The sequence below is a fragment of the Gorilla gorilla genome, chromosome 7, assembly GCF_029281585.2.
Source record: "Gorilla gorilla gorilla isolate KB3781 chromosome 7, NHGRI_mGorGor1-v2.1_pri, whole genome shotgun sequence".
Taxonomy (NCBI): domain Eukaryota; kingdom Metazoa; phylum Chordata; class Mammalia; order Primates; family Hominidae; genus Gorilla; species Gorilla gorilla.
In genome coordinates, this window is record NC_073231.2 from 86,861,833 (window position 1) to 86,933,921 (window position 72,089).

Genomic DNA, 72,089 nt, shown 5'->3' on the forward strand with positions numbered 1-72,089 from the left:
AGATACGTCCTATCAATACCTAAATTATTGAGAGTTTTTAGCATGAAGGGCTGTTCAATTTGGTCAAAGGCCTTTTCTGCATCTATTGAGATAATCATGTGGTTTTTGCCTTTGGTTCTGTTTATATGCTGGATTACGTTTATTGATTTGCGTATGTTGAACCAGCCTTGCATCCCAGGGATGAAGCCCACTTGTTCATGGTGGATAAGCTTTTTGATGTGCTGCTGGATTCTGTTTGCCAGTATTTTACTGAGGATTTTTGCATCAATGTTCATAAGGGATATTGGCCTAAAATTCTCTTTTTTTGTTGAGTCTCTGCCAAGCTTTGGTATCAGGATGATGCTGGCCTCATAAAATGAGTTAGGGAGGGTTCCCTCTTTTTCTATTGATTGGAATAGTTTCAGAAGGAATGGTACAAGCTCCTCCTTGTACCTCTGGTAGAATTCGGCTGTGAATCCATCTGGTCCTGGACTTTTTTTGGTTGGTAAGCTATTAATTATTGCCTCAATTTGAAGCCTGTTATTGGTCTATTCAGAGATTCAACTTCTTCCTGGTTTAGTCATGGGAGGGTGTATGTGTCAAGGAATTTATCCATTTCTTCTAGATTTTCTAGTTTCTTTGTGTAGAGGTGTTTACAGTATTCTCTGATGGTAGTTTGTATTTCTGTGGGATCGGTGGTGATATCCCCTTTATCATTTTTTATTGCGTCTATCTGATTCTTCTCTCTTTTCTTCTTTATTTGTCTTGCTAGCAGTCTATCGATTTGTTGATCTTTTTAAAAAAACAGCTCCTGGATTCATTGATTTTTTGAAGGATTTTTTGTGTCTCTATCTTCTTCAGTTCTACTCTGATCTTAGTTATTTCTTGCCTTCTGCTAGCTTTTGAATGTGTTTGCTCTTGCTTCTCTAGTTCTTTTAATTGTGATGTTAGGGTTTCAATTTTAGATCTTTCCTGCCTTCTCTTGTGGGCATTTAGCGCTATAAATTTCTCTCTACACACTGCTTTAAATGTGTCCCCAAGATTCTGGTATGTTTTGTCTTTGTTCTCATTGGTTTCAAAACATCTTTATTTCTGCCTTCATTTCATTATGTACCCAATAGTCATTCAGGAGCAGGTTGTTCAGTTTCCATGTCGTTGAGTGGTTTTGTGTGGGTTTCTTAATCCTGAGTTCTTGTTTGCTTGCACTGTGGTCTGAGAGAGTTTGTTATAGTTTTTGTTCTTTTACATTTGCTGAGGAGTGCTTTACTTCCAACTATGTGGTCAATTTTGGAATAAGTGTGATGTGGTGCTGAGAAGAATGTATATTCTGTTGATTTGGGGTGAAGAGTTCTGTAGATGTCTATCAGGTCCGCTTGATGCAGAGCTGAGTTCAATTCCTGGATATCCTTGTTAACTTTCTGTCTCGTTGATCTGTCTAATGTTGACAGTGGGGTGTTAAAGACTCCCATTATTATTGTGTGGGAGTCTAAGTCTCTTTGTAGGTCTATAAGGACTTGTTTTATGAATCTGGGTGCTCCTGTATTAGGTGCATATATATTTAGGATAGTTAGCTCTTCTTTTTGAATTGATCCCTTTACCATTATGTAATGGCCTTCTTTGTCTCTTTTGATCTTTGTTGGTTTAAAGTCTGTTTTATCAGAGACTAGGATTGCAAGCCCTGCTTTTTTTTGTTTTCCATTTGCTTGGTATGTCTTCCTCTATTCCTTTATTTTGAGCCTATGTGTGTCTCTGCACGTGAGATGTGTCTCCTGAATACAGCACACTGATGGGTCTTGACTCTCTATCCAATTTACCAGTCTGTGTCCTTAAATTGGAGCATTTATCCCATTTACATTGATGGTTAATATTGTTATGTGTGAATTTGATACTGTCATTATGATGTTAGCTGGTTATTTTGCTCGTTAATAGATGCAGTTTCTTCCTAGCATCAATGGTCTTTATAATTTGGCATGTTTTTGCAGTGGCTGGTACCGGTTGTTCCTTTCCATGTTTAGTGCTTCCTTCAGGAGCTCTTTTAGGACAGGCCTGGTGGTGACAAAATCTCTCAGCATTTGCTTGTCTGTAAAGGATTTTATTTCTCCTTCACTTATGAAGCTTAGTTTGGCTGGATATGAAATTCTGGGTTGAAAATTCTTTTCTTTAAGAATGTTGAATATTGGCCCCCACTGTCTTCTGGCTTGTAGAGTTTCTGCTGAGAGATCCACTGGTAGTCTGATGGGCTTCCCTTTGTGGGTAACCCGACCTTTCTCTCTGGCTGCCCTTAACATATTTTGCTTCATTTCAACTTTGGTGAATCTGACAATTATGTGTCTTGGAGTTGCTCTTCTCGAGGAGTATCTTTGTGGTGTTCTCTGTATTTCCTGAATTGGAATGTTGGCCTGCCTTGCTAGGTTGGGGAAGTTCTCCTGGATAATATCCTGCATAGTGTTTGCCAATTTGGTTCCATTCTCCCCATCACTTTCAGGTACACCAGTCAGACATAGATTTGGTCTTTTCACATAGTCTCATATTTCTTGGAGGCTTTGTTTTTTTCTTTTTATTCTTTTTTCTCTAATCTTGTCTTCTCACTTCATTTCATTCATTTGATCTTCCATCACTGATACCTTTTCTTCCAGTTGATTGAATCAGCTACTGAAGCTTGTGCATTCATCACGTAGTTCTCGTGCCGTGGTTTTCAGCTCCATGAGGTCATTTTAGGACTTCTCTACATTGGTTATTCTAGTTAGCCATTCATCTAATCTTTTTTCAAGGTTTTTAACTTCTTTGCAATGGGTTCAAACTTCCTCCTTTAGCTCAGAGAAGTTTGGTCACCTGAAGCCTTCTTCTCTCAACTCATCAAAGTCATTCTCTGTCCAGCTTTGTTCCGTTGCTGGTGAGGAGCTGCATTCCTTTGGAGGAGGAGAGGCACTCTGATTTTTAGAATTTTCAGTTTTTCTGCTCTGTTTTTTCCCATCTTTGTGGCTTTATCTACCTTTGGTCTTTAATGATGGTGACATACAGATGGGGTTTCGGTGTGGATGTCCTTTCTGTTTGTTAGTTTTCCTTCTAACAGTCAGGACCCTCAGCTGCAGGTCTGTTGGAGTTTGCTGGAGGACCACTCCAGACACTGTTTCCCTGGGTATCAGCAGCAGAGGCTGCAGAACAGCGAATACTGCTGAACAGCAAATGTTGCTGCCTGATCATTCCTCTGGAAGTTTCATCTCAGAGGGGCACCCGGCCGTGTGAGGTGTCAGTCTGCCCCTACTGGGGGGTGCCTCCCAGTTAGGCTACTCGGGGGTTAGGAACCCACTTGAGGAGGCTGTCTGTCTCTCCTCAGATCTCAAACTCCGTGCTGGGAGAACCACTACTCTCTTGAAAGCTGTCAGACAGGAATATTTAAGTCTGCAGAGGTTTCTGCTGCCTTTTGTTCAGCTATGCCCTACTCCCAGAGGTGGAGTCTGCAGAGGCAGGCAGGCCTCCTTGAACTGCGGTGGGCTCCACCCAGTTCGAGCTTCCTGGCTGCTTTGTTTACCTACTCAAGCCTCAGCAATGGTTGGCACCCCTCCCCCAGCCTCGCTGCTGCCTTGCTGTTGGATCTCAGACTGCTGTGCTAGCAATGAGCAAGGCTCCATGGGCATGGGACCCTCTGAGCCATGCGCAGGATATAATATCCTGGTGTGCCATTTGCTAAGACCATTGGAAAATGGCAGTATTAGGGTGGGAGTGACTGGATTTTCCAGGTGCCATCTGTCACAGCTTTGCTTGGCTAGGAAAGGGAATTCCCTGACCCTTTGCACTTCGTGGGTGAGGGAGGGGGGAGGGATAGCATTAGGAGATATACCTAATGTAAATGATGAGTTAATGGGTGCAGCACACCAATATTTTCAGTTTTCTATATATGGCTAGCCAGTTTTCCCAACATCATTTATTAAATAGGAAATATTTTCCCCTTTGATTGTGTGTGTCAGGTTTGTCAAAGATCAGATGGTGGTAGATGTGTGGTGTTATTTCTGAGGCCTCCGTTTGGTTCCATTGGTCTATATATCTGTTTTGGCCCCAGTATCATGCTGTTTTTGTTACTGTCACCTTCTAGTATAGTTTGAAGTCAGGCAGTGTGATGCCTCCAGCTTTGTTCTTCTTTCCCAGATTGTCTTGTCTATGCGGGCTCCTTTTTGGTTCCATATGAGGTTTAAAGTAGTTTTTACCAGTTCTGTGAAGGTAGCTTGATGGAGATAGCATTGAATCTGTAAGTTACTTTGGGCAGTAAGACCATTTTCATGATATTGATTCTTCCTATCCATGAGAATGGAATGTTTTTCCATTTGTTTGTATCCTCTTTTATTTCGTTGAGCATTGGTTTGTACTTCTCCTTGAAGAGGTCCTTCACATCCCTTGTAAGATATATTCCTAGGTATTTTATTCTCTTAGTAGCAATTGTGAATGGGCATTCACTCATGATTTGGCTCTCTGTTTGTGTATTATTTGTGTATAGGAATTCATGTGATATTTTGCACTTTGATTTTGTATCCTGAGACTTCGCTGAAGTTGCTTATCAGCTTAAGGAGATTTTGATCTGAGACAATGGGGTTTTCTAAATATACAATCATGTCATCTGCAAACAGAGACAATTTGACTTCCTCTCTTCCTATTTGATAATCCTTTATTGCTTTCTCTTGCCTGATTGCCCTTACCAGAGCTTCCAATACTATGTTGAATAGGAGTGGTGAGAGAGGGCATCCTTGTCTTGTGCCAGTTTTCAAAGGGAATCTTTCCAGTTTTTGCCCTTTCAATATGATATTGGCTGTGGGTTTGTCATAAATAGCTCTTATTATTTTGGGAACATTGGAACATTCCTTTGATACCTAGTTTATTTATAGTTTTTAGCATGAAAGGCTGTTGATTTTTGTCAAAGGCCTTTTCTGCATCTATTGAGATAATCGTCAGGTTTTTGTTGTTGGTTCTGTTTATGTGATGGATTACGTTTATTGATTTGCATATGTTGAACCAGCCTTGCATCCCAGGGATGAAGCCAACTTGATCATGGTGGATAAGCTTTTTGATGTGTGCTGGATTCATTTTGCCAGTATTTTATTGAAGATTTTTGCATCAAAGTTCATAGGGGATATTGGCCTAAAATTCTTTTTGTTGTGTCTCTGCTAGGATGTGGTATCAGGATGATGCTGGCCTTATAAAATGAGTTTGAGAGGATTCTCTATTTTCTATTGATTGGAAAAGTTTCAGAAGGAATAGTACCAGCTCCTATTTGTACCTCTGGTAGTATTCAGCTGTGAATCCATCTGGTCCTGGACTTTTTTTGGTTGGTAAGCTATTAATTATTGCCTCAATTTCAGAGCCTGTTATTGGTCTATTGAGAGATTCAACTTCTTCCTGATTTAGTCTTGGGAGGGTGTATGTGTCCAGGAATTTATCCATTTCTTCTAGATTTTTTAGTTTATTTGCATAGACGTGTTTATAGTATTCTCTGATGGTAGTTTGTATTTCTGTGGGATCGGTGGTGATATCCCCTTTATCATGTTTTATTGTGTCTATTTGATTCTTCTCTCTTTTCTTCTTTATTAGTCTTGCTAGTGATCTATTTTGTTGATCTTTTCAAAAAAATAGCTCCTGGATTGATTGATTTTTTGAAGGATTTTTTGTGTCTATATCTCCTTCAGTTCTGCTCTGATCTTAGTTATTTCTTGTCTTCTATTAGCTTTTGAATTTGTTTGTTCTCGTTTCTCTTGTTCTTTTAATTGTCATGTTAGAATGTCAATTTTAGATCTCTCCTGCTTTCTCTTGTGGGTGTTTAGTGCTATAAATTTCCCTCTACACACTGCTTTAAATGTGTCCCAGAGATTCTGGTACGATGTGTCTTTGTTCTCATTGGTTTCAAAGAACATTTTTATTTCTGCCTTCATTTCATTATGTACCCAGTAGTCATTCAGGAGCAGGTTGTTCAGTTTCCATGTAGTTGTGCGGTTTTGAGTGAGTTTCTTTATCCTGAGTTCTAATTTTATTGCACTGTGGTCTGAGAGACAGTTTGTTGTGATGTCTGTTCTTTTACATTTTCTGAGGAGTGTTTCATTTCCAATTATGTGGTCAATTTTAGAATAAGTGTGATGTAGTGCTGAGAAGAAAATATATTCTGTTGATTTGGGGTGGAGTGTTCTGTAGATGTCTATTAGGTCCACTTGGTCCAGAGCTGAGTTCAAGTCCTGGATATCCTTGTTAATTTTCTGTCTCAGTGATCTGTCTAATATTGACAGTGGGGTGTTAAAGTCTCCCATTATTATTGTGTGGTAATCTAGGTCTCTTTGTAGATCTCTGAGAACTTGCTTTATGAATCTGGGTGCTTCTGTATTGGGTGCATATATATTTAGGATAGTCAGCTCTTCTTGTTGAATTGATCCCTTTACCATTATGTAATGGCCTTCTTTGTCTCTTTTGATCTTTGCTGGTTTAAAGTCTGTTTTATCAGAGACCAGGATTGCAACCCCTGCTTTCTTTTTTTTTTTCTTTCCATTTGCTTGATAGATCTTTCTCCATCTCTTTATTTTGAGCCTATATGTTTCTTTGCACATGAGGTGGGTCTCCTGAATACAGCACATCAATGGGTCTTGACTCTGTATCCAATTTGCCAGTCTGTGTCTTTTAAATAGGGCATTTAACCCATTTATATTTAAGGTTAATATTGTTATTTGTGAATTTGATCCTGTCATTATGATGTTACCTGGTTATTTCACCCATTAATTGATGCATTTTCTTCATAGTGTCAATGGTCTTTAAGATTTGGCATGTTTTTGCAGTGGCTGGTACTGGTTGTTCCTTTCCATGGTGCTTCCTTCAGGAGCTCTTGAAAAGCAAGCCTGGTGGTGACAAATTTCTCAGCATTTTCTTGTGTGTAAAGGATTTTATTTCTCATTCACTTATGAAGCTTAGTTTGGCTGGATATGACATTTGAGTTGAAAATTCTTTTCTTTAAGAATGTTGAATATTGGCCCCCACTCTCTTCTGGCTTGTAGGGTTTCTGCCAAGAGATACACTGGTAGTCTGATTGGCTTCCCTTTTTGGGTAACTCAATCTTTCTCTCTGGCTGCACTTAACACGTTTTCCTTCATTTCAGCCTTGGTGAATCTGACAATTATGTGTCTTGGGGTTGCTTTTCTCAAGGAGTATCTTTGTGTTGTTCTCTGTATTTCCTGAATTTAAATGTTGGCCTGCCTTGCTAGGTTGGGGAAGTTCTCCTGGATAATATCCTGAAGAGTGTTTGCCATCTTGGTTCCATTCTCCCCATCACTCTCAGGTACACCAATCAAATGTAGATTTGGTCTTTTCACATAGTCCCATGTTTCTTGGCAGCTTTGTTCATTTCTTATTACTCTTTTTTCTCTAATCTTGTCTTCTTGCTTTATTTCATTAATTTGATCTTTGATCACTGATATCCTTTCTTCTACTTGATCAAATCGGCTATTGAAGCCGATATGTGTGCTTTTCAAATTTGTCGTACTGTGGTTTTCAGGTCCATCAGGTCATTTGAGCTCTTCTCTACACTGGTTATTCTAGTTTGCCATTCATCTAACCTTTTTTCAAAGTTTTTAGCTTCCTTGAGATGGGTCAGAACATGCTCCTTTAGCTCAGAGAAGTTTGTTATTACCGCCCTTCTGAAGCCTACTTCTGTCAACTCGTCAAACTCATTCTTCATCCAGTTTTGTTCCCTTGCTGGCGAGGACTTGTGCTCCTTTGGAGGAGAAGAGGAGTTCTGATTTTTGGAATTTTCAGCCTTTCTGCTCTGGCTTCTCCCCATCTTTGTGGCTTTATCTACCTTTGGTCTTTGATGTTGGTGACCTATGGATGGGGTTTTGGTGTGGATGTCCTTTTTGTTGATGTTAATGCTATTCCTTTCTGTTTGTTAGTTTTCCTTCTAACAGACTGGCCCCTCAGCTGCAGGCCTGTTGGAGTTTGCTGGAGGTCCACTCCAGACCCCATTTGCCTGGGTATCTCCAGCGGAGGCTGCAGAACAGCAAATATTGCTGCCTGATCCTTCCTCTGGCAGCTTCGTCCCAGAGGGGCACCCATCTTTTTGAGCTGTCTGTTGGCCCTTACTGGGAGGTGTCTCCCAGTCAGGCTACATTGGGGTCAGGGACCCACTTGAGAGGCAGTCTGTCCATTATCAGAGCTTGAACACCATGCTGGGAGAATCACTGCCCACTTCAGAGATGTCAGGCAGGGATGTTTAAGTCTGGAGAAGCTGTCTGCTGCCTTTTGTTCAGATATACCCTGCCCCCAGAGGTGGAATCTAAAGAGGCAGTAGGCCTTGTTGAGCTGCGGTGAGCTCCGCCCAGTTCGAGCTTCCCTGCCACTTTGTTTACACTGTGAGCATAGAACTGCCTACTCAAGCCTCAGCAATGGCAGATGCCCCTCCCCCCACCAAACTTCAGAGTCCCAGGTCAATCTCAGACTGCTGTGCTAGCAGCGAACAAAACTCTGTGGGTGTGGGACCTGCTGAGCCAGGCACGGAAGGGAATCTCCTGGTCTGCCAGTTGTGAAGACTGTGGGAAAAGTGCAGTATTTGGACAGAAATGTACCGCTACTCCAGGTACAGTCACTCACGGCTTTCCTTGGCTAGGAAAGGGAAATCCCCTGACCCCTTGCACTTCCCAGGAGAAGTGATGCCCCACCCTGCTTCAGCTCACCCTCCATGGGCTGCACCAACTGTCCAACCAGTCCCACTGAGATAAACCAGGTACCTCAATTGGAAATGCGGAAATCACCCATCTTCTGTGTCAATCTCACTGGGAGCTGTAGACTGGAGCTCTTCATATTCAGGTCTTGGAAGTGACCCTCCAACAATTTCTTTTACAGGTAAACATGAACCTACCTGATGACCCAGAATTCAATTCCTAGGTATTTATCCAATAGAAACTAGTACCTCTGTCCATCTGAAAATGTGTATGCATACATGTGCATTCTGTTCATTCCCGATAGTCCCACAATAAAAATAATCCAAATGTTCATCAGCAGTATAATTAATTTTAAAAAGTGGTGTATTCAAGCAATAAAATGCTCTTCAGCATTAAAAAGTAATGAACTACTGATTAATGCAATAAAATGAATGAATATGCTGATGAGCACAGGCAGATGCAAAAAAGTACATACAGTGTAACTCCCACTTATATAAAATATGTAAAAACACATCTAATTTACAGTGACAGAAAACAGATAAATGACTGCCTTAAGTTGAGTGTGGGGAAAAATTAACTGGGACAGACAAAAACTTTGGGGGAGGGCAATACCTTGATTGTGTTGGTAGTTAATGCAGATTACATGTGAGCATTCATTTGTCAAAATTCATCAAATTGGATGCATTTTGTGGTACATTAATTATATCTCAATACATTTTTTTTTAAAAGGAGGGATTGTTCAATTGTCAGGCATCACTGGGTGGCCAAGTAAGATGAGGACCTAGGACAGCCTGTTGGATTCTACAGCATGGAGGACACTGATGGTCTTGGTGATGTGTTTCATAAAAGAGGGGAAGAGTAAGTCCTGGTTGATATAGTTTTTAGGAAAATTGGACATAAAGTAAAACAGTGAGTAAAGCCCACTATAGAAAATGATTTTCTGTAACCCTGACAAGTGCTGTAATGGGGTGGTTGTTGGAAAGGGTGTGGTTTTCTTTGTTTTTATGGCTGGGAGTAACAGCACATTTATATATTGATGGGAATGATGATGTAGAGAAGGAAAAATGAACAGAGCAGGAGAATGAAGCGTTTGTGTAAAGATTTTGAACAGAAAAGTCAAAATGTTTTGACTTAAAAGAGGGTCATTGTAAAAGAAAAGGAAGTTGAATTTAAAGAAACAAAACCAAGAGGCATGTAGACTTGATGAGGAGAGAGGAGAAGGTATGTGATAATCCGATAATCTGGGAGTGGAAAGTAGAGTAGCAGTGCTAGAAAGCATTAAGAAATTATGTACATTTATGGATAAAAAATTCATTCAAAGTGTATCTAGACCATTGAATACATTCTGTTACTGCACAAGTGACTGAGGATATTGTGGTGTACAAAATAGAGGTGCATGTTTTCTGTTCTCATGGAGGTTGGTTGTATCACAGTGGGCAGAAAAATAATGTATTAGTAAATAACAAACATAATATTTTTATGATTTAAAAAATGTTGTGAAGAAAATGAAGCAGGGTAATGGGCTAGAGAGTCCCTGGGGGATTGTGTAAGGACTATTTTGAATAAAGGTATTCAGTGAAGAGCTCTCTGACATGGTTTCATTTGACGAAAGATCTGAATAAGTCAGAAGCCTAAAGTAAGTTAACTGGCTACTAGGGAATGTAAATTGTATATTCAAGGGAAATAACAAAGCAAATAATAAGGGTAGTTATTTTAAAGTCTTGAAAGATAAACGACATCCCTGGCTCTATACAATCTTACCACCACCTGATTTCCAATTTTGGTGTCCAGACACCAAGTCCAATACTATTTTTCTAAAAGACCCCCCTATCTGGTTGGAAATACACAATTTTAAATCCAGAAGAGAAAAGCACAGTGGTAAAGAAAATATAACAAGACAGAGGCTGGGTTAATTTTCCACCTTCCCCTAGGGCCTTGAGCTCATTCTGTTCTATTTCCTAACAGCTGGTAGGCTTTTGTTCTTTTCCTCTGTAACTGTTTCTCCAGCAGGTAAAGTTCCATTTGGCATCCAGGGCATATGGTTATTATAAGCAATGTCCCCATGACATTTCATTAAGCTGGTCTTTCCACATTTACCATCAGACTACTGGAGCCTTGTTAGAAGCACTTAATTGCATCCTATTTTTGAGGCTGTAGCTGCACATCAAGATTCTGCTCTCATATTAATTTCTTTTTAGTTGCTCAGAAGGTCTTCCTGCTGATTAGAGTTTTAACAAAGAATTTCTCCTTCTACTTTCCTTTCTTTATCTTTATCTCCCTCCCTGCTTCTCTATAATTTGGGACAATGCTGTCAGCCATAATAAGCTTTGCTTTTTTGCTAATGTGATTAGTGTTTGCCTGGGTGTCAAGAATCTCTATGTCCTCAGGGGTATTGAGGCTGGGGATTTAGATGATGCCCAACTGCACAAGTTTCTGAGGGCATTGATCTCTTCCCCTTCCACTGATGAAATAAACTTTTGGAATATAACATTTCTGGGTCCAAAAAAGTGACTCTCTTTTTTAAGAAAGCTGCTTCTATCTTTAATTGATCCTCTTGGGATTGCATGTCCGCTGGAAAAAGAAAAACAGATTATCTGAATGTTTTAGGATAAGATGAACTGACTATCAATGTGTCTTTGTGATTAATAATGCCTACTGCTGCTTTTAACAACTGATTCTTATTCAGACTTTGAGATGAACCAGACGCTCTTCTCAGCACTTTATGTGTATTATTTCATTTAATCCTCATAACATTCTCACTTTTGATGAAAAGTACTGGGGCAATTTTCGCTTTACAGATGAGCAACATAAAGCATAGAAATGTTAAGTCACTTGCCCAAGTTGCCCAGTGATAGAAATGGATTGCAAACCATGAGTTTTGACTCCAAAGGCCAGAGTCTGAAAGATGCATATTCTCGGAGCAAGCCAACTTTTTCACAGCTTTCACCTGAAGCTCATGCATGTTTCTCCTCTCTTTCATAAGACATGTTCTTGTTTTCTCCCATCCAGTTATATATTTCTTTACCATGACTCAGAGTATTCCAACAGGACTCCAAAGTCAAACTTCTGAGTTGAATTAGATGGACTTTCATGTGTCAAACTGCCTCTCTGCCATCTTTCCTGTTTCAGTGTCCAGTCTTTTTCCTGGGACACCACTTCTGCCTCAACTGTTCTCCCTGCTTCCAGCCACACCCTCATGGTCCTCTACCAGCTGCCTGTGCACTTTCTAACACCCAGTTCTGGTGATGCTATGCCTGCTTCCAGCCCTTCTTTGACTGCTTGTTGCTAAAGGATGTAGTTCACAATATTTAGCCGTAGGTTTATTTGCAATCTGGTTTCAATATACCATTCAAGACATATCTCCTGACAGGCCTCATCCCTCTTTATATCACATCCTATGCTTAGCCACATCAATCCACTCATATTTCTCCAACACATCTATGCCATTGGTCATACACATTTCTGTCTCAAGGAAAGTATTTTATTTTTATTTTATTTTTTAATCTAGCAAAATCCTTTGTGTCCTTTGAAACCCATCTTATGAGTTACCTCTTCTGAGATGGATTTGGTGACTTTTCCCCTGCTTTCAGCCATAACAAATTAATGTGGTCCCTCCTTCCTGTCCTTAACCCAGTAAAAAAGTCAGTGTTGCTTTGCCATCTTTTTATTATAGTAATTCCCATTTCAATTTCTCACAACAGACTGTAACTTCCTCAAGGGCAGTATCATGTCTTTTACACAGAGTAGGTGCTTATAAGTTTCTGTTACATGAAGGAATACTTGAAAAAATGTTATATATTGCTGTGTCATAAACCAGCTAGATGAGTCTAGTAGGCAGCATTTGCATAGAACACCATGGTAGCAATTACTGAGATTCTGCTCTTATTAGATTGGGCTTATGTCTTTGTTTAAAAAAAAGATACTCTCTAACATGGACCAGAGAGTGATTATTAATGCCTCTTTTACTGGAATAAAGAAAATAACATGTTATAAATTATAATGGAGTTCTTTGGTAAGGAAAGAAGGCCAGATGCCTCGAATTAGAGGGACAATGCCACTTAGGAAACCCTTGGTACCACATATTGATAATGCCTCTTCCTCACGTTCTTGCATCATCGTTGCTCTGTTTGTAGCTTAGAGGGCCCTGCCCTCATCTACTAAATGAGCCAGTGTGTTTGTCTTCCACTGCCTTTCTGAGTGCCCAACTCCTTCCCTGCTATCCCCCCACCCCTCTGCTATTTCAGCCTTGGCCCTATCTCACTCTTTACTCTTTTCCTCTGCTCTAATTAAATCACTTCCTGAGGTTTTATTAGGTTTTTCTTCTAGAAGGTGGACTAGTGCCTAGAGGTATTGTGGTATAAAAACATTAAAAAGGATGGTGTGGTTATTTTCTATGGAAAACAGTCTTGTGTCCAACACACAGAGCACACTGGGGGAGAGGAAGAGAGAAGACATTTAAGGATTATGAAACTCACATATTTTATTTAACTGCTGTCTCCACCTGTATAAATACAATATGTCAAGCGGCGTTAAAGGGAGTTGCTGTCCATCTGCACTTATTAGGGAGTGTGTGTGTGCTGGAGAGCTCCTGTGGAACATTAAGAGTGTAGAGTAGGAGCTGGGCAGTGGGCCACGCATGACTGTAGATTCAAAATCTTCATCTCTGTGTGTAGCAGCCACACTTAAAAAATCTGTAATCAAAATAGCCACTCTCTGGAAAGCCAGAGAAAATAGAGAAGATGATTTTCTTTGCACAGTTCAGAGTCAAGATACAAAGTTCATTAAAATGGTTAAGATGTGTTTTCTAGGCCTTCCTATTTCCTCTTTTCTGTCCCTCCTCTGACATCCTACTGAACCTGGATATCCTGTCTTCTCACCTTTGCCCTAGGAATATTCTGAGCTAGAGCACGCATGATACCACTGATTTATTAAAACTCTACCCAGATTGTGCAAATAATACCCACAGTACCAGCTCCTTCAAGTTCCTGAATTCTAAAATTATCCATTCTGTGTATATTCAATTCAAGTGCCTACTTTCTCATTGGGACTCATATTATCTAGTGGTTTAGTACAATTTTTATTTTGAATAAGCATACACAAATTTTGAAGAACTAATGCTGACTTAATGTTTAAACTCTTCCATGTAAATTTCAATTTGTATCCCAGTCTTTATTACCGAAAATAGACATATATCCAGAGATACAGGAGAGGAGTTTCCTGGTACCTTATTAAATTGCTAACATGAAATGCTACTGATAATTGATACATAGATCTGGGATATATTAGTCCATCTAGCTTCTTTTCAAATAAGAAATGATAGAAATCATCCATTTTTTATATAGTTTATCTTGTGCATCTACCCCTGTCTCAAATAAACAAAAAAGCCAAATAAACATATACGATGGTATCTATCTGGTACAATAGAAAGCCAATGTGATATAAATCCTCCAAAGAAATATTGCTAGTGACGTGATTAAACCTCTCCACTGTCCAAGGCAGTAGGCCTGAATTGCTACACATTTGAGTTTATATTCTTCTGGCTGTTCTAATGTGTTAAATTTCAGCACATTTTTTTGGCACCAGTACATGCCTTCTCATCTCAAAAAGTCTATATTAAAAAATAGATGTCTAGGTGTTAATTTCTCTTTTTCCCAATTATCATATTTGAATTTAACTAGTACCTCCTGGAGATAAATCACAGTCATCCAAATGCAAGACTCACAAAGTACAAATTTCTGGCCCCAAGTTTTGGACTTTGATGTTTTGTCAAATTTCCGCTTAATGAGACACTTTAAAGGGACATAGCCGACCCCACCAAGAACATAAATGAAGTCCTATCTTTGCAAGAATCTTTATGTACATGGCTCTTAGTATTCGCTCTGATATTTCTAAGGCAATTGGAAGCCAGAAATGATCCTTCCATATTGTAATTCAGAGCCTTTGTGACTTGACTTCTTCCATTATAAATAACTTAGACACTTGGTAAAAATCATTCAGAGTCAGTTTGTGTGAAGTCTTCTACTCTCTGTGTTACATACAAAACACTAAATAATGAGAGAGTGCCCTCTGATTCTTCAGTTCCTAAGACTATGCTTCTATTTATTGCTTGACTCAAGTGATAAAAGCACCAAATTTCCAGTCACAAGAAACCTTGTCCACATTTAGATCATGTTCCATCTACAAACACATCCTTTCTACAATGTCTTCCAAGAGTCTGTTGGGCCTCTGCTTGAGTGCCATTAGGGTGACAAACACCTGTGACTTCTGGAGGTAGCCATTTATATCTCTACAGGGTAGAACCAAGCCCACCATTTACTGAGGCATTAACAATCAGGTGTGTGGATCAATTCATTCTCTTTGCTTTTCAGTCATCTTGTGTTCCTTAACCTCTTCCCTCTCCAATAAATGACAGAAAGAAACTGCTAAAATCCATCTGTTGAGCTCCTTGAGGGCAGTTGTAAAATATGCAATTGGGGCTATACTAAGAGGAAGGATTTACAGTATGTTTCAGCTTTTCAATTATGGACAGATAATCCTATCACTTTTGACCACTTCATACCAAAAACTGAGTAGAAAGGAAACTGACACTTACCGAACTTTCATTAGGTATCAGGCCATGTGTAAGGTGCTTTTGTGTTGGGTGTTTTAGATGGTGTGGCTTTCTTTATTTCTCATAACAACCCTGCACAGCATGTGGTCCCTTAACTCCATTTTAACAGAAGATAAGTAATACATAATTTATGCTGGTACATTGCAGTATTTGAATGTGAATCCAGGGCAACCTGACTGCAAGTCCTGCTCTTTCTATCACATGATTTTTGCTATGGCTGAGACTAAATGAGATGTTGCAAAGAATGACTGTGTTTTCTTCTGAATGGTGTAAAACTATCTGCAAACCATCAACTTGCTTTTGTGGGTGGGCAACGTGAAAAATTTAGCTATTTCAGGAGGCAGAATAAGCCCAGGAAATGATGTGGCAGGAAAGAAAGGTGAAAGAAAATAAAACAACTATCATTGACATAGGCACCGAAGAGGAAGAATATGTTCTGCATCTTCTTTCTGTAGAAGTCTAACGTGATCGGGTTGTGAAGCTGCTGCCCCTCTTCAAATTTAAGGCTCAGTAAAAGGGCAGAACCGAGCTGGGTGTGCTTGTTTTGGCCTTCATTCCAACACTCAGATGGGAGTGCTGCAAACCCTGGGCTGCAGTGCTCATAATGTTGTTCAGTGCAATTCCATGTGGCTTTCTGTTTACCTTGGGCATGTTTTTGTCTTTGTGCATTTCTAATTAATCCATTATGATCTATAGTGAGAGAAATGCCAAGTAGCTGAATTCCCATTCCCCATTCAAGGCCATGGCTACTGGCCGTTAAGTAGTCTGTCTTCTAATTATGGTGGGTCCTCATCTGGTCTAATGTTATGCCTCTTCCATTAAAAGCCCCACAGCAGTATGCACTTACTCTTTTAACAGCACAGCTGTTTCCTCAGACCAGGCCCAGTGATGTGTGTATTGAAGACTTTGGGAGCGTCTTCAATCCCCAAGCTACAGATTCTATCACAACTACGGTTCTCAGTACTTACTGCTTTCCCCCTACAGCCTGGAAAACTATGAGATTCAGACTCTGGTGTGGGGTTGTCTCCCGCCAGCAAATGCCAAACTCCCTACATGCCATACCTTCTCACGGGGATGCCCTCTGGAGCTATTTGGGGGAATGGGCAGCTGGAGTCATGGACAAGGCTGTTTGTATGCTATAGAAGCCACTATAAAATGCTTTTGTGTGTACAATAAGGCCATGCTGAGCTGGCCATATGGCATATCACCCTCTCCTCTGTTTTTAAATCGTAATCTCTTCAGTTTGCTTTACTCTTGTTTTAGTTTGCCTTAAGTTTTGTTTTAACCAGAACTACTCAGAGGAAATGTATTCAAGAGAAAGCCTGCAAAACCAAAAGATGAGCTGAAGAAGCAGAAATAGCCTAACGGCATGTAAGTGATCACAGGTTCAGTTGTGCTTAATGCCTTGCCCATGAAATGAATTAAGGAGGTATCATTAACTGATGATAGCTAGGATTACACCAAGCCACAGATCCCACCCTGGTGGCGTGAAGGGGGTTGGGGAAGAAATTTTGCTGCAAAACCTAAGAGAGAGAGCCAACGTTGACTGAGGTCAGTGTCTTGTTGTTCAGAATTGCAAAGTGAATTTTAGGTGACAAAGACAAATCAAAGAAAATTTATCAATTTTTTTCAAATTCAACTGGAAACTAATCTCAGATTTTAATATCCTTCCCCAATCTCCCTTTTACATCTATACCTAGCCTCTGAAACCACTTCCCTATATAGTTTTCTTCTTTGCTGAAAGGGTCATTCTCTTTTAGAGGAGGAATCTCCTCCCCATCTAACTGTTCATTCTTATCCCTTTCAGAATATACAAAGATCATCATATGCAGATTAGAAATATATATGTACATGTTTGTAAATGTAGGTTCATCACAGGTAAGTGATTGACCTAAACCTATGGAATTTCACCCCATGGCAAAAAAGATTGACAGAGTCATGGAAGTCAAAAATGAGAGTATTAAGAGCACTAACTAACAGAGTGAGGAGTAGGAAGAGCACGGAGGTTCTAAACAGTCAAAAGGAGTAGGCAAAAAACAGACAAGTCTCAAAAATATTAGAAAACTTGCAGAAAAGTTTAGATATAAATTTGTAAGCAAAGAAATGCCATGAAAACTTTTTGAGCAGTAGGGTGAAATGATCAGATGTACGTAGTATAAAATCACATTGATGGCAGGGTAAAGGATAGGATTTAGGGGGAAATGAAAGATAGTGAGAACATTGAGGAGTCCCTAATCCAGTCTAGAGGTGATGACTGCCTGCCTCAGGGTAGTGACTATGCAGATACAGAAGAGAGAATGAATTTGAAACCATAGATAGGATTATCAGGATTTAGACATAGGATAGATGTGAAAAGTATGCAAGCTTCAGCGATTCAGGGTGCTTCTCAAGTTTGTGTCAGACAAAGGCTTCAACTTGAAAAGCTAGGAAATCTCAAAGGAAGAATAGAATATTTTAAAAAGATTATGGTGTGTGAGGTGTGGGGGTAGGAGGGTCTTAATAAGGAGGGTGTGCTGCAGTTCATAACAGCCGTGTGCACCAAATCTATGCATACAACAGCTCTGAAGGAGAGCATGATCAAATACCGCAGAGACGTGGGGCAAGATGAGAACTGAAATATTCTCATGATAGCAACTAGTTGGCCACCGATAATTTTGCTAAGGCATGTGAGCAGAAGAGGTTTGTGGTTGCATGAAGAGAGAGTGTGAGGCGAGGCGATGACAATAGTGACAAGGGAAAAAACTGACCACATGGAATAATCAGTAATGATGACAGCCTGGTTTCCACCTTCTTCTGGAGCAGGGATATATACACATAGATGTTCAGCCAAAAGACCCTCTATTTTTTTGAAATAGGAAGTAGAAGAAAAATACTAATAAAAATCAGTTATCTTGGGAAGTAGGTAAGAGGATGGCTTGAATATGGAAAGTGTAGAACTTCACATTGTGCCATTTATCACTTACTTACCTACCCTAATGCAGTGTGTATGTCAACATTCCATCCACTTTTGTAAAGATCTGAATGGTTGGCTTAATGTATGGATATTTCCGATGAGCCTAAAAGAAAAGAATAAGGAACAAAATTAGAGTAAGGGCTGCCTTCCCAAACTTAAAATTAAGAGCAAAGCTGGTCTTCCCATCTAATTGTTGGCGACAATGAAAGCAATTAGTACTTAAAGAAAGATGTCTCTGACATCATTAAAAGAGTTAGAACTACACCAATGTTTTTTAAGGTGAATACAGATGGATGGATATAAAAATTAATGTTTATATGTATGTACAGGCATATGTAATTCTCTCTGCTGAGAGGCTCAAAGAGTAATGGCATTCTAGTGCTAATGGGCTTGACTTCTAAATGACATTCTATAAGTAAAGGAATGAGGAGTCCTTGGAAAAAAATTCTGATCCCTGTATATGGGCAAGGAAAGTATAAGAAAAATCTGGAACAATTCATGGTACCACAAAATCAGGACATTCTTAAAAAATTATGGAAACATCATAGGACACAGAAATCAATTCCTGCACTGAAGTGTATCATTTGCCTTCAAAATATGTGGGAGGATTTTCTAAATCTCTTAATGCTCTTGATTTCTAAATTACTGTCACTCTAGACTATAGAAACATTCTGTAAGATTTTAATACTTTTTAAATGCATCGATATTTGGGGGATTATTATATAGTATATTTCTTGGTTCCATTTAGAATCAAAATGAATATGACTTCTTCAGTTGATAAATGCGGTGCTTTATAAATGTCAAAGTGGATTATTTCTATTGATCTGTCATCAAGTTTACTGTCTTCCATTCTAAGAGAATCCATGAATGTTTCTTTTCACATAATTTCAGATATAAATTTTCCTTTATACTTCCTATTTATCTGCCAAAATTCTCCACCTATTTTTATCATCATGATTATGTTTTCCTTTATGCCTTTGAAAATCTTTGTAACAGTGACTTTTTAGTCCTTGGCTGCTAATTCCAGCATCTGGCTTATCTTATGTTTTGTTTCTATGGACTGCTTTTTGGGGAAGGGATGCTATCTTCCAGTTTCTTCACATGTGTGTTGATTTTGAATTGCACATGAACATTGTGAATAATGTGCTGTAAGGATTTATGATTCTGTGGTCTTCTGTCAAAAGGTTATAAGTTTTGTTTTACTAGGTAATTTTTTTCACTTAGTTTAATTCTTTGTTAGGGAGGGCTCACTTAAATTTATCTTCAATCCTAAGTCTTTGCCCTGTGGTCATTATGATGTCCCTGCTAAATAACTCAGGGGTTCAGCAACGTCTCTTTACTTTCACTGAGCCAGAATGCAAACATCTCCAAGGCCTGTGCTATTTCTGGTGTGTCATTTTATGTCTTAGACCTGAAGATACTGATTTTTGATGTCTCACAGAATTCCTCCCTGCTTATGAACAGCCAGCTATTTGCCATGAAGGATCCATGATAAACCTTCATGTGAACCCCTTGGCCAGCTACCTTCCAACTGGTGAAAATTCCTTCTTTCTAACATTCTGCTCTGCAAGTTCCAGCCACTTCACTTGAAAGTTCAGCACTTCAAACTCCGCTTCCTAAGCTCAGTGAGACTTCAACACTCCTTTGACTCTACCATTCCTGCCCCAGGATAGGAAACATGCTCCAGGGTTGAAAGCCTGGAAATATTTTGGGCTCAGAATATCTGTACACCATCTCTCAAGGAACACAATTCTGGACTGCCTGTTATTCAATGCATGCAGACAGGTGCCTCACACACTTTGTCCAGGTTTATATTTGTTTATAGAGGGAAGCATTTATTCAGTCTATAACTAGGCTTTCCTAAAAAAAATTTTGGTGAGTAATGCTTTCTCCACATAACTACATACATATTAATATTAAATGGAGGACAGAGAATCAAATGTTTTATTAATGGGTAAATAAGAACAATGACTGTGGCTTTAGTGTCATTCAGCCTTATCAAGAAGTGTTTTATAGTAAAATGCATAGTGATTAAATATTTTTAGCCTGCTCTGGTGGAATAGTGGTTATCCTCACTTTTAAAGGTGAAAACAGAATATTTCCACATTATATTGCAATACATGCTAACTGACAAGTAACAAAGCCACATTACTGAATCCATTCACTTCTCTAACTGACTCACTATATCATTAGCCACTTAATAAGTCCTCAATAACTATTTGTTTTATTATAAGCTTATCTTATACTCAAGAATATTTTAGTTGTTCAAAATATTTAAAATTAAAACACATTAAAATATCTAAAAGTATAGGAAATGGTTGTAAAATGTGATTGGGAAGGGTTTTCTTTTTTTTTTTTTTTTTTTTTTTGAGATGGAGTCTTGCTCTGTGGCCCAGGCTGGAGTGCAGTGGGCACAATCTCGGCCTACTGCAACCTCCGCCTCCCAGGTTCAAGTGATTCTCCTGCTTCAGCCTCCTGAATAGCTGGGATTACAGGTATGTGCCACCATGCCCGGCTAATTTCTGTATTTTCCGTAGAGATAGGGTTTCACTGTGTTGGTCAGGCTGGTCTCGAACTCCTGACCTCGTGATCCACCCTTCTTGCCTCCCAAAGTGCTGAGATTACAGGCGTGAGCCACCAGGCCTGGAGATCCGAAAGGATTTTCTAAGCACAATATCAAAGATTGGAGCTGTAAAGGTAAAGGTCAATATTCTTCACTCTATCACTGCCTAATTAAAAATGATGCATTGTCAAGTATACATTAAAATGTTAAATGACAAATGGTAAGCTTGAAAAAACAGCAAAATATGTAAAAGAAAAATGTATATTCTTAATATATATTAAGTTCTTACATATAATTTGAAGAAAAAAACTGGTAATAGAGAAATATGCTATAAACCAAAAAGGAAATATATAAACACAGAAACATGTATGTTAGGGACCTGAAAAACCATTCAAACTTACTCCTAATAAGAAATATACACTGACCTCAAAATTTATACTTTTCACTTAGGAATCTGAAAAAGATTATGCTACATTATAATATTATGTGTTTCTAAGAGCACTGAGAAATGAGCATTTTATGTACTACAGTTCATAAGTGTGTGTGTATATGGGTGTGTATACATATATATGTATGGTTCTACGGTATTCATCATATATAGTGTATACATATATATGTATGTATACACACACATAAACACACACACAGAGAGAGAGAGAGAAGAAAAATTATCACAGTATAAATTATGATGGTAAAAATTTGGAAGCTACTAAATATCCAACAGTAGTTGTGACTAAAGTGGCTTATGACACATCCATATTATCAAAAGCTGTGTAGTAATTCCAAATACAATGAAAACTATTCTGTGTGACAGGAGAAAATTTCATGACATATTTTAATAAAAAAAGTGAAAACAAAATTTTATAGACAAAAAAATTGGGGATGATTGGTCTAACTGCTGTCATAATCATACACATATGTCTAGTGGTAATTTCTAGACAGTAGGGGAATTTTTCTTCATTTTGGTCCTCTTGATTTTTATGGCATTGAATATGTATTACCACTGTATAACATTATTTAAAATATATATACAGATGGTCTTGACTTACGATGGCTTGACTTACGATTTTTCTACTCTATCATGATGCAAAAAAAAAAAATGCCTTCAGTAGAAACCATACTTAGAGTTTTGGATTTTAGTCTTTTCCCAGACTAGTAGTAGGATACTCTCTTTTAATGCTGGGCAGCTGCTGTGAGCCACAGATTCCAGTCAATCACGCGATCAGGAGGGTGAACAACTAATACTTGGCATCTTTCTAAAGGATGCTATACCTGCTAAACCATCAACAAGTGTTGATGCCCCCATGCCTTCTACGAAGGATTCTTGAACTTTATCAGAACAGACAGAAATTGACGACTCTGTTGTTGTAGTACCCCCACCATCCAGCAATTCATTTTAGCCCAATGCTTCAGTCATTCTTCAGGCCCAATGTGCTTTCAGCTGTGTACATTAATGGTGAGTACTCATACACCTATTCTGGTTTTCTTTTTCAGTATTCAATGAATTACATAAGATGTTCAAAACTTTAGCATAAAACAGGTTTTATGTTAGATGATTTTGCCCAACTGTATGCTAATATAAGTGTTCTGAGCACATTTAAGATAGGTTAGGCTAAGCTATGATGTTTGGTATATTAGGTGTATTAAACGCATTTTCAACTTACAACATTTTCAATGTATGTTGAGTTTATCAGGATGTAAGAACTCCCCTTGTAAGTCAAGGAGCTTATTTATATATGTGTGTATTGATGTATACACACACACACTCACATGCACACACAAAAGTTTGTAAAATTTAGATCTAAAATGGTAATACATATTTTGGAAATTTATTTTAATTCTTTCAGTATCTGAATTCTATATTGCAGACTTTTTTTTTTTTTGAGATGGAGTCTCACTCTCTTGCCTAGACTGGAATGCAGTGGCGTGATCTCGGCTCACTGCAACCTCTGCCTCCTGGGTTCAAGCAATTCTCCTGCCTCAGCCTCCCAAGTAACTAGAATTACAGGTGCTTGCCACCACATCAGGCTAATTTTTTTGTATTTTAAGTAGAGATGGGGTTTCACTATGTTGGCCAGGCTGGTCTCGAACTCCTGGCCTCAAGTGATCCACCTGCCTCAGTCTCCCAAATTGCTGGGATTACAGGCCTGAGCCACCACGCCTGGTTGACTTTTGTTGCTTAGGATGGAATCTTTTATTTGTCTTTCCTTCCTGGAGCTTCCTACTGGCATCTTCACTAATATCCCCAAACAAACGCTCAATGAATATGATGGTCTATAAAAGAGTGCATTACAACTGTTCCTGGGGGAGTGTGTGTGTTGCATGTGTATGCATGTGTGTGTATGTGGAGGGGTGCTTATAAGTGCTGGGAAAATAGAGGTCATTACTGACTTCCCCAATTCTGCCAAATTTGATGCTTGTGTTTGAAATATTTTTAGGAACTTTTACTGTAGGCAGTTTTGTGGGGAGACATCCCAAAGCAGGGAGTGAAATGGGAAAAAGCAGACAGTCCTCTTAATGATCAATCAGCTTGCTTCTAGGAGCCAAAAGACACGTGGGGATTGGCAAGCCTCATTTTAAAGAGACTCTGCATGCTTCAGCTTTGCCTGCTGTGCATTGAATAAAGTGGTGGCGGGTACTATGAAATCTATCCCAGCACCTTGTGTTGGCAGCCACTTGCCAAGTAAATTCAAGAGCTAACAGCTGCCTTGGAGCAACAGTGTGGCTGCCACCTCCCCAGACCAAAGCGCAAAACTGGAACCCATCATGCTTCTGTTTCAGTGAGCAGAAGGGTCTGAATCAGGGGAGGTCTGTCCAGAGTCAGAAAATATTTGCCAGCTGAGAAACTGGATCATTACTCTTAGAGCTTCCTTTCTAGTACATCAAAATCTTTGGAGGTTACCTCCGTGGGATCTGCACACTGCCAAGCAAAATTTGAATTAGGCACAGAGTGAGGGAAAACTCAAATGTTTTATTTTGCTTCTAGGCAAACATATGCCTATTTAAAACTTGGTTTCTTCTGTGTATTTATTTTAAAGGATGTTGTGAATTTGATTACTTTTCAAAGGAGAATGAGTTCCAGTTCTTGCTCCACACCAGTATTTTGCCACATTTTGGATGAGAAAGTATCACATTTGCAGACTAACAGCTCTTCAGTGTGAAGGTCATTAGAATAAACAGTATCACAGGCAGCACTTTTCTGCATGAGCAATGAGACACTCATTTCTGTGCTACCAACTTACACTCAGCCTAACTGGGTAAGAACTCCATCTTCTCAACTCAATCCCAAAGGGAACCCCTGTCCCTTCACCCAGAAGAATTCACAACCTCAGGGCAAATTTTGAGAAGGAGTTTGCTATTCATTGAATTACTTCCCCTCTCTTTGGTACGTGGGGTGAGCTTGAAGAGGTTCATAAATTTTACCTCTTCTGATGGACTACTTAATTCTCCAGCTACCGTGGGAAGAGTTCAAGATTTATGGGAAAGAAACTCTAGCAGATACTTTCCTGCAGAATAATCCGGGGCTTTAGTTAAATCATTGCAGGTTTAGAGAATCAGAGGTGAGGATTTTCAGAATTCCAAATCGTCATAGTAGGTTGTGGTTTAGCATGCCAGTCCAGGGAACGTTTGGGGGCTGGAGTTGTCTGTTCAATTTCTTGAGCTTCCTTCCATCTCTAAGATTCAGTGATATCACTGAGGAGTGCCTTGGATTTGCTGCTCTGTGCCTTGGTCTTACCTTAACCCTGGGAAATTTGGAAAAAAAAAAAAGAAAAGAAAGAAAACTGATTATGGGCTCCAGAAGATTATGTAACCAGCTGCACAGCCTGAAATTTGATTTTGTCCTTTTTCCAGATTAATTGCAGTGCTGCACGAGTCAAGCCCACCTGTCTTTGCATAAACACACAGGAAGATAAACAACAACTACAGGAGAAAAGAGTCTGATCCAAGGGTCCTCTCTGGGCACAGACTCTAAGATGAGGAGGGCTCAACAGCTCCCAAACTTCTGACTTGCTAGGAAGGTAGCCCCTGCTGCCTTGTAACTGAAATGTATTCACTCTTTTTGTCAAGTTGGTGGGATGGCTATAGCTCTGTGGCAGCTTGCTCTTTGACTTTCTGGGAGAATAGCAGAGAGCTAGGTGCAACAAGGAAACTGCTATGTTTGATTAATGCACAAGATTCTGCACCATGGTTCTGCCAAAGCCTCATTTCAAGATTCCATGTTGTACATTTGCAAGGAGCAAATATTCAGTACAGCCATCTTCTTTGTAACTTGTCATACAAAACAATCAATGAATTCCATGACTGTCAGTCAGGCTGTAAGCGAAGATAATTGCTCTCCTTTGCACCTGCTTCAGCCCCTGCCATCACTGTGTAGAAGGAAGGTCTAAATATTGTGATTTATTTGCATGGCAGTATGTCTTTTTAAAATTACTCCCTTTTACACTCAACTGAAGGCTTGGAAATTTCAACAGTGATCAGTGTAGTAAAAGCATGGAAGAACAAGACCCTCATGAAGGGTTCCTCATGGAGAGGACTTGTTTAATATTATTACACTTAGACAATGATTTTTATTCCAATATAAGCTTTTTTTCTTTTCTTTTTTTGTTTTTTTTTTTGGAGACAAAGTCTCTGTCTGTCACCCAGGCTGGAGTGCAGTGGCATGATCTTGGCTTACTGCAACCTCTGCCTCCCAGGTTCAAGCGATTCTCATGCCTCAGGCTCCTGAGTAGCTGGGACTACAGGCATGCACCACCACTCTGGCTATTTTTTGTTGTTTTTTTGTATTTTTTCATAGAGATGGGGTTTTGCCATGTTGCCCAGGCTGGTCTCCAACCCCTTGACCTTGGCCAATCTGCTCTTCTCGGCCTCCCAAAGTGCTGGGATTACAGGTGTGAGCCACTGCTCCCAGCCTATTCCCGTGTAAGTTTTTCTGAATGAAGGAGGGGGTTAGGCAGGATGCTGAGCTATACAAAGTCAAGAGTGAGGATGGTAGCACCATTTAGAATAATAAGGAAGTCTCTAGGAGGAGCAGAATGGGCCAGAATGGGCCAGAGTGATTCATTCTGTTTGGACATAGTATTTGAAGTTAAAAGAAAGTACATAGAAGTTGGGTTTACCTAGGTTTGGGGATCACAGACTGAGTGTGTCCACAAGACAAATGGATAATGAATTTCAGGAAACTTAGTTCATAATAGAAATGGCTAAACATAGAAAATACATAAGGGATTGGAAGTGACCAGGTCTGATTTCTTGTCTGTTAACCATTTTGAGGACCGTGAGGTTTCTCTCTCTGACTTTTCTTGATAAAATTCAGAGTTCCTTTCCCAGGGCTGTTGACAGTATAACAAATTCTAAATCTGATGTCGAACGTATGTTTCCAATACATACAGGATATTTGTTCAAGGGATGCAAAAGGTCTGGAGTTCTCTTCCTAGGCCATACTTTCTAAGGACTCTTTTTAGAGGCTGCCCGGTTATTTAGCTCTTGTAGTTGTGTTACTGACTTAGGTCTCTAAAACATGCAAATGTACATATGACTCCCTCTTAGCTTCTGTTTTTTTTTTTTGTTGTTGTTGTTGTTTTTTCTCCGAAGTCTCACTCTGTTGCCAGGCTGGAGTGCAGTGGCGCGATCTCGGCTCACGGCAACCTCCGCCTCCTGGGTTCAAGCAATTCTCCTGCCTCAGCCTCCCGAGTAGCTGGGACTACAGGTGTGTGCCACCATGCCCAGCTAATTTTTGTATTTTTAGTAGAGACAGGGTTTCACCATGTTGGACAGGATGGTCTCAACCTCTTGACTTTGTGATCCGTCTGCCTCGGCCTCCCAAAGTGCTGGGATTACAGGTGTGAGCCACTATGCCCGGCCAGCTTCTGTTTTTTTCTTAAATCGGGGTTCAAGAATCTCTCAATTAAACACAGTGACTAAAGAATAAATCTCAATATTCTCTTTCCAGGGTGTGTGAAAACTGCCACCCTGCCCATACAGGTAACCACTCGAACTTTGATGTCTAATAGTAGAAGATATCTTTTAGGTTAAACAATGAGAATGAGATAAATGTAGCAGAATCAATGGAAGGACTTCTGTATTTCAACCTGTTACTCTGGCTGTATTTGGAGAATATCCTGGTCCAAAGTTCTTACTGGCTTCTGAGGTCGCAGCCTGTTGAGTCCAAGCCAATTCTTCTTACAAGTTCTATTACTTTCTTTATTTTTATTTGCAAGCCAACTCTTGATTACAAGGCAGTGCCTGACAATTGATTAATGCCAGAGGGTTTTTGTGAGGATTGGCCTCTACAGGATGTAGAACTTCCTATTTATAAGTCTTCTGTGCTTTGCTCTTTGATCGGCTTATATATAGTGCTTTCCGTGAGGTGTCCCCACCGGCTAGTGGCAGCGATAAGCTGGCAAAACTCCAGCAATTGAAATTACATTTCACAGAAGCACAGGAGATAATGTCATATAGCAAATACATACAGGGCAAATGTCACATAGCAAACACATGCTGAACCATCATAGGGAGAGTGCCTGCCCCCTCACCTGGGATTAGGAGCAAGCCAGTTTATTTGACAGAGGAAAATAGCCCATATAATTTGCATGTGCAAGTGTGTGTGTGTGTGTGAGTGTGTGTAGTTATTTAACACAGATCATTATAGGTAGACCTTTCTTACTGGCACAATTGGACAGATCAAAGAGATATAATGTGTGGGATAAATGCGGGACTGAATTTGATATTATAAGATAAACAGATAATATAGGTGGAGAAGAGGAGAGGATAGAAGAAAAGACGAACAAAAAGGAGGGGGAAAAGAGAAAGTTTTAGATGCCACAAAATACAAAGGATGTTGGAGCTCCATCTAGTAAACCAACCTACATGGGCTGGAATAGTCATCAATGAGGAGCTTGGGATCTGACAGCTGGATTGTGGAGAGACCACAGAAGGCTCTGGATTCTTATAAAAGGTTACCCTGTGCAAGAGTGTTCTAAACAGAAGGTGATATGTGGATGAGAGGGCTGGTCAGTAACAACCCTGTGCCAATGAGCTGAGAGGAGTAATTGATTCAACCCTCTTCACCTGTGGTCAAAATAATTTTTCTTCATTTCCAGAGCTAGTTAAAAGAAAAATGTTAATGTATAAGTCTGTCCCAGGCATAAATGGCTGATTAAGTTTCAGTGTGTTTTACCTTGAGACCACAGTTTCCTTTTGATGCATGACAAAGGAAGCTGAAGTGCAGGATTCCCTTAGCATCTTAACTCTAAGAGGTTAGGGGATGTAAGGAAATCAAAGGCTGTGCAAAACCAGGGAAGGTGATATGATGGGCCTTGGAGGACTTAAGGGACATGAGCTCAAGTTTGAATCACAAGAGAGATTTCTATTCCATTTTCTCATGTTGCAAAACAAGAGATTTCTACTCCATTTTCTCATGTTGCAAAACTGGTTTGTATTCAATGCAAATAATTTATAAAGTACAACAACAAAATGGTACTAACCTATAACCTCACCATTCAACAGGCTTCTTCAAATCTTTCTTGTAGGCCAGAATTTCCAAAAGTGAGTTACATTAATTTAATATCCTGTGAAATTTAAGTAAGCGCTATGGATTAAAAGATGCTATAGATGCTGGACCCGGTAGCACAAGCCTGTAATTACAGTGCTTTGGGAGGCCGAGGCAGGCAGATCACTTGATGCCAAGGGTTCAAGACCAGCCTGGCCAACATGGTGATACTTCATCTCTACTGAAAATACAAAATTCGCAGGGTGTGTTGGCTTGCACCTGTAATCCCAGCTACTTGGGAGCCTGAGGCAGGAGAATCGCTTGAACCCGGGAGGCAGAGATTGCAGTGAACCTATATCATGCCACTGCACTCCAGCCTGGGAGACAGAGCGAGACTCCATCTCAAAAAAAAAAAAAAAAAAAAAAAAAAAAAAAAAAAGGTATAGAAATAAAAAGTTAAGTGGAGGCTGGGCGCTGTGGCTCATGCCTGTAATCCCAACACTTTGGGAGGCCAAAGCAGGTGGATCACTTGAGGTCAGGAATTGGAGACCAGCCTGGGCAACATGGTGAAACCCATCTCTACTAAAAATACAGAAAATTAGCCGGGCATGGTGGCTGGTGCCTGTAATCCCAGCTACTCCAGAGGCTGAGGCAGGAGAATCGCTTGAACCTGGGAGGTGGAGGTTGGAGTGATCTGAGGTCGTGCCATTGCACTCCAGCCTGGGCAACATGAGTGTAACTCTGAAAAAAAAAAAAAAGTTAAATGGAGCATTAAGTTTAGAAAATGCTAGGTTAAACAAATAGATTCTAAATATGTTAATGTATTTTTAATTTCCCAAATGTAAATCAAATATCTGCGATATTTTAACCTGCCAATTAGTGAGAAAAGAAAGTATTCTTTATATAAGTGTATCCTCCTCAAATGCAAAGTGAAATTTGTTTTCATAAAGTAGCAATGTGTTTATCAGAAATGTATCTGCATATTCCTAGATTCTTTTATACACCTCCTCTTGATTGCCTGTAATAGGAACTCAAGAGAGTACAGGACATCGGAATGTCAAGAGACTTGTCCCAGGATTGCACAGGTTTCAGGTACAAGTCATAGAATAAAATCTGAGAACCCCAAGCTGTAGGCAATGATCAATTTCATAAACAAAGTATTTACTATGAAAACAGGAGCTCTAAAAGAAGTTAAATTAATGTGGGAAGCATGGATGGTATGAAGTAAGATTTTAGTCTCTTCTCTTTAGTCTTTACTTGTATTTTTCTATTCCACTTGTAAGATTGTGTGTGTGTGATATATGTGTATGTGTGTGTGTGTGTGTGTGTGTGTATAATTATATAATTCCATAGTAGATACAGAAACCCTTAAAGCAAAAGGAAGGATGAAAGAAGGAAGGAGGGAAGAAAGGGTGGGAGGTAGGGAAGAACAGAAGGAAAGAAAGGGGGTTGGGAGGGAGGCAGAAAGGGAGGGAGGGAGGTCAAGAAAAAAAGAAAGAAGAAGAAGAAAATATTCTACAGCTGTGAGCATGAGAACACAGGAGGTAATTCCTGATGAAGAATAAACTGAACAGCTTTGGCTGTCTTACACACTCTAGTGAACATTGCATGCTAAATAGCCCTTTACACACTCCTCAAGATTCCTGTGGCTTTGAATTCTAATCGGGCCTGAACAGGGTTTTCTGGACACAAGCCTAACCCTGCTGATATTCCAGCATTTGGATTTACCTCTTCATTTGGAGCAAGGACAAACAAAAAAATCACTTAATCTCCATCCCCCAAGTATCATAATTTGGATTTCTGTAGAATGGCTTGAGTATTGCCAATTCCATGCATCTTTCCACCATTGCTTAACTGTGGATGCTTCAATCCCCACTGAGGAGCTCCCCCGCCCTCACTCTTCCAACCAGCCTGTCCTACCAACTACCAGCCAAGGCAGCACAGAAAATTGGAAGAAAAACCTGTGTATGTACATCTATTTTGATTCACAGATGTATCTTAAGAAAGAAGTAACTATCCAGCATAGTGTGATGGCAGGAGCAAAAGGATGATTCACTCAATGCCCAGAGACTTCCTTCCCAAAATGTAGCCCTTGCCTGCTTGCTAAAGACATACATTTTTGAAAGAGGATTTATTCACTTGTATTTTTTAATCTCTGATACAACATAATCACCTTAAAAGCTAGTGTAGTTGAAAGGGCATATGGTATGGTGAGTGGGGGGCTTATGTTCCAGCCCTGGCTCAACTAGTAAACAACTGCCTAATCTTAAATACACCATGTATTTTTCTTTACTGAACCTCACTACATTATCATTAACAAAATACAATAATTAGACTTCAGCATATCAAACCTTGAAATTGCAGAGAAAATATTACATTTTAATCTATTATTAGTCACATCTGTTTTGTATATGAATGAGTTTCAAGTTCTTTCTTGAGAGAAGATTTAACAAGACAAGAAGAATTAGAATTTTGCTTGTTTTATGTGGAAAATGGTGACAAAATTACAAGAAGCAGAAGTGAAAGAATCGCAGGGCACTAAGGCAAACTTTATAGCATCATTTTGTGTGTTCTATTGTTACAATTTATAGGAAAAAATAATACCTTTAATTTCAGCTTAGTCTAAGTTTGATTGCAAAATCTACTTTCTTACCAAACTAACCAGTCTCTGGGTGCTGTGTCATGCTTTGAGGTAAGAGTGAAAGTAAGTCATTACCAATGTTCAACTTTGAAATAACATATCATCTCTTTATTATATATCTTGCCTTGTTTCACAAATGTTTATCCCAAGACTGTCATCTAAGGATGCATGCCAAAAAGAGTCATATTTCAACTTTTTCCTACATATAACTTCCTGATTGGAAGTCTGCCTATATATATTTAAGCTTTTTGATTCTATACCTCTGAAAATTATGGAGTCTTAAAATGTTATAGCTCAAGCCCAGCCCATTAAAATAATTCCTTCTTCAACATCCAAGACAGGTAGCCATTCCATGCTGGGTAAAAAAATTCTTCCTATAATCACCCATTCTGAATTCTGGGAACTAGGGGCTCAATATTTTGCCAGGTGATCTGTTCTAATTTTGGATATTTTAAGACTATTAATTCTTTCTCTCAATAATTTGAAAAGGAAGTTTCAACTTTTAGGTTTGTGCATCCAATCCACTATCAGAACATAGTTATAAAGCTGTTCCCAATTTTTATCACTGTTATTTTAATATGTAGTGCCATCTGTCATGCCCAACCTAAATTTCCTTTTTTCTAGACCCACACTGTCCAATATGGTAGCCACCAACCTATATGGCTATGATCATTAGTTTTATGTGTCAATTTAGTTAGGCTTTAGCTATCACTTATTCAATCAAACACTAATCTAGGTGTTACTGTGAAAGTATTTTGCAAATATGGTTAACTTTAAGTAAGGGAGATTATCTTGGGATAATATGTTTAGGCCTCATCTAATCAGTTGAAAGGTTTGAAGAGCAGAAATGAGGTTTCCCTGGAGAAGAAGAGATTGTGCTGTGGAATGCAGCTTTAACTCCTGCCCAGGAGTTTCCAAACAGCCCTTCTTTAAGGTTTTTAACTTGCCTAGCCAGCCCCCAGTATAAGCCAATTCCTTGCAGTAAAGCTCTAGATAGATAGATAGATACGTACATACATACATATATAGATGGATAGATACATAGATAGATGCATAGGTACATAGATACATGCATACATACATACATAGATACATACATACATAGGTGGATAGATAGATATAGATAGATAGATATGTGATAGATAGATAGTGATCTACATATCCTACTGTATTGTTTCTCTGGTGAAACTCTTGAGTGATATACTGGTTATTTCCACGTAAATGTAAATGAAATAAAATTAAATAAGATTTAAAAGTCACGGTGGCCATATTTCAAGAGTTCAATACCCACTTGATACTAATGGCTACAATGCTGAACACCACAGAAGATTTTCATTATAGCAGAAAACTCTAAGACAAAGCACTTTTCTAAAGCAAGACTTTCCAGTGTCTTCCATCATTTCTTATTAAACATACTGATATAGCATCACGTCACTTTTTCTTAAAGATTCACTAATATTTTAATATCCCTGTTAAGATATGATACAGAAAGTGGAATATTATATTCTCCAAAGGAAACATTAGAGGCTCAGGATATGAAGGAATTACCATCCCTTAAACTGGATATTATTGAAATAGTTCCCAAAGCTATCTAGATCTGAATAGTCATGCTGGTTTTTCCATCTATTTTGACAAATTTTTTCCACATTTCCTTCTTTCTTGTCAGTAAATAATTTTATTGTATTAATAAAACTAATCAGTAGAGAGGAGATGGAGGAGACATAATCTAACCTAAGCATTTTCAATGGTGACAGATTTTTTATTGAAAAGATTGAATTACTAATAAATAGAAAATACGAATAATAATATACGAGTAGGAAAGGAGAGAGTGAGAATTAAGAGAGACATTGAGGAGTGTAGAAGGGAAATTAGAAATAAGAATAAGCCTAAGAGGGAAAAGGAATAGAGACTTCTAAGCAGGTGAAGACTCAAAGAGGTTTAGCAAGACAGGTATGAGAAAATATGACTTTAGGAAGTACTTTATTTGAAATGAATCCCCTCCAATGTTTAAATGCAAAGGTACAAGAGAGGACTGGTCTTCCTTTAAATCACTTTTAATTGTCTGATGATTTTTATTTTTAAAATTTACTTTCCAATGAAGTATTGCCCTGTGCGTGAATTATGAAGGTCCAGAAATTATTCTGTATTGACTATATTTCTATTAATTTGGCCTTAGATTATAGCTGAATTTATTACAGTTGCATCTCTTTGCTGGTTTATATTCAGTTTACATCAATAAAAGCTGTTAAATACTTTTGATGTGAATGCTATTAAGTCTGGTCACTCCTACCTTTAGGTAACTGATTGGTAATGTATATGTTGAAATTTAAATTTCTTGCTAAATTCGCTTCTGTGAATTTTGTCCTGTAATACTGGTGTGTTAGAAATTTTTCAGAATTTTCTCTGATGGCTTATATTTTAGCTCTCACAATTAGAATGCCTTTAGCTCCAGGTACCAACTACCTCTGTCAAACTTACTAAAATAAGGAAACTTAGTTCATTAAGGTAGAGATTGAGTGAACTTCAAAATTTATTGATGCAGGAGTTTAACACTGTCATCAGAGTTTCAGGTTTGTTCTTCCTCTCTGATGTGCTTCCCACAGATTAGTCATGAAATAATGTACTCTCATGATTCTATAGCAGCTGCCAAGTAAAATCAGAGCTACTGCTTTCTTGATCACATACAGGAAGGCAAGAGAAGCTTTCTATGGCTCTCCCTTAGGAGTTAAAGATTTTCCTAGAAGCTTCCAGCAAATCTCATCCAATGTCTCACTGATCAGATTAGGATGATGTGCCCATTTTGGAACATCTCTGGCAAAGAAATAGAATCTTTCTTAGACTAATTATATCCACATCTGTAGGCAAGAATAGAATCATCATTCTTTGGATAAAATGGTGCCTATGTTGGGAAGAAAGAAGAGATTAATGGAGTATGAATAAATCATCAACAATTTTTACCATGATAACTTCTTCGGTTTTGTGTGATTGATAATTTTTGAATTTTATGTATTTATCCTATTTTCTTTTCTTTTCTTTTTTTTTTTAGATGAAGTCTCACTCTGTTGCTCTGGCTGGAGTAGAGTGGCACGATCTTGGCTCACTGCAACTCTGCCTCCTGGGTTCAAGCAATTCTCTGCCTCAGCCTCCCAAGTAGCTGGGATTACAGGCAACTGCCACCACACTTAGCTTTTTTTTTTTTTTTTTTTTTTTTTTGAGACCGGGTTTCATCATCTTGGCCAGGCTGGTCTTGAACTCCTGAGCTCATGATCCACCCGCCTCGGCCTCCCAAAGTGCTGGGATTACACTCGTGAGCTACCGCACCTGGCCTATCCTATTTTCTAATAACAACGTTGATAAGGCAAGATTCAGGGGTGTCTTCAGAGATCAGTTTTCAACATGACCTCCATTTATTAACTAAAAGGCTAAGTGTTAATTGAAAAATCACTTGTAAATTATGAATTCATTAGAATTCAGTGTTTCTAAATTGCAATAATTTGTGATATGTTGTAATTTCTAGCTATTAAGGAAAGTCCAAATATTTGCTGAGCACCTACCATGTGCCAACTCCTTTTTCCATGTTGGGGATATACAGTTAACTGAATAGGCTAAAATGCCTGCTCTGAAGGAGCTTTTCATTTAATGTGGGTAAGGGGACAGTCAATAAATAAATGAATTACATTTTTAGCATATCAGATTGTGCTACATATGGAAAAAATAAAGCAAGATAGGAGAAGAGGTGTCAGGGTACAGTGAATGATTATAATTTTAAAAAGAATGGTTAGTAAAATCCTCAGTGAGAAGAAAACAAAGATCTGAAGGAGATAAAGAGATGTGAGGACAGAACATTCCAGGCATAGGGAACAGCAAGACAGAGAGAAGAGTTCAGTGACCAGAAAGGAGGGAAGAATAACAGAAAAGGAGGAGGTCTGAGACAGTGCAATATGGGGGTGGGAAGCAATCCTTTTGAGCTATTGCGATACGGCCCATTTTAATGATTTGGGCTTTTATCTTAACGGATATAAGAAACGTTGGAGAACATTAACTATAAAGTAATCTAAATTATGTTTTTAAAGATTTTTTTTTTTTTTGGCTACTGTGTTTGACAACAAGTTGTAGGAAGATGAAGGCAGAAGCTGAAAATCACCTTGAAGACCACTGTGACAGTGATCATCGCTTGAAACAGAATGGTGACAGCGTTCGTGTTAATAGGAGATCAGATTCTGGATACATTTTGGAGGTAGCAATCAGGATTCGCTAGCAGATTCTATGTGGACATTTAAAAAAAAGAAGTCAAGAAGCCAAGGTGACTTTTTTTTTCTTTTTTTGCCTGTGAACCTAGAATGATTGAGATGCTATATGACAAAATGGGAAAGACCACAGGAAATTTAGGTTTGGAGGGAAAAGCAAAAGTGTGATTTTAGGTACATGAAGTTTGAGGTTACTATTAAACATTGCAGTAGTGGTATCTGTAAGTAATAGAATATGCAAGTCTACAATTCAGAGGTGAGAGCCATAAAGATACGAACTTGAGGCATCAGAGTAGGATTGGATAAGATCACCAAATGTAGGTAAAAAGAAGTGACCCAAAATCTGACACTCTGAGCAAGCCTAATTTTAGAAGTTAAGGAAATGAAGAGGAATCAGCATAGGAGGCTGAGAAATAAGAGTCAATGAGAAGAGAAACACTGGGAGAGTTGTGTGCAGGAAGCCACGTGAAGAAAACTTTCCCAGGGGAAGGGAGTAATTAAATTGGTCAAATACCACTAAGTCAGATTGAGGACTGGAGCTCTTGTTAAGAGTAGATAGGGTGAGATATTGGGGATGGAAGTCTGATGTATATGCAAGAAGAAGAATGAAAGAGGAAGAATTGTAGAAAATTTAGCCAACTCTTCTGGGCAGTTTCAGTTTATGGGAAAAGGGTAGTAGCTGAAGGGGTTGAAAAGAGAGGTATTGTTGTGAAGACAGGAGAAAAATAATATGCTTATATATTAATGAAAAGTATGCAGAGGAGAGGGAGTGAATGATGATTATGAGAGAGGGGAGAATTTAGACACAGCACCGATGCCCTCTAGTTAAAAAGAGGGGATGACATTCAGTGCACACTTGTTCAAAATGTGAGAAGCTAGCACATGAGTCATTTGGAGACGCCATAGTGGGATTAGAAACAGTCACAGGTAAGTATCTTGTGTTCGACACATATAGGCCCTTCATAGATGAACGGTGGTTAGATATTATAATATATTTTATCCCCTTCAAAAGTTAGTTTTGAGCTAAAGCTACACTAACTATTACGTACTTGCACATGATTATATTGCATTATACACTCATAAAAATAATTTTAGATTTTGTTAAAATTAATTTTATTATTGATTTAAGGATGATATAATCAAAAAGACCTAAGCAATACTAGGTCCATTGAAAGAGAGTGTCAAGACTGAAGCCTAGTTGGGACTTCTGAGACCTATGGGCGGATTAAAGGAGTTAAGGTTCGTGGGAGCCTCAGACCATTTATTAGTTTTCTATTGATGCATAACAAAACGTAGAGGTTTAAAATCACACAGATATATTATTTTATAGTTTCCAGGGTCAGGAGTCCAAACACTTGTTAGCTGAGTCTTCTGCTCATGTTTTCACCAGACTGAAATCAAGGTTCTAGCCAAGGCTGGAATTCTCATGTGAGGGTAAAGATCCTTTTCCAAGCAGCAGTTAGCAGAATTCACTTCCTTGAAGCCCTGTGACTGATAACCCTGTTTTCTTGCTCTTTCTTAGCCAGAGGCTTCTCTCAGCTCCTGAAGTCACCCACTATGTCATGGCACACGGACCCCAGAGGTAGTTTAAAGCATGGCTATTTGTTTTCTTCCAGGCCAACAGGAACACGTTTTCCTGACATATCACTTTCTTTTAAAAAATTTTATTCTTTAAATTTCATGGATACACAGTAGATGTATACATTTATGAGGTACATGAGATGTTTTGATACAGGCATGCAATGTGAAATAATCACATCATGGAGAATGGGGTATCCATCCCCTCAAGCATCTATCCTTAGTGTTACAAACAATCCAATTACACTCTTTCAGTTATTTAAAAATATACAATTAAGTTATTATTGACTATAGTCTCCATGTTGTGCCATCAAGAAGTATGCATTATTCATTCTTTCTATATTTTGAATGCATTAACCATCCCCACCTCCCCTCACCCCTCACCAATTCCTCCACTACCCTTCGCAGCCTCTGGTAACCATCCTTCTACTCCATATCACCTTCTTTCAAAGGGCCTTCTGATCAGGTCAGTCTCACCCAGAATAATCTCTTTGAATTAACTCAAGTCACCTGATTAGCAGCAAATCACAGGAGTAATATCCTGTCATAGTCATCGGTTCCTCACTCACTCGAGGGGAGAGGATTCCACAAGGTATGTACAAAAGGGATGAGAATTTTAGGGCTATCTTAGAATCCTGCCCACTGCAGGCAGTAAATTTCTAAACAGAAACAGACGTAAGCTCCCCTCACCACTCTTGGTTTTGGATATTTCTGAAAGGGAAGGGAATTGAAGATAGAGCTTTGGGAACAGTATTATGTGGCGGGCAAGTCTTTAGTTATAGAAAGAGACTTATTGTCTGATGATGGCCTATAGGTCTGTGAAAGGAGAAACTGCTATTCTTTGTAATTATCGTTCTATTCTCAGTCATCCACAGACCTCAACTTCATTATGTAATCAAAATGCTGCACTTAGATGCAACTGATACAATATTTCACTTTAATATTTGTTGGTTTGGTTTGTGATTTTGCATGGCAATAGGAGTAGAGATTAATAAGCTTTCACTTATAAATGTATCGTGCCAGGGTCTTAGAAGGACAGGTGGGAAGGACTGGTGCTTAGAATGGTATTAGGTAGAAAGTCAGAAAGCCACTCTTCAGAATCCTAGAGAGTGAACCAGGAAAGAGGAAGCTAGCTAAGCCAGGAAGTCTATCTATATGGTAAGAGGAGAGGATCCCAGGTCAGAATGATGGCAGGATGGGGAAGCAAACGCAATTATTTTCCATTGTGTGCTCATAGAACCTCAGTCAGAGAGTTCAACATTTCCAAATTTGCACATAGTATCTGGCTGCACATCAATGATAACCACAAACATAGAAATATCATATGCACCTTATGATTAAGTATACCTCAGAATGGGCAAAGAAATTTCCATTTGAACTCTACAATACCTAGGGCTGTAAAAGCATAGGATTACTTGGGAAGTGAAAAATGTTCACGTTTCTATGGCTCTGTTTGTAACAAAGACAATTATTAACTTTTCAGAAATGCTGCAAACTCAAACTGGTTGTTAAACAGTCATTTTTAAAACTTAAGTTTTATAAGCTTACAATAAAATAATTTATATTAAAGTCAAAGATAATAAATGTTTGAAACTCATTACTTCCTAATTATTTCATTACATTTTGTTATTACCTATGGTGTTGAGTTTATTTATGTCTGTTGTATCTCTAGAATGGAAATACTATATGACAGTGCATTACTGTGCATCTCATCCCGACTGTACTCGGTAATGTTACATTGGTGGCTTGATCTTGGCCATGGAGTATTTCCAACTCTGAAATCAACAAACACAACAAATAGGAAGTTGTCTTAGTGGAAGCTGAAAAAGGTTTCAATTTAACCGATATAATTATATAAGGGTTAGAAATTGTTTAACAGTACAGCACATCAAATGTAATGACCATACATTTTTTGGGAAATTGCTAGTAGATTGGGAAGAAACTCTATTTGTCAAATCAGAGTTGAACTGCAACCGTAGCTTGGCTTCAAATACAAAATTCTAATAGAGATCAATAAAGGCATTCTTCAGGAATCAATGGCTGTATGACCTATAGCTTAAAAATTATTATATAATTTTATATTATTTGTAAATGTGTTATACATCCTTCATGTCAGTAAAACCGATAATAAATGTGTATGCATATATGTATACATACAACTCTATCTATGTATATAGATGTGTATTCATTTCTGAACCCCCTTGGGAATCAGATTGTTTAACGTTTCCCAGGACACCAGTGGCTCTAGGCCAAAGATACAACTCAGTGTGTTTGATGGTGGTGCGCACTAGACAACAGCCGGGCATAAAACACATGGGTTCAGGTCCTGGCTTAGCCACTGATGTGTGAGATTTAGAAAGTCACTTCACTTCCTAGTTTCAGGTTTCCCTTCTGCAAAATAAATATAGCAGTTTCTGATACAACTGCCTGACAGGATTAATGTGGGAAACAGGTAAAGTAATGGATATAAATTTCCTTTGAAAAATTGTGGTGGACAGGATTACCAAAGTCTTTGCCCTCATGGAATTTATATCTCTGTGCATTCGGTGAATATTCCTGGGGCACGTCAACTGGACACAATCTCAGAGATCACCTGGCCCAAGTCCTTCACTTTACAAGTAATGAGAGAAGACCTCAGAATTGAACTACTGAGTTTTTGTGAATATTGTCATGAGGTGTTGATATGGTTTGGCTGTGTCCCCACCCAAATCTCATTTTGAACTGTGCCTCCCATAATTCCCACATGCTGTAGGAGGGACCCAGTAGGAGATAATTGAATCATGGGGGCAGTTTCCAACATGCTGTTCTCATGGTAGTGAATAAAGTCTCATGAGATCTGATGGTTTTATAAACCCGTTTCACTTGATTCTCATTCTCTCTTGCCTGCCGCCATGTAACATGTGCCTTTCACCTTCTGCATAATTGTGGGGCCTCCCCACCCATGTGGAACTGTGAATTAAACTTTCCTTTATAAATTACCGAGTCTTGGGTATGTCTTTATTAGCAGCATGAGAACAGACTAATACAGTTGTGTATATATCTAATATGGCATTTTTCCATTCTTAGCCTGAGTAATTTCCAGGGCCAATTCAATAATATAGGAAAAATAGGGGAAAATAGCATATTTCATCATATTATTCAACATACATACCAAGCAATTGTAGCCCTTTGCATCACAGGCTGGGTGATCTGTTCAGCCAGGAGAACATTTAAGGAATAATTCCACTAACAAAACTTCTTGAAAATTAGGGAATAGGGTTGCTCTTTCAGGATCCTTGACATAGAAAGATTTACTATTTAGATTATAAGAAATAATGTGCAGAAAAGTTATTTGATTCAAAGTAAATATCTCTTCCCAACTTCAGTCTGAATATTAAAATCCCTTTCAATATTATGATCCAGAACTCATAGTGATTTATCTTGTCTTATTTGAAATATTTCTTCTTTCTTTGCCTTTGCCTTGTAAAAGCCTATACTCATTTATAGTTTCTCAAGTAGATATCAATTCTTAGGTATACAATAATTCAGTGCATTCCTGATAGGGAAGAAGTCTCCAGCGACCAGCCGATGTACATTGTGTGGTCTTGTACCAGATATGTCCTGAATTTTGCTGCAATCTCTTTAAACATCCAGACTATAAGTCTAATCGATCTAAATGAAAAATGGACACATGGATCTATACCTCAAAAGCCTGTGTTATCTCCTGGTAAGCACTGACTGATGGAGTGAATTACATATGTGCAAATATGAATCAGGTAACTGATGATGTTGAAGAACTTACTGTTTTTTCATGATCCCTTTCAGCTGTTAGGCAAAAACTGAATTCCTACTGGGGACTTCCTTCTTCACAAAGCAGTGAGCTCTTCTGATGTTTATTCTAGTAGGTGAAACTGTCTATCTGTCTGTCTGTCTGTAGTCATAAATTCTGTTAGGTATTATTAAAAGGTGATTTTCATAAGATGTCCCATGTTTTAAAGAAGGGTTGCAGCACAATCTTCCCGACATGAAAACCAGATATAGTGTAATTTCCCACTTATTTTCTTTAGCCTGTTTGGAGCTAAGAGTCCAGTCATTGCATTAACATGCTGGTAGCTGATTGCACTTCAGGCTTTCTCCTCTAATGATTTCAGGTAATACAGAGGTAGAAGAGAATATGATTAATGACACAGAATCATTTCAGCACTTCAGAGTTTATTAATCAAGTGTGTGATATACTAGGGCTCTAACTGGAATGCCAAATTGCAGGTGCCCATGTGCCATTTCTAAATGAATCTTAACACATGTAAATCTGCTGTATGTGAAGATGTAATTATAAAACGACTATGGAATGGCTCAGGGCCAATTTGAGGCCTGCTCATTGGCTGTCAGAATTTATTCCTGATTTATTTTGACTTTACTCACCACTGGAGCACAGGGAAAGAGCTATTCCATGTTCAAGTTCCTATAAAGCCTCTCTTTTTGTTTTTCCTTTGTAACCTAGGTCATGAGGGATGGCTGACATTCAAACCAAACCAAACCAAATGCAAAAAGACAAAAAGCAGTGATGGCAATTGAAAATAAATCAAGAAGATATGAATATGATTAAGTAGTTTGCCTTCTTGCTGATAGAACTGGCCTGGCCATGCTCATCTCAGTAACAAAGAGTCATAAATCAATGACAGTCTTGTCATTCATGCCCAAAAGATTCCCATAAAAAAAGACCTTCCCAGGGGATTTCCCTATCAGTCTCCTAACCAAGCTATTTTTAGTTTATTTAATTCTGTGGTAATCAAGGTAGATAAACTCAGATCCCTTGTTATTTTATGGCCCAGAGAAGCAATTTCAAATTTCTGTTCATTTTCCCAGTTGTAGGAAGTAAAAATGTCATCCCTTGGGAAAGCTCAGGTCTTCCTGAATCTGGCCTCATCCAACCTAGAGTCATTGCCCGTTTTATTTTAGGGTAAACCAAGTTAAAGGATGCTCAGACTTACAAGTAAAAACCAAGTTTCACCCTAACTTTAAAAAATATATTTGCCAGGTTTCTGAAATCAGCAAAATTTTATTTTCTCCTTTTTGTTTCAGGGGGTAGGGATGTAGCAAATTTCTATGCTAATATTTATGTTCAAAAAAAAAAAAAAGTAAAACTGAAGTTCTGACCTAAGCCTAAACCTGACATTCACAATAAAACTGTCCCATCAATTCACATCATTTGCAGAACTACATTATTCATGACAACAGACTTTGATGCCTCAGCCGTGAATAGTTTTAAAACTAAAACATTAGTTGTCACCACATCATGCTCTGCCTGTAGATATACTTAGCTTCTTTGGTGAGAACTGGTTATTAGGAAAATACTTGCCTCTGTAGTTGACCGTGATGTGTCTGATCTTCCATCATATACGGAGTTCCTGCTGAGCCTTGGAATATGGGTTGATGCTCAGGGTTTCAACTCCATATGTAGATTGAGAGTGTCCAAATAGGTGACAACTTAACAAAGCAAGGGTAAAAATCATGAAAATCACCCATTTATTTACAATGTAAAAAGATCTTGTCTTTTTAAAGACGTTAGCATCCTTCCTTTGTACCAGTCCCATTTCCTAAGAACCCCAGAAAACCATTTTCTTCTCAAGCTGTTACAAAAGGGCTTATTCCTAAGTAGGTGTCTGGAAAGTGATCTCTATCTGTACAAGTCCTTAAGCAAGAAAAAAAATCTAGGCCAGTTCTAAAGGATTTGCCGTGTAGTTTCCATTGAACTTTCAGATACAGCCAAAGTGAGATTGAGTCTTTTCACCAGAGTTTTTCCAATCTCATTTGTAAACAGATACCTGATGACTCCATAAATCCTTTAAAATAGTGATATTCAAAATTACTTTTATTATAAATTCCTTATTGCAAAAAAATTAAGTGCATGGGTGTGTATACATCTACACACGTTTATTTGTAAGTGATATAAATGCACTGTTGAATATGTACGTTAAATAAGCTATAAAAGAAAGGTAATATAATGAGATCAAAGGTATATATAAATAGATATTTTAGTGTTTCCCTCCAGTAACATGGTATTACAGGGGCCATCAAGCATAGACCTTGGATGATTGTGCTGCACACGGAGACCACGGAACAGACTCCAATGTAGCTGATAATTTTGGGCAGATAGTGCTTCTACATTGGGAGTAAGCCAAGGCCACAGAAAGAGACACATTCCTTTCCAGTAATGTTGGGCTTGTTAATTTAAGATTCTGACTGTCATTCTCTGTATGTACTTAATTACCTGAATATGCTTTTCTTTCACAGTAACTCTCTTTCCTTATTGTTATTCCTCCCTCTCTTAATATTCAAATACAGATATTGGGAGACCCTTCACTTGAAAAATCAAGTTATGTTTAGCCTCTGTAGCTCTGTACCATGAGGCTTGGGGACAGTGTTTCATTTTTGGTGGGTTTAACAATATAAATGTTCTTTTAATTCATATTGCACTCCTGTAGGAGGTGAGAAAAAGGACCTTATGCAACATCTGCCTGAGTTTCCCTGCTGAACATCACAATCAGCTGTTGCAGCAGGTCTGGAAGAACTGCTTCTGAAAGAAAGTGCTGTGAACAGTATTTCCGCAGCTCCTCAGAGACCATGGAGGTGGTATGCTGGAATCAGTGATTTTATAGCTGAATTATCCAGTTTTTCTCTTCTGTTGCTTGCTAGTGTAACTTACATTTAATCCTTTCACCAACATGTGGCCCGAGGCCAGAAAATAAAATTCAAATCAGCCAATGTGATTGCTTTACATTACCTGAACATGTTTATTCTTAGGACACTCCCGATGGGTACAAATCTCCGTGCTAAATTATACACTTAATTTGACTGATAAAAATATTAAATAGAAGTAACTCCCCAAATATGTGATGGCACTTAACCTATATTAATAAAATTTGTGCTTAATAAAACAGCCCTTCTCATAAATAAGAACTGGAAAAACCACTTTAGCAGAAATATAACTTGATGGGTTCTTCCAAATAAAAATTTCAAAACTTTAACAGAGACATCAGCTAAGTTTGAGGATAAGAAATAAAGAGAACAAAATTGCTCTAAAGAAGAAAATGAGGGCTATGTGGCTTTGCTGCTGAAAGAGAAAGGCAAAGACAGAGGAGGAAAAGGGATCCAAACGCTGAAGGTCTCTTAGAAATGGCCAAGGAGCCTGTTGTTTAACTTAAAAAAAAAAGTTTTTTTTAAGGAATCAACATTGTTTAAAGCAAACCGCTCCATCTGCTAAAATCATAAAGTCTGATACAAACAAAACATTTATGTGAATGTGTTCTGATGTAGAAGTGTGATGAAAGAATAGAAAAGGTGCTAAGTTCACATCAGGGCTAATAAGATATTAGAAGGAAAGCACAGGCAACAAAGGACATTAGGACAATCATCATGCAATTAAAATTTAGAGTTAATAGATGCTCAGGGCTCACGGTGACCATGAAAGCAGAGGCACTGAATTTTTTTCAGAATTGTCAGTAAGGATATCAATCCTTACAAAAATTTACTGGAATTTGAGACAATGAGGGTGGTAAATCATAGAACATCATAAAAAGAGACTGATTGCAATAGATTTCTGGGTTTCAAATGTTTGCCAATGTCCACCCAAATCAAGGCATTCAATATTCTAGCTTGTCTCATTTTAGATAGGCAATATCAATCAATTTGTTTTAAAATAAGTGCACTGCATAGGCATGTACACAAACTGAGGAACTTTTATAGTAGAGAAAGCAGAGCCGTGAGGAGATTCAAAACAATGTCATCTGAAAAGGGGTTACTGGAATCCTAGCATTAAGAAGAAATGCAGAAACAGCAAGTTAACAGACTTCAAATAGTTGAAAACCCATCACGGAAAAGAGGGAATAGATGATTTCTGTAGGTGTTAGATGGTTAGATTTTGTGTCACCACCCAAATCTCATCTTGAATTGTAATCCCCATAATCCCCATGTGTCAAGGGAGAGACCCGTTGGAGGTAATTGAATCATGGAGGGGGTTTTCCCCATGCTGTTCTCATGATAGTGAGTGAGTTCTCAGGAGATCTGATGGTTTTATAAAGGGCTCTTCCCCTTTTCATTTGGCACTTCTTCCTGCCACCCTGTGAAGAAGGTGACTTGCTTCCCCTTCACCTTCCACCATGATTGTAAGTTTCCTGAGGCCTCCCCAGCCATGCTGAATTGCCAGTCTATTAAACATCTTTCCTTTATAAATTACCCAGTCTCAGGCAGTTCTTTATAGCAGTATGAAAACGGACTAATACAGGTGTCATGCCTGAATGATGGAAATAAGATCAATATGTACAAAAAAGAGATGTCCTTTCAATATAATGAAAATTCCCTAATAGCTTTGGCTATTCCCTAGATGTAAGGAATTTTCCCAAGATGCAGTGATATAGTTGTCCATGGTGTCATTTAGGCAGACATTGAAGAATAGAGAGCTTTCTTTGGGGATTGTTTACCATTTTTTCAAACAAAACTGGAAGCTTAATATGTCAAATTGATAAGTACAGCTACCCACTGGAGGATCTCAGAGCTCTGCTGGTTTATCCTCCACATCTCTGCACCCTTTCTTTCTGCCATATGTCCACATGTCATGGAGGTTTCTAAGAAGGGTCAGTCAAGAGCAGTTCAAATACCACTAGTGTAGCTTTTGGTTAATCTTCTGATCTTTTCCATGGATCAACAAGTGGCAATGTCCTCTTCCTCTCCACCCTGTTTTGCTTCATCCATAACCCAAGTTCTGCCAGTTTCCTGCTTCTGTGGTAAACACTGATAAGATCTGGATCTGCTCATTGAGAATCCATTAATTTTGTTCAACTTCATTCACATACTCCTCTCTTCTGGCCCCTTTCCCAATTCGATGTGAGAAAAGTGGATGCATGGGCAATTCTATTTAAATCTCTGGTGTCTTGCTGAAAGGTGTTTCAAAATGATGCCACACACGTTTCCCATGTTTAAATGTGTTTTTACTTAGCTGTTTAAACTTTAGACTTTTCCAAGTGGGTTCAGAACAGCTTAATCATATAAGGTACACTATAATCCTGTGAGGTAGAAACTATTTTCTTTCCCAATTCACTGAGAAAGCAGTAGATGTTCAAGAAACTTAAGCTATCTAAAATATTATGGAATTAGTAAGTAATTATGCCTGGCCCTGAACCTAGAATTCCTGATTTTATCTGTTAATATTTTACTGTCCTGGCAAAGCAAAACACAGTCTCTAACTTACATCTTCTTCCTTGGGCTACCTCATTTTCATTTAAACAGCCATCTTCGCTTTTGGAAAGAAAGAAGAATAAATCTTCAAGTCAGGTGTAAGTTGAGCCCTGGAATAAACATGTCAAATCTACACAAACCACAAAGTCTGCCCTTTTGGGACTGATTGGACCATTCTTGACATGGGAAAGACAAAGGCCAATAAAGATTCAGCCTAAGGTTTATTCTTCAAGCCATTTCTCTGCTTCAGAATTGGAGGCTGGTAGAATAAGTTTTGAACAGCAAACTGCAGAGCCCACTGGAGAGGACATGTGTTCATGTGGAGAAATAATTGTTAGAATGAGACAGAGCAGATCAAAGCCCACCGTTGCTCCACAAGCATGAAGTTATGCCATCTTCTCATCGTACTTCTTCAATCTTACACCAACTCCACAGGGGAGGCTGGTATGTAAAGGGGTGTTCTGCCAGGCACCCAGAATTGATAGCAACCACTACATGCTTTTTTTTTTTTTTTTTTTTTTTGAGATGGAGTCTCGCTTTGTTACCAGGCTGGAGTGCAGTGGCGTGATCGCAGATCACTGCAACCCTCCGACTCCCACAACAGGCATCTTTTTAGAGAGGTGTCTGAATTCTCTGGGGGAAGTCAGCACAGTTGAAGAGTGTACAGAAGCAACTGTGAAAAATGAAGAGAATAACATTTGTGAGAATGCAGAAATTCTTCAATTTTCTCTCTTTTTGAACCAGAGCGACAAATTTGAACAGACTGAAGCACAAATAAATGTTTTGCTGTTAATTCACACCCGGGCTCTATGTTAAGATGTGTATAGTGGGGAAGTAGGTGAGTCTAAATTCATTTCTGCTCTTTTTGATGGTCTCATCTACCAAAATAAGATCTCTACTGACCTCATCCTCACTTCCATTTTCAGGTACTCAGAAGATTCATGTTTGTAAAAACAGGAGTTAGCCCCTCCTGGGAAAATAACCTTTTAAAAAGAATGGATCATATTAACTCTTGGCTGACACTTCCTTAAGTTTTTTTAGAGCTAGGGAAACCACTTTTAAAATTCAAATTATATTATCCTAAGGTTCTGAAGCCTCTTATAAGCTATTAATCTGATTGACTTGAATCTTCTACTTGGCCTCGGTTATCTAGGTAGCTGTGAGCTTCATGATCCGATCTCAGATATTACAGTGGATGGGGTATAAGTTGTGTGTGTGCTGACAACGCATTGATTTTTGAAAGAAATACCTTTTAAGAGAAGGAAAAGTTAATGCAATATTTCACCCAATGAAAGTTAATCTCTCCTAAAAAGTGGTTAGAAAATGAAAGTAGATTCAAGATGCTTTGGTTCAATGGTTTTCAAACTGTTTTTCTCATAGTTCTGAGTTTCCTTGAAAATGCCTTTGGGACATCTTCACATGTAAAGAAAGGGGTTAAGAAGTCAGGAATTCGTATCCTATTTCAAAACAAATAAATTCTATTTTTACCTGTCTATAGATTTGAGTCTTTTTGAAATATTTCAATGGGCAAGAAAGTTTCAAAGTTTAAAAAAGTTAGAAAAGCACCAATACGCCTAAATTCCTCAATGATAACTGCATAAAGGACAAAGGGAATGTAACTCATTCTCTTTGTCATCATTGCCTCTCTGGTGCAAAACCTTTAATAGCTCTGTAGTGCCTAATTAATTAGGTTCCAATTCCCAATTAAAATATTAAAGCTCTGCATTAATTTGTTGACTTTATCTACCATATTCCCTTATCCTATGTTCCAACTAGTTGGACTCTTGTTCCAAGACAAGTCTCTCTCTTACCCACATTCCTGCCTTTACTAATACTATTTCCTCAGCTTGTAACAGTTCCCAGGTAACCTGTCTCTTACGTGTCAATGTCTTGCTCTTCATTTACTCCCAGTCGGTATGGCACCTTTCTTTATCACACCTGTCTGCGTCTTTCAGCAAGCTACATTCCATCCTCCCACTGAACATCTCAGCACTTTTGACATCTTCGATGATACCTCATATTCTGTCTTTTTAATGTTTTCTCCTACTTGTTCTATTTTTTTTTTTTTTTTTTACTTTTTGGGCACTCATTTGTAAAGAAAGAATGTTAGTTTCTGCTTCACTGTGTGTCTTCCAGAGCCTCACGCACAGTTGGCGTTCAGCCAATTTAAGTTGAAATTAAAAGACAATATTGGCCTCAGTAGTCGTGTGGGTTTGAATTGGTCTTTTATCATTGAGAAAATTTAATATTTCCAGATTATGAAGCCACTTATCAGTCTTCTTAATAGGATAAATGTTCTCTTTCTGCATTCAGTGGAATTGCAATTCTACTCATAGAGGAAGCAGAAATAATCATTATCTATAAATATGCACTTATCTCCTACTGTTCTAAGCAAACTTCACTGTTCTGAACACACTGGCCTCATTGCTAATTCGTGAACACAAACATACAGAATTTATTTTTCCTCAGGGTCTTTGCAATTTTCCTCTCTGCGTGGCTTGTTGTTTACCCTCAGTTCAGCTAAAGCACTGCCCTCACAAGGCAGCCTCAAAGAGGCCTTTTCTAACCCCTTATCTTAAAGGGCACTTCATTATACTCTATCCCCATTACCCTGGTTTATTTTACTTAACATCATGTAATATCATACTTTATATTGATTGGTCTATCTAGCTAGAACTTAAGTTCCGTGAAGGCAGGAACTCAGTCTTGTTCACTGACATAACTCCGGCTCTGAAATAATACCTGGCATAAAAGAAGGACTCGGTATATATTTATTAAGTAAATGAAGATCTAAAGAAATTAAGACATGAAGGCCATCAGAGGGACAGTGTGTGATTTCTCAGAAAGAACACTGGATTGCAAAGTAGATTTCTGAAATACACTGCCTGCTCTACTCTTTACTAAAAAGTGAACTGAGTTTATCACGTAATGCTCTAATTTCAATTTTTTTGTTCTTTCTTTACTAATTGATACTTGACTAAGAAGGCAAAATTTTTAAAATCAAACTTTCTATGATTTTTTTGTTTGTTTGTTTGTTTTGTGATGGAGTCTTGCTCTGTTGTCCAGGCTGGAATGCAGTGACATGATCTCGGCTTACTGCAACCTCTGCCTCCTGAGTTCAAGCGATTCTCCTACCTCAGGCTCCCGAGTAGCTGGGACTACAGGCGTGCCACCACACCCAGCTCATTTTTTGTATTTTTAGTAGAGACAGGGTTTCACCATGTTGGCCAGGCTGGTCTTGAACTCCTGACCTCACGTAATCTGCCCGCCTCGGCCTTTCGGTGATTTTTAAACCAGTTGCTTCTTCTTCTGTTAGATTCATGGACTCTCCTTATACAATGAAGACTTGTAGGCTGCCGGCACACACCAGGGGAAGTCAGCTTTCAGAAAGAATTGTGACATAGACAAGAAGTGACCAGAATTCACCCTGGAGCTGTTGATATGTATAAGGCAGCTTAATGAAATGACAGCTCTTGTTTTGTAAAGCAGCTAATGGACTTGACAACAATCACAGTTTTCATGCAAGGGCAGTAGCAACCCAAATAATGCGTCTTAACTCACTCACCAGGACTGTCATATCCTCAAAATGCATTTGTTAGGAGCTGTACTGGGCCAAATGCTTGATAAATTCAATAATCTTTTTACCAAGTGCCAGCTTACTTAGTGAGGCACTAAGTACTTTGTGGGCACTAAGCAGTGCCCAGTTTATGATCTCGTTGGATTATATTAGTTGTACTTAAGCAATTAGACATTGGGAAATTGTTCTAAAAAAGTGAGACAGAATGGGAAAATAGGACTAATTGGCTGCTTTTCTGGACTTAAATGGGGAAACAAACCTGAGATGCAAAGCTAATTACAAAATTCATTTAAGTGTAATGAATGAAGGCCTGAAAGACTAAACTATTAATTAAGGGCAAGAACATTAAAATGAAAAAGATGACCATTTAGCCTTAATCCAGTGATGCATGTCTCTTGCCAAGTAAATTGGCAATAGGATTTGGGGATGGAGACCTTGCTAGACCTCTCAGGTACTAACATAAGACTAGAGCAGGAGGCATGAAGCCAAGAGTCCAACTTTCAGTGGCTTCTTGACTCCTTGGCTGGTTCTCAGCATCAGGAATTTCTGGCTGTGCAAGTTACTACTGGCCCATAGGTCAAGGACTTACAAAAAGCAGACATCAAGCAAGGCAGAATTAAATACAAACTGGAATCAAGACTCTGAGCTGAAACTCTCCATTGTTAGGCTTCCTGAACATCATTCCTAGTCAGGACCACTTCAAGGTACAATTTTCTAAATAAGGCAACCTGTACTGCCCACCTCTCTTTCCTATGAGTGGAGACTGTTGCTCAGGCATATATTTTTCTGCTGCTTTGTATTTCATCTTCTTGACACCCACAGATATCACACATTTTCTAAGAAGCACAGAGTTGCATTCTATGGTGTCTTAACTACCCTCCTACAACAACTGACTGCTCTTTCACTCTTTTCCTACAATATAAGCTTACGGTGATTACGTACCCTTCTACCATTTTGCTTAAGGGATTGCTCTTTGTTAGGTGATGGTAAGAAATTAATATGCAGATATCAGTCCTTGTAATCTGTGGTTAATATGTCATCCTTCCAAAAAGACACAAAATCTTAATACAAATAACATCAAACACATATTGAACTTTGTAACAAGAGGGAAATTTGAAAACTATTGGTTCTAGAAACTCTTTTATCAATGAGGAGCCTGAAGCCCAAGAACCTGGCTATTCTGACCTTTGTGAGACAGTGTTGTTTCCAGTAATCCATAATGATACCTTCCTAAGACATCATGTTAGAATATTAGACTTTTAAAGTATTAGATTTTTAGACTTCCTGGTAGGTTTGAGGGAAGAACAAGCATTTTAGTGCCCCATAGGTCACAACTGTATGGCTCTGTTTGCCTGTGGGTAAGAACAACTCTGTGGCTAGCAGACAGGAGGATAAGATATTGGCATTTATAAATGGTCACAGGCACAGTTTTCTTAAAGATGTAATATGCCTCAAGCTACACCAGATATGTAACAGGAAAGCAACCTGCTAGAAAACAAGATGCATGGTTTGGGGGATCAGCCAGCCCTGAGTTCTTGAACAGCAATTTACCCTCCTTTCACCTCAGTTTCTTTATTTACAGAGATAATAATACTAACATTTTAGAGATAGTGTAAGAATTAAATTAATTATTACATATACACACATCCAGACATATATGCATATTTGACAAAGATTCTGGCTTGCAATAAGAAGTCAAAAAAAGAAGTTAATACTTTTTACATTTATATTAAAATACAAAGGGAGGGCTTTCTTAGTTATCGTAAAGACCAAGTTGCCTGAATTGTCACCAAGCTATAAGTACTGGTCTTTTCTTGGTCACAGGTATCAATCACAAGAAAATAATAATACTTTGCAAAAAGCAATCAAATTTGGACCTATTCCAAATATAACACTTGGAATGATGCTTGCCCCAAATTAGGTGGCCTTTCTGCTACACACACACACACACGTGCCCGTGTTGAATGTTTATTTTTAAGTCCTGAAATTACGTAACCTGGAGAGAAGCATAGCATCCCGCTTCTCCCCAACTACCTGCAAGGCTTACCTGACTCCAGCAGACCCTCCAGAATGATTATGCAAGAAGCTGCCCCTCTCCCTCTCTCAGCTGCATGGCTAGCTGATCACTCTGCTGCCAGTTAGCATCTGGGAGGTTTTCTGGACACAGGCCCTCAACAGGATGACATGTTTTCATGAGGGCCAGACCTCAGGTTTAGGACAGGCCATAGTTCTCTTTGCTGTTTCTGATTCCCCACAACACAGTTCTACAAGGATATATGGGTATTAATGATTTCACCCAAGGACTGGGATAATTTGGGTGAACTGCAACCAAGGAGAAAAATTGAAACTGTGTGCCTGCTATTGCTTTACCCATCATTCTGGAAAAGCAGCTAAGAAGCTGATCCCTTGCTGGGATATTCTTCTGGGGACACTCATCTTCTTAACCTCATTTCCCTCACCTTAGGGTTTGTATTATTCCATTTTCACACTGCTGATAAAGACATACCCAAGACTAGGCAATTTACACAAGAAAGAGGTTTAGTGGACTTACAGTTCCACATGGCTGGGGAACTTACAATCATGGCAGAAGGCAAGGGGGAGCAAGTCACGTCTTACATGGAGAGAGAGCTTGCGCAGGGAAATTCCCGTTTTTAAAACCATCAGATCTCATGAGACTCATTCACTATCATGAGAACAGCAGGGGAAAGACCTGCCCCCCATGATTCCATTATCTCCCACTGGGTCCCTCCCACAACACATGGGAATTATGGGAGCTACAAGATGAGATTTGGGTGGGTACGCAGAGCCAAATCATATCAGGGTTCCTTTCTCTTTCTGGGATCATTTCATTCTTCTAATCTGTACTGTGTAAATTGATACCTGTCTTCTGGGAACTCTATCCACTATCTGGAGGGTAGCAGTGGGTTCCATAGGCCTGGGCCAGTAAGTCAAGGTAGTGAACAGGAGGACATAATGCTTTTATCAGCTTCGTCACAGCTGGTCATTGTTACCTCAAGCCTCAAGAATAGCTCAGAGGAGGACTTTGCCTTCTTAAGTAGCACAGCTATTCTATGCATGACCCAGAAATGCTGAGTCTGAGCCTCCTTTGAGATCTCCCTCCCTGTCTGAGTTACAGGCACATAAATTCATACTCTTAATTGTCCTGTGACTAACTGTTAAATCAAATGCAAATACACACAAATACAAACATGCACAATTTCCTGTAATAAATAGTAATTATCAGTGACAGTGAAGCACAAACCAATAAAAGTAAAAAGAATATATGTCTTTCTGTCTCATATATTTCAAGATGTCTCTCTATACAATGGTTTGAATAGTTCACATACTCTTGCACAAATATTCATCTTCTGCTTTCAAATTTTACCCTATGGGGTCTTTGTGGCTTATTTCTCTTCATGACCACTACCATGGACATAAAAGTCCTGATCAAAGATTTGGAATTATTCCTCGATAGGATTCTATGAAGTTATTTACCAAAGACACTCATGTCTCTCAATTGCTATTTTGGATGGGGGTAGGATAATTTGTTCTTTTCAATTAGAGTCATATTTTTTTAAAAAGTTGGTTTCCTTTTAGAAAACCACCATTATAGGGTCTTTTTTTTTAAATTGACAAATAAAAGTTGTATATATTTATGGTGTAAAACATGATGTTTTTATGTATGTAATACACCATAAAATGGCTAAATTGAGATAATTAACATATGCATTCCCTCACATACTTATCATTTTTTCTGTGGTGAGAACACTTAAAATCTACTTTCTTAGCAATCTCCCTGGGTTGACTTTTTCTTATAGGCTCTTCCCTAGAAAATTGCCTTTTCCAGATTTAGTTTAAACTCACACAGATCCCTAAATGAAAATCTCTCCTTTTTTAATGTTATTGATGTACACATTGGAATAAGCTGAAGTAGAAAATAAAACAAATAGCCTTTGTTGCATAATGGGCCAAGCTTTTAGGCAAAGACTGAAAGGAATAAAGGGATTTTCTGGGTTCTTTAAAATTGGTCCCACAACATCTAGCCTGGTGCTTAAATGCCTTCCAAATCCCTTTTGAGTGCTTTTTAATGCCTGCTAAAATGGAGCAACAAATCAAGGCATTGTACATCTTCTTCCATGCACACATCTGTCTGGCATATAGTACCAGACATCCTAGGTACTGAGTCAGAGGTATGACAGGACAGACATCTGAACAGGTAGTAATGACAGTGAGAAAAAAAAAAGTGTAGCTTAACACTTATGTTTTAGACTTAAAACACTGATGTCTGCAGTTAACAAGATGCATGGTTGTGTAGATCAAGGCGGAGAATGCTTTCCAATTCACTTAAATATCTATTTCAACAACATACATAATTGAATTACGTATCTGATTAAATCAGAAAATGGAAAAATCTTTGGATAAACAGCACCCTGTGCTGACTACCTTAACATGAGAGCACTTACTACCTCACTGCCAGCTTTAATATGGCAATTAGTGCCGGCAAAACTCTATTTGCTTATAGACCTAATTAGAGATCAAGAGAGTGGCTTACTTTTGATAATTGCATGGCTGTGGCCCATCTATCAGCCATTGTTAAATTGTTGTTATATTAATGTGAAGCTTATAATCACTGCTGTTCCAAATTGAATAAAATGTTCTTGCCAATTCTCCAATGCAATTAATTTACATAAAAGCCTCTGGAACCAAAATTAAAATGATATACATCTTTGCAAAGCCTTCAGTTAAAACAAAGCTAAGTAATAAGGAGCTCATACATCTTTTCTTGTGCATTTTTATGTTTACTGAAGTTAATGGCCAAACAATCATAAAAATGTGCCTAAAACTAATTAAAATTGTTGTGCTCGTACCTCATTTACTATGTACTGTAATTTATTATTCAAGACATTAATATTTTAAACTCCCTATTCCAGAGTCCAGGGAGATTCCAGTGAGTGGAACAGGAGGTCAGCATTTCCCTCTTCCTTTCAGGAATCTGCATATAAATCACATTAATCTTGCTGAGGCATTTGATTTTGGCTCAGAAAAACTGATGGCATGGGTAGACTTGTCTGCTTTGTTCCTTCTGCCTAAACTAAACAAATAAAATAAAACACAGTCATGCATCCTCAGAAGAGCCTTACAAGGTTGCAAGCGAGGAATATTAAATGATAGATGCCACATATATTTCAACTTAAAGATAGGAAAACAAAAATGTGGTCTATGCTATGTGCTAGGCATCTCCTCATTAAGACTGGCAGAGGCAGATATACCGGTATGGGAAGTCTCAGGGCCATTAGAGTTTCATCATAAAGATACAACTGATGCAACCTTTTATAGCAAAGCCAGGTAAGATTACTCGGTCTGTGTGTCTGACATTAGAAGTCATATTAATAATGGAATATATTCTCTGCTAATGTTATATTATTAGTCTAGTTGTGTTACTCAATTACCAATACCCACCATTTATTAAAAGAGTACTCTGAAGTGGCGTCCCTTACATAATTTATCTAATTTAATCTATACAGCTATCGTTGTTGCCATTTTAATGTTTGATGAGAAACCAAAGCTGAGAAATATTAAGTAGCTTGTCCAAGGTCACACACTGTAGATGACAGAGAAGGAAGTTAAGTCACATGGATGTTTCTAAAGTCCATGATCTTTCTTTTGAACCCTACTGACCATTCTACATCATTTTGATTCTTCTGGGCTTGATAGGTAACTAATTTTTTCTCACACATCTCCTATACAATTCACCCTCACAGACTTTGTTTTCCATTGCTTTCTTATTATCTCTTTACCGCTATATCACTGTAATACAGACTTTAAAACCAGCATCTCGGCTAGACCAAACACAAATAGAAATCTTCTGCTGTGAAAATAGCTGCTAGGAACCTTAACCTGTAAAAAGCAGCATATTGGTAAATCCTTGATTGAACTTGAGGTAAGTTCTGCTTCTCAATGGACTGAGGAATGTATATTTCATACTAAAATTTTAGGTAAAAGAAAATACTGATAAATTTGGCAAAATAGAGTACAGAATGTGCATTTTTCTTGAAACCAATACCTGATTTTTGATCTTTTGAATTTCCTACTAAGTGTGTGAATGTGAACAAATCAGTCCTTCTTAGGACTTATTTTTATCATCTGTGAAAAGACGATACTGGACAGGAATTCAAAAAGCATCTTTGCAGCTCTGTTATCTATAGTTTTGTTTGGAAAACTTAAACCTAGACAGGGATCATAACTTGGAACTCATCAAGTTGAAAAAAGAATCATAGATGGGCTCTGGAATTTGGTTCAAAAGAAAACTGGAAACTGAAAATTTGGGGACTCATTTAAGTCATGTATTCAGTTTTTAAAAATATCTTTAAGAACAATAATTTTGCCAGAGAAAAGTTGTCTATCTGTATGTGTGTGTGTGTGTGTGTGTTTGTGTGTGCACACACACATGTGTATGTAATCCAAGTATATTAGATTGCTGTGGTAGAAATCGAGGTGGGGGTGGAGCTGTGGATGTGAAAGGCTATGGGAATGCCATGGTCTTAACTACCCCCTTTATCTCTTTAGGCCACACAACTTCAGTAGCTTAATTATCATAATGAGGTGGGGAGAGGGGCAACTAAAGAAATGGAAATACACAAAGCTTCTTGAGGAGTTCTCTGTATGTTTAGGTTGCCAAAAAATGAAAGAAATGAAAAGAATCATAAAAAAAAATCAGGGAGAAATACATACAAGTGATATAAGAAAATAAAAGACCCAAACCTAACATGCATCAAGACTAAAAATATCATCCACTTTATATGCAGTACTCAGGGTGGGATAATAAGAGAGGACTCATTGCTGGTGGAGAATAGGCACTTTGCTGGAATGCAGAGTGTTCAGAGAGGAGAGAGATGACTTCCAGCTGTGGGGAATCTATGACAGGAATCAGAATAAAGCCAAGAACACCTGTGGTTGAAAAGGCACTGGAAAACTACAATAGAAAATGCAACTTTTTCGAAGAGATGGGAAGGGTGCAAGAGCTTTGGCTTTGCAGAGATTTAGGAAAAAAGATGAAAGATGTTCCCGGCAAAGGAAAAAGCTGCCAAACCAAAGAAGGGAAAGAAAAAGGTACAATGTGCATCTGCGAACAGCATGTCTATCTTTTTCTGGAGCAAAGGGTAAAGAGTAGAAAGTACATTTATTTTTTATTTCTTATTTTTTTTGAGACAGAGTCTTGCTCTGTTACCCAGGCTGGAGTGCAGTGACAGGATCTCAGCTCACTGTAATCTCTGCCTCCAGGTTCAAGCAATTCTCATGCCTCAGCCTCCCATTAGTTGGGATTACAGGCACCTGCCACCACACCCAGCTAACTTTTGTATTTTTAGTAGAGATGGGGTTTCGCTAAGTTGGCCAGGTTGGTCTCAAACTCCTGCCCTCAAGTGGTCCACCCACCTGGGCCTCCCAAAGTGCTGGGATTACAGGCATGAGTCGCCATGCCTGGCAGAAAGTATATTTATTTATTCAACAGTTAGCTGTTGAATACTCACAATGTGCTAGACTCTATTCTAGGTTCTAGGGTATAGGAGTGGACACCACAGACAAAAACTCTTGTCATGAGTCTACTGAGTTGCCAGATACTACACAAGGTCTACAGTTTGAAATACATATTATAGGAGAAGACTATAAAAAGAAAGATAGGAACACAGAAAAACGAAACAAAATGTTGGGAGAAAAGTTGACTAGGAAGGTGACTTTTGAATCAAAACCTGAGCTAATCATGTATTAATAGATGTGTGAGTGAAAATCATCCTAATCTGAATAAAAAAGGAAAAAAAAAAAAAAAGCCAATGCAGAAGCCCAAAACTGGAAGCAAGCCTGGAATAGGAGGGTAATACGACCGGACAGTAAATGAGGGCAACAAGGATACCAGAGGCCAGTTCATGGAGGGCCTTGTGGAAGAGAGGGACTTTTACTCTGAGACCATTATAAAGCCATCAGAGGGGCTGGGGGCGGTGGCTCATGCCTGTAATCCCAGCACTTTGGGAGGCTGAGATGGACAGACCACTTGAGGCCAGGAGTTCAAGACCAGCCTGGTCAACAAGGTGAAGCCCTGTCACTACAAAAAATACAAAATTAATTGGATGTAGTAGTGTATGTCTACAGTCGCAGCTACTCAGGAGGCTGAGGCATGAGGATTGCTTGAACCTGGGAGGCAAAGTTTGCAGTGAGCCGAGATTGCGCCACTGCACTCCATCCTGGGCAATAGAGCAAGACTTCATCTCAAAAAAAAAAAAAAAAAAAATTGGAAGCTACTGGAGGGGTGTGACCAGAAGAGGAGACTGATTAGATTTGTATTTTTAAATGATCAGCCTATCTGCTGTGTTGAGAACAGGTAGAAAGAGACAAGCATAGAGGTAGGGAGATAGTTGATCCACACATGATTTTCCTTTCTTTTGCAGGTTTTTTTTTGTAAGATGAAAAATAAAAGCATTTTTCTATGGTGATAAGAATCCTCTAGTCAAAGTAAGATTGGAATGAGAAGATAAAATCAATTGTGAAGATATTAAGCATTAGGCTGATAAATTCGAGTCTTGTCTCATAGGCAATAAGGAGACACTGAAGTTGAAATAATATGTTTAAAATTGAACTTCAGAAAGATTAATATAATAGTTGACTGAAGAAAAAGCAACACATAAAACCAGTATTGTTAAAAATGCAGGCAAGAGGGAAACAGGCCCTAAGTTAGAGTCAAAGTGGACATGCTGAGAGGGAAGGTGATTTTAATAATGATACAAAAATATGGAATCAAGCACACATAGCAACAAATATTGTGGGTCAGGTGTGAAGTGGGGTGAGGAGTCCAAGTGAAGCATGAACTTTTACCTATGGCTGACTAAGAGAATAAGAATAGTATTTGTTGAAAAGGGAAAATAAGGAAGGAGTGCCGAGTAGACTGGGTTAACCGGTTGAGACAGTCAGATGTTACCGTGCTCACATGATAACCAAATGGAACATTACAAAGGCAGTGGAAAATAATCACCGTTTGAAGAGAATTAACTTAAGAAGACTCTCAGGCTGCTCAGAATTTTTGTAAATTATAAAAGGTTACTAAACTCAATTAAAATAAAAATATAGCCAATGTTTTGGGGCTCATTTCCTTTTAATGTGATTTTGAAGACAGTGAGTGATGAGTATGAACAAACATTTATGCAAAAACTCCTTTATAATTTCTTTATAAGCAAATTTCTCATTCAAAATATAAAATAATATTTTCTTAAGGTATATTTCATTTAAGAAGTAAAAAGTACTATGCACTAATTGGAAACATAGGAGAATGTATATTTTGATGTTTCAATTCCAATCAATACAGTTTGTTTCATGGTATCTATGATACCAAGAAGTCATTGTCAAAAATGAAAGAGTAATAATCAAGAATATCGGAAACCTTGAGAATTCAAAAATAACAGGTGCAAATCACAAACAATCCCTGTTCTTGTATGTTACTCCCAATTGTTTTCACTGCAGCCCTAGTGTCCACACCTGCTCTATGATTCTTGTCTGCCTTTAATACTGTCTTGCCTGGACTTTGGTGTCAGTTCTGTTTTCTAGATAGCTGACTTTCCAAAATGTCCCATGCCCTCACCCCAGCTTTACACTTAGCTCTTCAGTCCTATCTCAGCACTGAGCATTTCTCACCCTCTACCCCCAATGAGTTTTCACTTAGTCATTCCTAGCCTAGGACTGAAAGCTTGTCTCATTGTTTAACTGAATAGCAATCTAGATAGGACATATTTTCTAATTTATTTTTTAGGTTTATTTTTTCTTTGTATATATTTAGGGGTCACAAGTGTTGTTTTGTCCCATGGATATGTGGTGTAGCGGTGAAGTTTGAGTTTCAGTGTAAGCATCACCTGAATAATGTATATTGCACCCATTAGGTAATTTCTCACCCCTCACCCCTGCCACCATCCCATTCTTCAGTCTCCAATGTCTATTTTTCCACACTCTGTGTCCATGTATACACATTATTTAGCTCCCACTTGTAAGTGAGAACACATGGCATTTGACTTTCTGTTTCTGAGTTATTTCGCTGAAAATACCTGAACTCACCTGATCTTGTCTAGATAGCACATATTTTAACAACTCAGGAAAAGCTTCTAATACAGCTGTCAGCAACCTTGATGTGAGAACATATGAATTGTGTCTCTTGTATCCCAAGTCATGGGAGACACAAAGGAGGAAAAATGGAAGAAGAGGAGCAGAGAGAATAAAATAAAAAAGTGAAACAGAAAGAGAAGAGAGAGGGTAAATTTACCCTGGGCCAAGTATTTGTGCCACAGGTCATAATATCACAAATGCCAACCAAGGATTGATGCCAATCCATAATTAATTTTTCAAGTGTGTGTGGCATGAGAAAATGAGGTCAATTTAATGAATTTTTCATAATTAAAATTTGTTCAATAGATAGCTGCCATTTATTCTGAGTATATCCTTCGTCTTTTGTATTAAAATGTTCTATAAAAATTATAAAACTAATAACACTGCTTGCTTATTTTAAAATCATAGTGAAATTAAAAGTGGACAACTATACGTATGTCTGTATGTATAAGTATGTGCAGTTTATATTCTTGTGCTCTGAGAAATAAAAAAAAATTAGCGACTACTGTTGTAAATTAATTTACTTTGTACCAACATACCTCAACTGAAGAGTGTGGGTAGGGGCTTCCTGGAGTAAATAAAAGAAGTCATCAACACAGCCTTGATGTGTGTATACGTCAGTGAGTTCTTAGCAGCCACTGTTGTCTTTACTTAAGTAGCCAAAATAAACAGTAATAAAGCAAGCTAAATATTTCTTCAAAAGGTAAACAATAAAGACTGGTAAGCATCATAAAAGAGCTATCATCACCTCAGCTACTCTAACATCTATAAATCTGTGCATCAGCCTAGCCACTAATCCTTAACCCCATGGAGAAATGTCTTCATATGAGTTCAGTATATTTTCCTTTATATATTTCTACTAACGTGCCTGTTCAAATGTGTAGCTGCCTTTGTCTTGTTGGAACTGAACCCGAATGTTTTCTATGGCTGAAACAGTTCTTGCTAGGCTGCCTCCTGTGTATAACTCTCATTTTATCTCCTCTTTCTCTTTACCTCTATAGGCAGGAGCTTTTAGGGAGCTGAATTTTGTTCACCTAAGTGTGACTGACCAGTTAATGTATCACTGGACCTCCTAATGTTCACTCATTTTCTTCTATTGCCTCTAAATCATTATTCTGAAAAACATTTGCTATCTCTTCCCTTTCTTGTAATAGTCTTATCCAAGAAGACAGCAGCTTCAGTGCTCAAAGTGTCAGCCCCACAGTTCAATAACATGGATCAACTTCTATTCTAGCTCAATCTTCCTTAGCTATATAAATACAAATGAAAAAGAAATGCATCCGCCCCTCCTTAACACGCTCACTTCTGACCTTTCATGTTTTCACAAGAAATCAACATTTGCAGAGGCAACAGTACAAAAGAAAAATATAGGGAGGAAAGAGAGAAAGTAGTCTAGTATTTTCACCCTGCCAGAGAAGTATATTTACTCATAGCAAGAGCTGACCTTTCTCAGGAAGGACATCTTTAGGCAGGTGGCGTTCCTGTTAATCATGAATTATCATTCTGCTCCTTGCTTCTGGGCCTGCTCTCCTCACAAACACCCTGTCTATGTAAGAAAGCAAGAGACTCAGAGATAACACAGGAACACAAGGGCATGCCAAATTCTCTTAGAATCGTTGAACACTAGATCTGGAAAAGCATTTAGAGGCCACCCAGTGCACACGCCATGTTTTATAACTGTATTCATTTCGTAACAAGCGTTGCTTGAGAACCATTCCTGTGCGTATTGGGGTTGGGGACCTACCACTAAATGTAAAGATGGGAATGGGAATGTATAGACAAAAAAGAAAATTGTTCTTTTGCAGGAATACCAGCTAGAGAGGCCAAGAGATTTAGCTCAAGTGATACTGTGTTTGGTTTTTGTAATATATGAGGTGTCCTGACGTCTGGTATTACACACCTCTCATCCTTTCTAAAAGACATATTTGTGGCTGGGCGCAGTGGATCATGCCTGTAATCCCAGCACTTTGGGAGGCAAAGGCAGGTGGATCACCTGAGGTCCAGAGTTCAAGACCAGCCTGGCCAGCATGGTGAAACCCGTCTCTACTAAAAATACAAAAATTAGTCGGGCATGGTGGCAGGCACCTCTAATCCCAGCTACTTGGGAGGCTGAGGCAGGAGAATTGCTTGAACCTGGGAGGCTGAGGTTGCAGTGAGCCGAGATTGTGCCATTGCACTCCAGCCTGGGCGACAAGAGTGAAACTCCATCAAAAAACAAAAAAACAAAAAAAGGCATATTTGTTTATCTGTGCCAACTCCAAGGGTATTGATATGGTTTGGATCTGTGTCCCCACACAAATCTCATGTCAAACTGTAATCCCCAATGTTGGAGAAGAGGCCTGGTGGGAGGTGATTGTATCATTGGGACAGATTTCCTCCTTGGTCATATCTTTGTGATAGTGGGTGAGTGCTCATGAGATCTGGTTGTTTAAAAGTGTGCAGCACCTCCCCACCACCCCAACCCCTGCTCCAGCCATGTAAGATATGCCTGCTTCCCATTCACCTTCCACCATGATTGAAAGTTTCCTGAAGCTTCCCCAGAAGCCAGGGAGATGCCAGCAACATGCTTCCGATAGAGCCTGTAGAACCATGAGCCAATTATAAGTTACCCAGTCTCAGATATTTCTGTATAGCAATGTGATAATGGACTCATACAGAAAATTGATACTGAGGAGTCAAGTATTGCTATAAAGATACCTGAAAACGTGGAAGCAGCTTTGGAACTGGGCAACAGGCAGAAGTTGGAAGAGTTTGGAGGGCTTAGAAGAAAACCGGAAGATGAAGGAAAGTTTGGTACTTCCTAGAGACTGGTGAAATGGTTGTGACCAAACTTCTGATAGTGATATGCACAGTGAAGTTCAGGCTCATAAAATCTCAGATGGAGATGAGGAACTCATTGGGAACTGGAACAAAGGTCATTTTTGTTACACCTTAGCAAAGAGCTTGATTGTATTGCACCCCTGCCCTAGGGATCTGTGGAACTTTGAATTTGAGAGAGATGATTTAGGGTATCTGGCAGAGGAAATATTTAAGCAGCAGAGCATTCAAGATTTGTCCTGGCTGCTTGTAACAACCTGTGCTCATATGTGTGAGCAAAGAAATGACCTGCAACTGAAACTTACATTTAAAAGGAAAGCAGAGAATAAAAGCTTGGAAAATTTGCAGCCTGGCCATGTGGTGGAAAAGAAAAGCCCATTTTCAGGGGAAGAATTCAAACTACCTGCAAAAATGTGCATAACTAAAAAGAAGGCAAGTGCTGATAGCCAAGACAATGGGGAGAAAACCTCAAAAGCATTTTCAGAGACCTCCCAGTAGCCCCTCTCATCACAGGCCCAGAGGCCTGGGAGGACAGCATGGTCTCCTGGGCAAGACCCAGGGCCTCACTGCCCTGCACAGCCTCAAGACACTGCCTCCGGCATCCTAGCTGTTCTAGCTCTAGCTGTGGCTAGAAGGGGCCTAGGTACAGCTTGGGCCACTGCTTCAGAGGGTGCAAGCTGTAAGCACTGGCAGCTTCCACATTGCATGAAGCTTGCAGGTGCACAGAATGCAAGAGTTGAAGTTGGGAGCCTCTGTCTAGATTTCAGAAGATGCGTGAAAAAACCTGGATGTCCACACAGAAGACTGCTGTAGAGATACAGCCCACAAGGAGAACCTCTACTAGGGCAGTATGGAGGGGAAATGTGGGGTTGGAGTACCCACACAAAGTCCCCACTGGGGTACTGCCTAATGGAGCTGTGAGAAGAGGGCCACCATTCTCCAGACCTTAGAATGGTAGATACACTGACAGCTTGCACTGTGCACCTGGAAAAGCCACAGGCACTCAATGTCAGCTCTTGAGAGCAGCCGTGGGATCTGGGCCCTGCAGTGCCACAGAGGCAGAGCTTCCCAAGTCCTTAGAGCCCACCCTATGTACCAATGTGCCCTGGACATGAAACATGAGGTCAAACGAGATTATTTTTGAGCCTTAAGATTTATTGACTGTCTTGCTAAATTTCAGATTTGCATAGGGTCTGTAGCCCCTTGCTTTTGGCTGATTTCTCCCTTTTGGAATGGTAATATTTACCCAATGCCTATAATCCCATTGTATCCTGGAAGTAACTAACTTGTTTTTGATATTACAGGTTTACAGGGAGAAGGGGCTAGCCTTGTCTCAGGAGATGTTGGACTGTGGACTTTTGAGTTAATCCTGGAGTGAGTTAAGACTTAGGGAACTGTTGGCAAGACATGGTTATTTTAGAACACGAGAAGGACATGAGATTTGGGAGGGGCCAAGGGCAGAATAATATGGGTTGGATCTTTGTCCCCAACCAAATCTCATGTTGAATTGTAATCTCCAATGTTAGAGGAGGGGCCTTGTGGGAAGTGATTGGATCATGGGGGTGGATTTCCCCTTTGGTCCTGTTCTCCTGATAGTGAGTGGGTGTTTATGAGATCTGGTTGTTTAAAAGTGTGTATACCTCCCCCACCCTACTTGTTCCTGCTCCTGCCATGTAAGACATGCCTGATTCCCCTTTGCATTCCACTGTGATTTAATGTTTCCTGAGGCATTCCCACAGGCCACGCAGATCCCAGCATCATGCTTCCTGTACAGCTTGCGTAACCATGAGACAATTAAATGTATTTTCTTTATAAGTTACCCAGTCTCAGGTATTTCTTTTAGCAATGCAAGAACAGACTAATACTGATACTCCTCTTATCCTCCTACTGAATTCTCACTACTTTATCCTTAGTTTGCTAATTACAATAAAAGGAAAATGATGTCCATGTGCCTGAGCCTTGAAGCATGCTGTATGCTTCGTAAGAGCAGAAGCCATGTAGCATTCATCTTTAAGCCCACCCCTGGTCTGCGGACTGCCTTGAATACCACACATAATTATAATAGTCCCACTATAGCCATAATTTCGCAGTCCAAAAACATTAAGATATTTTGAGACTGCAGTCCAAAAACAGTAAGATCTTTTGCGAGAAAGAGAGAACACATTCACATAACTTTTATTACAGTATATGGTTAGGAATGTTCTATTTTATTATTAGTTATTGTTGTTAGTCTCTTACTGTGCCTAATTTAGAAATTAAACTTTATCATAGATATGTACGTATAGGAAAGACATAATGTGTATAGGGTTCACACTACCTGATGTTTCGGGCATCCACTGGAGGTCTTGAAACATATCCCCTGCAGATAAGAAAAAACTATTGTATAGTTCTTATTAAATTTGCATATGTTTATCCTGGGTATAGATACAGCTATAACCTATGCTGATGAAATAGCATGTGTGGAAGCAGTAGGCATCAGGAAAATATGTAATGATCAAGAATTGGTCTACCATTCTCAGTGATTTCATGGCTCAGTGATTTGCAAGTCTATGAAAAGATTACAGTTGAGTTGTTACATAAGAATAAAAGATAGTCTTCTTCAAACTTGCTTGATTCTTGTCTGACTTGTAACTTTTAACCAACTAGGAATGAAACTAATGATTTGCATAGTTTCTTAAGCCCTATTAGAAAGTAAACAATGCTAAGGAATCACTGTTATTTCAGTCTCACAGATTATAATACTTTTTCCATACCATTTGCCATTCATTGTTGCAGGCCGAAAGAGTAAGGGTTGTGATCAACTCAGTACACCACTGGAGGCTATATGAGTAAACAGCAAACTGTTCTCATAAATGCAGGATGTTAGCAAGCTGACAACTGTGTCTGCCGCCCAGAAGGAATGCTGAGGGCAGTCACGCCCCAACTGCAGTGTTTCTGCTAATTAGGCACATCTGAAGCCTGTTAGCAATAATGTGAACCTGTGATCAATCAAGCAGCTGACCAATCATTACCTCCTCCTCCCTGCTTTTTCTACCCAATAAATATGAAGGGCTGTGGAAACTCAGGGCTGCCCTTGCTCACTAGAAGCAGGGAGCCCTCTTCTTCTTCCCCATGTTACATTTCCTTTAAAACAGTTACTTTTGTTTTAAGTTTTCATTTCTGCATTCGTCCTCCTTCATACAGTCCCGTGGTAACCATGGCAAACCATGGCAATTCATGACACTGACAGATAAAAAGATGATTTTAGGTCCCTTGTTATAAACATATTTTTATATCATGTGCCTAACATATGTTAAATTATAGCAAAGACAACTGACCGAAGATAATCAGAAATATTGGAGAACATGAACATGGATTGGCTTAATATACAAAAATTGTATTTAATTTTAAGACTGTTTTGCATCATAAAGAGTTTTGTGAAAGCATAATAAATCATTTCATTGTCTATAAATTAGACAATTACAGCTAGAGAATTTGCCAGGGTCTTCACCACAAATCAAACTAGTTTTCAGAAAGCACAAATTGGTAATAAAAACAGAATAACATACTAAAATTTTTAAAAATACAAAATTTAGAAGTTTTTTTGTAAGAAAACAAAGAATGGATTATAAATAAAACCCTTAGGATGAGATTTTAATAGTCAAAACTTAAACCAACACTATCTGCTTATTGTGGTAGGTAAATAGGAACTAGGTATAGTAGAATTTTGCTGTTTTGAGCCACATCAAATTTATTCATCTCTTTTTCCTTTGTAATAGCATCCAACTTTTAATTTAAATACCCATCTTCCCTATGCAATCTATGTACCTCAGGACTAAATAACTTTGGCATTTCTACATTCCTGGTTCACAGATGTTCATACAACCTAAGCTGGTTCAATGAGATAGAAATCCAAGTCTTCTGTGGAAATGTTTTCTCTTCCCTTTGGGTTACAGTGAGGGAGCAAGTTCTCCCAAGATCCCCTGTAGCCATTTTCAGATCACTATAGAGGAAGGCTGATGAGAATGTTATCAACTCCTGGGAGCAGAATTAAACATGTAGAAAGAAAAAATAAGTTCTGGTGAAGTTTGTGGGGAAGCCACATGAAGCTCTGACTAAAATGAGACCGAATTCTTCAGTTTTGAGGTATGTGAATCTGTAAAACTTTGATTATTTTCAGCTGAGACTTATTTCCTGATTCTTGCCAAAGTATCACTCTTAATACTTTTGGTCATCAAAATCTGGCCCTTGATATACATAGAATTCAATTTTGTCTGAATGTACCTGGAAATGATCAAATTCCTGGAGAATAACTCATGCTAACTAAATGAATAAAAAATAGAATAAATGTTACTAGAATAACAAATGTGAACTAGAATCACAATTAATTATTTTTCAATAATAAATTACTGAAAAAAAGTGGGTTTTCATTCCTTCCATAACCACATTTTCTCCCTGTCTGAAATCTAAATGAGAAGCCAACTTTTATCCAGGAATGTACATGATGATCTTGAATTTTTAAAAAATGGTAATAATTTGTATTATTTTAATGACACATTTTCTGAAGTATATGTAGAATGTGAGTTCTGGTGTCTATTAACCACTATTACATGAAGAAAAGGATTTCCAAAGTGAAACTGACTTGATAAATTTTAGGTTAAATAATTTAAAGTGCTTTCATTACAGGACTTCTCAGATCCTTTACTAAGTTAACATGCTTTTTAAGTATCAAGAGAAACATACATTATAGATTATGCAGATGCCACTTTCCTTCTCCTGTGGAAAAGTTATAGCTATAACTATGTAGTGTTTTTCTTATCATTTTAACTCTCACTTTCAACTATATTCTGAGTCCAATCACTCTAACCAGTTCCACTACTTATACCATGGGCCACATCAACACCTTTTCTCACCTGGATTATTGCAATAGCCTGGGCTTACTCTCTTACCCTTGACCTCAAATTCTTTATTCACCATTAAACAACCAGTGTGATCCTTTCTAAACTGAAGTCAGATTATGTCATCTGCATAAAATTACCCAATGGTGTTTCATAACACAGTAAAATTTAAAACTGTACCGTGATCTAAGAAACCCTTCCCCTGATCTGCCCTCTGGCCCTGTGTCTTCATCTCTCGACGTTCTCTCTTACTCATTCTGTTCCAGCATGCACCTCCTTGCTGTTCCTCACACAGGCACATGCCTGCCTTGAAGCCTTCACATTTACCTCTGTCAAATGCCCTCTGCCTGCCCAGGTAGACTCCTGACCTGTGCTCTCAATTTATTCTCATCTCTCCTCAGAGAGATCCTTCCTAATCCAACCCATCAAAAACAATATCACCACATCACTTGCTGTCTCCTGACCCTGTTTTGTTTGTCTCCAAAGCACTTTTCTCTACCTGATATTATATACTTATTGGTGTATTTATTTTGTGTTACCTCCAGTAAAATGCAAGTTCCATCAGGGCAGGGATTTGGTTTGATTTGTTAATAGTTCTGCAACAGTACCTTTTTACAGAATAAGCATAAGATAAATGTTTTTTGAATGAATGGAAAGGCAAAAAGTCTGCTCCTCAGAATATCAGAAAAAAGTAACAAATTCTTCTTTTCTCTAGGTGCCATGCTGACCACTCTTTAATCTATTAACAACATTTAACAGAGTATTTCTTGAGAGTTTCTTCTTGCTGATTACAACTATATTCCAATCATGTTTTTCTTGATTAAACATTTTTTTCCTAAGGCGTCTTTACTTTTACAGGTTAATTTTAGAATGGGTTATTTTCCAGAAATATAATCTCACTCACTGCATAATAATTTTTAAAAATAATTGTATTTTTTAGCATAATTTTTTTTTTTTGAGACAGAGTCTTGCTCTGTCACATAGGCTGGAGTGCAGTGGCGTGATCTCGGCTCATTGCAACATCCACCTCCCAGGTTCAAGCGATTGTCCTCCCTCAGCCTCCTGAGTAGCTGGGATTACAGGGATGCACCACCATGCCCAACTAATTTTTGTATTTTTAGTAGAGATGGGGGTTCACCATGTTGGTCAGGCTGGTCTCGAACTCCTGACCTCATGATCCGCCCGCCTCAGCCACTCAAAGTGCTGGGATTACAGGCGTGAGCCACCGCACCTGGCCTTTTTAGCATAATTTTAAGTAATGTTAGGGCTACTTTGCTGAAAACTGCATATATAGATCGTGCTTATCCACTAAATATATTTTTAAAATCTTTTATATACTCTTAGCTTAGTTAGTTCATAGGCAGTAGGTACCTTGTGTGACATACAGCTTTGTAATGAAAACTGGTGTTTTATTGGGTGGAACTGGAGTCATGCTCTACCTTACATGTGCTATTTAAACTCTTTACGCCTAGGATTTTTCATCGGTAATTTAGTGATAATAAAAATAAATTATCCTACAGTTCTATTAGAAAGACTAAATGCAGTAGACCATTCAAAGTGCTTAGCACAGCTCTCAATATGTGAGGAACACTCAAATGTTAACGGTTTCACTATTAGTACTACTATTGAGCCTGAGTATTATGCACCAATACTTCATCAGAGATTCTTGATAAGTTAAATCTGTGCCATTCAATAGGATCATTTATAGTCTCTGAGGCAAAGCATGGATCCTAATATAAATGAACTAAACATACACCAATAGTAACAACCCACAGATAAAAACTGGGTGTAGCAATTGCACTCCTACAGATTCTATAATCGAAAATGGTTTGCAAAGCCAACCATTTAAATTGGGCTGATAATCATTCTTAGAAGCACTAGAAATATTCTTAGACTTTGTTTCTAGTTGTAAAAAAAAGTAATGATAAAAATATTGAAAGTGACAGTGTTTTCCACATATATAAGGTGTTCTATTTTACAAAAGGCCATCTTCCAAAGACAGCACTGGGGCATAGGGATTAAGCATGAAGACTCTGGAGATCACTCGCCCAAGTTCAAATGTGAGTCCTAGGGCTTTTCATCTATGTGACCTTAGGCAATTTCTTCACCACTTTGTGTTCTAGTTCTTTCCTCTACAAAATGAAGAAGAAAGTGTCTGTATCATCAGATTGTTGTGAAACTTAAATGAGTTACTCCACATAAGGCATTTACTATAAGGCCAGCAATATATTAAATACTCAAAAGTTAGCTCTTACTGACTTTCACAACAGTTCTTTTAAATACCCAAGAAAAATACTATAATCCTCATTTTACAGAAAAAGAAACTAATAGATAAGTGCTTTGGCCAAAATCATAGAACTTATTTTGCGATGGTGCTGTGACTAGGATATAAACTTTCAAACTCCTCAACTGGTAATATTAACACAATAAGACTGTCTTCTCCATTTATGTGAAAAGAGAAACAGAACATAGATAATACATGCAGACAACGTATTTAAGAGACATTATGAAGGTAGGTATCTTAGTCTATTTGAGTTGCTATAACAAAATACCTTAGGCTGGGTAATTTGAAAATAATAGAAATTTATTTCTTACAATTCCCGAAGCCAGAAAATCCAAGACCAAGCTCCTACTGTCTGCTTTCAAGATGGCACCTCTTGCTGCATCCTCATGAGGAAAGCAGAAGGGGCAAAAAGGGCCAAACAGACTCCCTCAAGCCCTTTTATAAGGGCACTAACCCCAATCAGGAGGGTGGAGCCTCATGACATAATCATCTCCTAAAATCCCTATGTCTTAACACTATTGCATCGGAGATTAAATTTCAACATGAATTTGGAGGGACACAAACATTCAGACCATAGGTGTAGGTTTTCACCAACATGTATCAGTGTTTCATATTTTTTTTTTTTTGAGACTTTGTCTCGCTCAGTTGCTCAGGCTGGAGTGCATTGGTGCTATCTTGGCTTACTGCAACCCCTGCTTCCCGGGTTCAAGTGATTCTCCTGCCTCAGCCTCCCTAATAGCTGGGATTACAGGCGCATGCCACCACGCCCAGCTAATTTTTGTATTTTAGTAGAAATGGAGTTTCACCATGTTGGCCAGGCTGGTTTCAAATTCTTGACCTCAAGTGATCCACCGGCCTCAGCCTCCCAAAGTGCTGAGATTACAGGTGTGAGCCACCACTCCTGGCCCATACCTTTTATTAAGATAATAAAAACTTCTATACTTGTTAATAAATAGCCACCACTCTGAGCCCTTTGAGTCTACTCTTTCAAGTTCCCCGACCACCCACCCAACACCAATGCCTGTGCTGATCTACTCCTTGGCTTAGCAGCCCCTGAACCTCCTACATTTAGCATATAAAGAATGAATGTCTACTATAGTGGCCTAAGGTTGCTGTTTGCTGCCTTCCTCTTCTGATTATTTGATGCAAGTACAGCTCCTGTTTTTAATACTGTTAAAATTTCCTCTGGATGGTAAAGACTTCACAGAACTATGATGAGGATCAAAGAAAGTTGTGTTTATGATAGTGACGTTAAGCTAGAATTTGCTGCATATGAAATCATCTTTCTTGATCTATGCAAAGCACAAGGCCACATGCCTATGACACAAATCTGAACATTTCCCAAAGGATATCCTAGTATGAACTATCCTTGTCTTTATATAAAAATACCAATTAAGTATTTTTAGAAATTAGAATAAAATCCCAGTCAACAATTCTTGTCAGTATCATCTATCTGTCTATCATCTATTTATCCATTTAGTCAATTTCATTTTCTGCCAAAGTATTCAGTAAAAAAGCAGCTTTGTGATGTTGCAGGAAACAAATGCCTCCGTGAAAGAGAAGGTGAGGGGAGGGTGGCTTCAAGTTACAAATAGTGGGTTAAAGCCAGGGGTGGTGGACCCTTAAAATCCCAGCTACTCTGGATGGTGAAGCAGGAGGATTGCTTGAGCCCGGAAGTTCGAGACCAGCCTGGGCAAAATAGGAACACCTCCATCTCTGAAAAAAAAAAAAAAAAAAAAGGAGTGGAGGAAATAAATAATGAGTTTAATGAGTTAATGTCAAGGTGTTTCAAAGAGCTGGAATGCAAGTTCCATCAGGGCACAGATTTTGAGGTGGCTGTAGAAAGGAGCATAATTTTCTTTTCTGCAGAGCCACAACAGAGTTGGTGGTTTTACAGTTTAATACAATAGACTTGGTTTTGAGAAGAGTTTCCTTACCTCAGGAATCATAATGTGAAATTGCCTAAGTTAAATTTCTAGGCATTTTTTTTGATAGATGAAAACAAACACTTTTTTTTAAGGAAAAAAAAAGAGTGTCCTTTAAAAATATAAAAACCATTCCATAGATACTCAAATTATTTTTTGCTGAAGCTCCAAATTTGTGCTTATTTATATTTCTAATTTTATCTCCCATTTTTACATATTTAACCACCTGCCATCTTTGCCTGTCTAAGGAATGGAGTAAAATTTGGAAAAAAAAATTATAGTAATGTGGGAAAATGTACATTTCTTGTAACTAAGAAAATAGGTCACTTAAAATGTAATTCCATATGCAATGTACTAGAGGCATTTTGGATTTTAGCTGTAATGTGTGTACTTGCACTTCATCCATACCCATTAAAGTTTATTTATATTTAACCATTATTGCTTTAAAAATAATTGTTATTCTACTTTAGAAGGAAAACAACGTAAAGATTTTGGAAACTATGTCTTTTGTCATA